The following is a 72,089-nucleotide window of genomic DNA, read 5'->3' as shown; positions in this document are numbered from 1 at the left end:
GGTCATACTAGTGAAGTGAAGTCTCTATCATGAACATCATTATATAAGAGACTATAACACTTCGTGGTTCGGTCTTATACAAACTCCTTTATATAGGACGCCCCCGCTCGCGTGTCTCCATACGAATGATCAAGATCAGACCATCTGTAGCAAGTCACAACACTTGTAACTCTTCTACAAAGCGGGCCGCATTCGTAGTGTTACCAGGATAAGGCTTCCCTCCTATATTTGTTGGGTTTTATGTCCTAAAAATCATGGTTTGTAAACAATAAAACTTATTTTGAAAATTCAATAAGTTGTTATTGATGTATTGCTTATTAGAAATCCAATAAACCTAAAAGTGCCTTGACTATTACACGAGTACTTAAACTTTATGTGGAGATATAAAGGTGGATCAGGTTATAGTAAATAGTCAAAATGATCTATAGTATATGAATAAGGTTGGGTGCGTTATTCTGGCAACACTATTGGATGTTGCCACTCTGTAGTTGTTACAAAGAGTTGTAAAGTGCTACAAACGAAGTGATCATAATTCGTACATGTTATGACATGAGGAGTGGGGGTGTCCTGTGCAAATGAGTATTGTACAAGATCGGACCACGAAATTAGTCACTCCTACTTTATACCGTTGTTTACTATTTAAGACTAACTATTTCAAAGCAATGATCTAGGTAACTTGACCTTAATCCTGAGCAAACTATGAACTCCTGTTTGTTCGAGATTATCCTTTGATCTACGTGAGTGAGTAGTCTGACAACACTGCTTAATAAGCCTCCCATTTTGAGGATAAGACTGGATGAGTAGCTGGGGATATAGCTCTGTAAGATGGAATTCACTCCTACTCGATTAGGGTTAGAAAAGACGTTGTTTCCTTAAGTGCTGATTTTGGGTCTTGAAGAAGGGGCCCCATAATAATGGGTAGAAATACACGTTATTGTAACTCAAATAAGTATAACAATGAGCGAATGCGATGGTAAAAATAAACAATATCATGTCCAAAAGTGCTAAACTGAAAAAATTGTGATCGCATGTGCCAATCGCATAAAAGCAGTTAATTTACCTATTGTCCAGGAAAAATATGTTGGCACAAGTAAAATTGCGATCGAAGGAATTAGGCCCCACACGCTTGAAAGATTGTTATCGTAAAGTCATGTGATCGTATGCGATCGTGAGAAGTTTCTCAAAAAGGTGGCCGCATAAAGACTGCGCCTCAAGGTGACAGCATAATAAATCATGATGGGATGGAAAGCTGATGACAGTCGAATCCGAATTTAGTTGACAAGCCATTAAAGCCACATTGTAGCAAGTAAACTCAACTTTCGGTGACCATTAATCGGCACATCAGAGCAGGAGATTTAATGATCGCCCATCATTGCAATCATAAGAGATAAAGGCTGCTTCACCTTGAGCTCTATAAATACCGAAGGCCACTATAGTAAAAGGGTTAACAAGGGAGATCATATACAAGTTAGAGAGTCGTTAGTCTGTTCACGTACATACTTGGATTTAGAAGACGGAGATGAGCTAGGAGACGAAGAAGCCGAGAGATCATTCCCAGACAGCTCGAGAGACTGCTAGAAAGCGCTACAAAGGAAGAGAGGGCCAACACTTGTAAAAGCAAGAATATTCATCTAGACAGAGTTGGAGTGAAAAATATAGTGTAAAAGGCAACAAAAAGCAAGACATTGCTATCGGGCTTCTTATCTATAGATTCCATTGCTATTCTGTATTCTGCATTTTATTTATAGAAAATGGAAATCTCATTTCAAACTATGTTCAATCTCTCCATACTTCGCATAAGTAGCTAAATTTTTGAATGGGTTGAGAAGTACTTAGCTAGAATGACCTAAGATTTACATTTTATGTGATCATCTTGTCTTATGTATACGTCATTCACCCTTTAAAGATACTTGAGAGTGTAAAGATAGAATCTAGACTTGAGAGAGTCAGATTAGAATCTAGGCTTGAGAGAGTCAGATTAGAACCGCATAAGCAAGAGATAGAAACTTAGACATAAGTTCTATTGCTATTAACACATCACATGCACAATAGAAATAGGATATGATAGTATGCGGTCACTTTCTTTATGCATGCATCATTCATCATCGCATAGACAAGAATTGAGGCTTAGACATAAGTCCTATCGACTTTTTCGTATACATCGCATGCGACCTAGAAATAGGAATTATGGCATTTAAATTGAGAGATGACGTGCTATTGTTTGTATGTAGCATGATTGCATAACTTATCGTAATCTTAGGAAGTGTTAGCTAAACCTCTTCTCAACCCGTTCATCGCATACTCATTGTAACTCTTGATTTCATCAACTCTTCGTTCAAACTCCGTCGTATAGGAAATATACTTAATAAAAACACCATCAAACTTATTTCTTTTCACCACCACAAGAGGATCAAATTAACTATCGCCTATTTACTAAATAGTCCCTGAGTTTGACCCTGGACTTACCAGGAAACCTAGTGAGGCTTAACTTGGGTCTTATTAGGAAAAATTTCATGTGCAATGCATAACACATCATCGCAAACTCACACCATAATCGCATCACAATTCACAACGCATCAAGTTTTTGGCGCTGTTGCTGGGGACTACGGCAGTATATATTGCTCTAACAGTAAACCTTTTTATTTTCTTTGAAGCTTTCAACCTTAGTGCACTGCCATTCCTTCGGAAAGGTAAGAAGTAGGCATCGCATGAGTGAAGAACACGTTCCTGGTGAACGACCGCAATAACAAGAGAGAAATCCCAGAATGGCGGAACAATCGGAAGAAAAAGTCGCAAACGCAAACAACATCATGGAAAACCCCATTCTCCTGGTGAACGACCGCAATAAACCCATCTGGGACTATGCGTCACCTAACCTATATGATTTCTCCCCAGGAATCATGAGGCCAGCTTTGGACGGATCGAGGTTTGAGATGAAGCCGGTTGTGCTACAAATGATCCAAACAGCCGGACAATTTGGTGGAAGGCGTGGCAAAGACCCTTACGCCCATCTTCGGAGTTTTATTTAAATCTATAACACTTTTGTGTTCCCAAACATCTCTGCTGAAGAAGTTCGACTAACGTTGTTCCCATTTTCGTTATGCGACCAAGCAAGGAAATGGGCATATTCCCTCGAACAAGGGGAGATAACTTCGTGGGAACAGGTTGTATAGAAGTTCATGAAGAAATACTTCCCTCCTACAAAGAATGCAAGAAGAAGGAAGTTAAATATGAATTTTGAACAGGAAATTGACGAATCGCTCAGCGACACGTGGGTGAGGTTTAAGAGATTGGTGCGAGATTGTCCACACAAAGGATTACCAGACTGTCTCCAGATGGAGATATTTTATCACAGTTTGAACCCTGCATCGTAGACAGACAACTACCAATGCGGCAACAGCTAGTGGTCTACTTGATAAAACTTATGATGAGGCGAAGAATATCCTTGATCGCATATCAAAGAATCACGAAGATTGGCAGGAAAGCTATGAACGACTAAAAATTTGAGAAGGTAACGCAAACAATAGGGCCATAGCATCTCTATAAAATCAAATGAATGTGATGATAAATCTATTACAGGGCATCGCAATCAACAACACTGGAACGCAAAGAGGGTAGGTCAACGCAATTGAACAGACGAGGACGAGTTGTGCAACTTGTGGAGAATTGCATCCAATTGAAGAATGTCCAAGGAACCCGCAGTTAGTATACCTCGTAAAGAACAACCCTTTCCCTAACACATACAACATCGGGTGGAGAAACCACTCCAATTTCGCTTGGAAAAATAATCAATAACATAATTTTCAACCTACGATGCAAAAAAAAAAAAAAACGACCGCCAGGATTTTTCTTGCAAATGAACGATCAATTACAATATCAAGCCAGTAGATCGCAAGCACCACCACCATCATCCTCTCTGGAAAACCTATTAATGTTGGGATTGGTGTCCTAATTCTCCCAAAATCTCGTTGTTTTGTAAAGATACACATTGTTCAATGAATAAAATAAGTGTTATTAAATTCTGGCATTTACTCATATCCAATAAACAAAGCTCCTTTGTTATCTTATGTGAACTTAAGCATGTATATGTGATATACAAGTGGATCATGCCTTAAGTGATAACTTAAATAGATATATAGTATAAGGATTAAGGTGGGATACTTGTTCCTGGTGATACTACAGATACAACCCGCTTTGTAGAGGTTTGCAAGTGTTGTAAACTACTACAGATGATAGATCCTGACCATTTAACAGCTGATTCCAAGGCTTGAACATAGTGGCTACAACTTCTCTTTGGAAAAGAAGACTCAGTCATAGTAGAACTATGACTTATGTTCATTAGAGGGATCAGTGGTACTTAAGGAGGCAGATCTAACTACAGGGGCATAACGGTTATTGGCCCAACTTTACTTACGAGCGATCTGTGAAGGGTTGTCGCACTACTGATTGGTTAAGATGGACACATAATATATCTATGGTAAGGAAAGTTCAGCTGTCGGTCTTTATGGAGTGCCTGGCATTTAATGGGTGGTGGATCCCGTGACTAAAGAGTTTAGTCAGTTATTCACGTACCGTTGGAGCTTCGAGCTAGGTTCATGAAGTCCCCTTGGTAGCTCAATGGATTCAGTTGAGGATCAGATCTTGGTGTTGATTTGAAATGTTGAAATTAACAAGAGGTATTTTGATTACATATGATATAATCGGTATGATGTATAAGATACATCTAGTGGAGGATTGATGTAAATGAGATTTACATTAAGTACCATGGAATAAAAAAAGAACTATGGTTTATATATTTCATGAGATGAAATATTAAAACTATAGGTTAAAAATATAGTATGATAAGTTGGTTATCATTTATGTTTATAAAAATATTAATTATTGGATAATTAATTCTTTTTCTTTTAAATAACCAAAGTAGTGGGTGGTTATTGATTCATGGTAATCGTGAGTATAAAAGGAAAATGGTTTTCCTATTTTTAAAAAACAAGGTTTTACAAACGATTAAAAAAAGGTTTTGAGTTTTCTCTCTGCAAAAAAGAAACTCACGAAGTCGTCAAGTGAATTCGGATTTACTAAACGACAGCTAGGCGAGCTAAACGATCGTGAAGAGTAGAGCTAAACAATCGTGCAGTGTTTACTAAACGATCGCATAGTTTTGCTAGACGATCATTGGCCCAAGGTAAACGATCGTGTAGAGTCTATAGGCAACAGACCAAGCTAAACGATGAGCTAAATGATTGCATAGTTTTTGCTAGACGATCGCTTAGCTTTATCTAAACGATTGGGCATCGACCTATACGGTAGGTCTCCGCCATCTCCTACTTGCCCAGTCGTGTAGATCGAGCGTTCGTGGTTGCTGATTGTTCGAGCGGTCACGCAACGGAGCGTGGAGACGCATCTATAAATGTATGTAAAGTTTTCCCTTACTGCATTTGTAGTTATTCATGCTATAATTTCTCTGTATGAGTTGTATAACCGCTTATTTGACGTCGACTGTAAATGTTATGTTAATTCATGATAGTAATTTGGAATAGTCTTGTTCTGCTGCTCATGGAAATCTCAGATCCAATTTCCTTCAATTGGTATCAGAGCCAGGTTGAGGGAGTTGACTATGAGGAAACTTTTTCACCTATTGTCATGCTGAAGTCTATCAAGATTCTCTTGTCCATAGCCACATTTTATGATTATGAAATATGGAAAATGGACATCAAGGCTACCTTTCTTAATGGTAATCTTGAGAAGACCATCTATATGACTCAACTAGAGGGGTTCATAGTTCTAGATCAAGAGCAAAGGGTTTGTAAGCTTAATAGGTCCATTTATGGGCTGAAACAAGCATCTAGATCTAGGAACTTCATATTTGACTCTGCTGTCAAGTACTTTGGCTTTGACCAGAACGTTGATGAGCCTTGTGTTTACAAGAAGATCATCAACAGCTCAGTAGCTTTCCTAGTACTGTATGTGGGTGATATCCTACTCATTGGGAATGATGTAGGGTATCTGACTGACGTTAAGAGTTGGCTAGCTTCCCAGTTCCAAATGAAATATTTGAGTGAGGCACCGTATGTTCTCAGGATCCAAGATTATTCGGGATTGCAAGAACAAACGATTAGCCTGTCCCAGGCATCTTACATTGATCAAATGTTGATCAGGTACAGGATGTAGGATTCCAAGAGGTATTTGTTACCCTTCAGGCATGGAATCATTCTATCTAAGGATCAATGTCTTAAGACACATCAAGAGGTTGAGGAGATGAGATGGATTCCCTATGCTTCTGCTGTAGGAAGCTTAATGTATGCAATGTTGTGTACTAGACTCGACATTTGCTATGCAGTAGGGATTGTCAGTCGGTATCAATCCTAACCAGGATTTGATCACTAGACGGCGGTCAAGACGATCCTCAAGTATCTTCGGATAACAAGGACTACATGCTAGTATATGGAGCTAAGGATCTGATCCTTACGGGATACAACGTTGCTGATCCCTTTACAAAGGCCCTCTCAGCTAATGTGTTTGAGGGTCACCTTGAGAGTCTGGGTCTGTGGGACATGCGACATCTTGTGTAGGGCAAGTGGAAGATGATACTAGGGTATGCCATAGTTTATTTTATATTGTACATTAGTCTCCCGAGTCATTAGGAAAAGTAGGAGATTGTTGGGATTGGTGTTCTAATTCTCCCGGAGTCTCGTTGTTTGTAAAGATACACATTATTCAATGAATAAAATAAGTGTTATTTAATTTTGGCATTTACTCATATCTAATAAACAAAGCTCTTTGGTTATCTTATGTGAACTTAAGCATATATATGTGATATACAAGTGGATCATGCCTTAAGTGATAACCTAAATAGATCTGTAGTATAAGGATTAAGGTGAGATACCTGATCATGGTGACAATACGGATACAGCTCGCTTTGTAGAGTTTTGCAAGTATTGTAAACTACTACAGATGGTAAATCCTTACCATTCATATGGAGACTGGAATGGGGGTATCATATACAAAGAGTTTGTATAAGACCTGGACCACGAGATGACTAGACTATGTATATAACGCCGTTGATACTAGAGACTTACATCTCACCTAAACAACCATAGGTGACACGACCTCAATCATGAGTGTTTTGGGAACTCTTGCCTTTGAGGGCGATCCTTTAATTAGTATGGGTGAGAGTGACCAGATTGTCAACTCATGCCTACCTTTTTGGGGACTTGTCTGATCTGGGAGCTAAGAATTCAATCCACAATATGAAATTCACTTCTTTCCCGAAGCAGGGATAAGTAGAGAGATTTTTCCCTTAGAGGCTGATTCCAGAGCTTGAGCATAGTGGCTACAACTTCTCTTTGGAAGAGAAGACTCAGTCATAGTAGGACTATAACTTATGTTCATTAGAGGGATCAGTGGTACTTAAGGAGACAGATGTAACTACAGGGGCATAACGGTTATTGGCCTAGTTTTCCTTACGAGCGATCTGTGAAGTGTTATCGCACTGCTGATTGGTTAAGATAGACACATAAAATATCTATGGTAAGGAAAGTTCAGTTGTTGGTCTAGTGCCTGGAAGTTAACAGATGGTGAATCTTGTGACTAAAGACTTTAGTCAGTTATTCACATATCGTTGGAGCTTCGAGCTACAGGTACATGAGTTCCCCTTGGTAGCTCAATGGATTCAATTGAGGATCAGTTCTTAGTGTTGATTTGAAATGATGAAATTGACAAGAGGTATTTTGATTATATATGATATAATCGGTATGATGTATAAGATACATCTAGTGGAGGATTGATGTAAATGAGATTTACATTAAGTACCATGGAATAGAAAAAGAACTATGGTTTATATGTTTCATGAGATGAAATATTAAATTATAGGTTATAAATATAGTATGATAAGTTGGTTATCATTTATGTTTATAATAATTAATTATTGGATAATTAATTCTTTTTCTTTTAAATACCCAAAATAGTGGATGGTTATTGAATCATGGAAACCGTGATTTTAAAAGAAAAATGGTATTCCTCTTTTCAAAAAAGAAGGTTTTACAAAACGATTGAAAAAGGTTTTGAGTTTTCTCTCCGCGAAAAAGAAACTCAAAAAGTCGTCAAGTAGATTTGGATTTACTAAACTACGGCTGGGCGAGCTAAACGAAGTGTAAAGTAGAGCTAAACGATCGTGCAGTATTTACTAAACGATCGCATAGTTTTGCTAGATCATCGTTGGGCCATGATAACCGATCATGTAGAGTCTGTAGGCGACAGACCGAGCTAAACGATCACATAGCTTTTGCTAGACGATCGCTTAGCTTTATCTAAACAATTGGGCATCGACCTACACGATAGGTCTCCACCATCTCCCACTTGCCCAGTCATGTACGCGATCGTTGTTTCCTCCTTCGTCTGCCTCATACCAAGTCCGAACAAAGCCCACTTTCTGGATTCTCAAACCGAGAATATAAAGGTCGTCTTGTTGGTGGTGTCAGACTCAACTCGACACCATCGAGGTTTTCTAGAGGTCATTTGTGGTGCTGTGGAGGCTATTCGATATTGTTGAGGAGATCGTGACCGAGGACATCGTTGAGGACGAGCGCGAAGTGTTCGTGCTCTGTTTGTTGTGGTGTTGCAGTCGTGTAGATCGAGCGTTCGTGGTTGCTGATTGTTCGAGCGGTTGTGCAACGAAGTGTGGAGAGCATCTATAAATGTGTGTAGAGTTTTCCCTTACTGCATTTGTAGTTATTCATGATGTAATTTCTCTGTATGAATTGTATAACCGCTTGTTTGAAATCGACTATAAATGTTATGTTAATTCATTATTGTAATTTGGAATAGTCTTGTTCCACTACTCATGGAAATTTCAGATCCTATTTCCTTCAATTAAATTAGTAAATTTAAAAGAACGGGACGGTCCTCCAGAACTAGGCGACTTCCATCCGCAATCTAGAGATGCAAATAGGACAGATTGCGAGAGAGCTGAAAAATAGACCATAAAGGATGCTGCCGAGCTCGACTGAGCTCCCTCACAACCCGAGGAATACAGGGAAAGAACAATGCCTAGCAGTCTCCTTGCTAAGTGGAAAGACGACAGCCGAAGAAGGAAAAGATCCCAGCAGGACAAATTCGAATGCGATGGCATCCAAGAACCCATTGACACAACATGAATGAGAAGAGCCCGAGACGATGAAATCGGAAGTTGTGTCCACCTCCAAGCCTCTAGAACACGAAACAAAGAAGGTACAACAACAACCATTCCCACAAAGACTGAAAAAGAAGCAGGATGATGAACTCAGACACTATAATCCCACTAAAGATGCGCGACCCAGGAAGCATTACGATACCCTGCTCAATTGGAGGGGTCTACATCGGTCAAGCACTATGCGAACTTGGGGCGAGTATAAATTTAATGCCACTTTCAATCTTCAAAAAATTGAATGTGAGAAAACTGACGCCCACGACGAAGATTCTCCAGCTTGCGAACAGGTTCCTAGTACACCCTGATGAAGATTTGAAGGATGCCTTGGTCACAATTGATAAATTCACTCTACCGGTAGACTTCATCATTCTAGATCATGAAGTGGACGAAAATGTGCCTATCATATTGGGACATTGATAAATTCACTCTACCAGTAGACTTCATCATTCTAGATCATGAAGTGGATGAAAATGTGCCTATCATATTGGGTCATTGATAAATTCACTCTACCAGTAGACTTCATCATTCTAGATCATGAAGTGGATGAAATGTGCCTATCATATTGGGACAACCACTTCTATCTACTGGTCGTGCTCGAATTGATGTGCACAAAGGAGAGATCACGATGAGCATTAATGGGAAGAAGCTCAGGATTGAGGCAATCAAGATCCCGGAGGATCAAGAAAAGGAGAGAGAACCTCTGTGGACTTGAAAAATCCAGATTGAAGAAGAAATAAGCAGTCCCTGCGCTAATATGCGATACAAACTCATCAAGGACGTAATGTTTTAAAGTATCCTTTTGATATCTTTATTTAATGAACTTACTTTACCTTTTTGTACAACCACTACTCTTTAAAATTTCCAACTCTATCTTTCATACTTTTTACCCTCATAATATTTAGCAATGATCGTAGTGAACGATTGCGGTGGAGCTACGCGATAAACTAAAAACACGCGACCAGTTCAATCAGACCATCGCAATCGAGGAATTGGCCCATCCAAGCAAGGATGTGATCACAGATGATGTGAGCAACAAAGAAAAATTGGTGGTGTATCATTCTTTGACTCTTTTATTCCAAATTTTTCACTTCTCGCATCTCATTTTAATATTGCTAATTTTAGTATCGCATCCTTTTTAGTTTGACGCAATCATTGAATTTTGATTACTTTATTTAGTCACTGCATTCTTCCCTGTACCAATTATGATTTCAATGATGAAATTCTTGCCTTTATTTCTTACCGCATGTACTAAAGTTAATTTTTGGACAGCCAATTCATGAAACATTTCTAAAAGTTAGTGGTCCACTACCTTTCCTTCAAAATGATTTTTACAAAACTTCCTAAGAGCATCGCATGAGTTATTTCAGTCTATCAGCAATGAAGACATTGTTGTGTATAAATTTAGGGGTGCTATCAACCTTGCTACTTCTAGAGATTTTCAAAAAAAAAAAAAATCATGACGTTGAGATCGGATCCTACTCGTAGTTGGATGTCCACATGACACCCGTGGGGGCAAGCCAAAACGAAGGTAAGAATCATGATCAACGCATAAATCAAGTGATCGCAACTCCGCTGCCAAGTAAAATGGGCATGAGTTTAGACTGAGAAATAGCACCTTGCTCATAGTTGGATGCTCCATGACACCCATGGAGCCAAGCCAAAATGAAAGTCTAGGCACTTGGATTAGTGCAAGGTCACAAAAAGAATATCTAAACCGTGCAAGGATAAAAATCATTTGGAAACACTCCGGTTGGAAAAAGTTTTGAAATACATCATGCGATGTCCTGGAAACGAGTAAAGTTTTTTTTTAACGTTAAACTTGCGGTCCCTAAAGATTAGAAATATTTTAAGAAGAGGCAAGGATAGAAATTAAGAAGGCATTGGTTCATGAAAATTGAATAAGACACCTTGAGAAATCTAGGTAGGGTAAAAGCGGTTGACTCTTTAAAGAAAATCTTTAATTTATGCTTGAGGACAAGCATTGTTTTAAATTTGAGGGTGTGATCACGGGCAGAAATACATGTTATTATAGCTCAAATAAGTTAGAGAATTCGACGGTAAAAATAAACAATATCATGTCCAAAAGCGCTAAACTTAGAAAATTGCGACGCATGCGCCTATCGCATAAAAATGTTAATTTAGTGTAGGAAAAATGCGTTGGCGCAAGTAAAAATTGCGATCCAAGGAATTAGGTCCCCGCGCGCTTAAAAGATTGCGATCGCAAAGGCATGCGATAATATGCAATCATGAGAAGTTGCTCAAGAAGGTGGCTGCATAAAGACTGCGCATCAAGGTGACAGCATAATAAATCATGATGGGATGAAAAGCTGATGACGGTTGGATCCAAATTTAGTTGACAGGTCATTAAAACCACACTATAGCTACTACACTTAACTTTTGGTCACCATTAACGAAGCATCAGAGCAGGAGATTTAATGACCGCCTATCATTGCAATCATAAGAGAGAAAAGTTGTTTCACCTTGAGCTCTATAAATACTGAAAGCCACCAGAGTAAAAAGATTAACAAGGGAGATCATATACAAGTTAGAGAGTCGTTAGTCTGTTCATGTACGTACTTATATTTACAAGATGGAAACAAGCTAGGCGACGAAGAAGCTGAGAGATCATTCACGGACAGCTCGAGAGACTGTCGAAAAGTGCTACAAAGGGAGAGAGGGCCAACACTTGCGAAAGCAAGAATATTCATCTGGACAAAGTTGGAATGAAAAAGACAGTGTAAAAGGCCAAGAGAAGCATAGGAAATATACTTAATCAAAACACCATCCAACTTATTTGTTTTCACCACCACAAGAGAATCAAATTAACTGTCGTATATTTACTATGTAGTCCCTGAGTTCGACCCTGGACTTACTAGGAAACATAGTGAGGCTTATACTTGGGTTTTATTAGAAAACTTGCATGTGCAACGCATAACACATCATCGCAAACTCACACTATAATCGCATCACAATTCACAATGCATCACCCCACCCTCTCATTGGCCCGAGAGGGACTCGGTTGTTGATTGGATCATAAAATTAATTCTTCATTAGAGGATAAATGGAACTTAAGAAACAAGAGATAATCTCAGGCGTAAAATAGAGATTTGACCCAGCCGTTATTACGAACAACTCGTGAAGGGTTAACTTACTAATCATGGTTATATCGAGTGGACATAATATATCTACAGTGAGGGGAGTTCAACTATAAGCTTTAGTGTAGTGACCCATCAGTTAACGAATGGTGTTTAATTCAGTCTAACGAATTTAACCAATTAATCTCAGATGGTTGGAGCCCATCATCTGTAGGTCCGCGAGGTCCCCCTACTAGCTCGTAAATGGATTAGCTTTAGAGTAGCTAATAAGTTAATTTGAAACGTTCAAATTAGAATTAAAGGAATTAGTAATTATATGAGATATAATTACACGTTTAATTTTAAGAATTAAACAAAATTGGAAATTTAATATTTAAATATGATTTAAATATATGAAGGTAATTTTATGTAAAATTAATTTATTATTTGATATTAAATTAATTATAATTATTTAAATTGTTTAAATAATTATTTATTAGTTTTATTAGAAAAGTTAATTTATGAAATTAATTTTGTAAAATTAATAATGTTTTCAATTTTAGAAAATAAATTCATTTTTGAAATCAATTTGGAAAGATTGAAAAAGTTAAAAGAACACATAAATGGAATTTCCTTTTTTCCATTACACCTACAAGCTGCTCACATAAAACCCATAAACTAAGGCTTCAATTACTCCAATCATGAGCTACATCTCATGCAGCCATCTTCATTGCATGATAGTTTGCAATATATTGAGAAGATTGGAATGAATTTGAGGCAATCTGTAGAATTTTGCTAAAAAATTCGGGTGAAGAAGGTGTTCTTCAATTGGGTTGCTACTGTGAGTTTTTGTCCAAATTCCCTTGATTCAAGCTTATTTTGAGTCCCACTACTCAATCTAGAGCACCAATAAAATAGTAGGAAAGATCTCAAGGTTGTCTAGAACGAGATTTGGAGCGATTTGCAGTTGGAAATCGAGATTTCAAGAGTTCTACAAAGGGTATGACTTGAAACCCACTTATTACTGTATAAGCATGCTTTAGTTTCTGCCAAAATTAATGAATTAAAGTGCTTATTGATCCTTGTTACTTCTGCTGCTTGCTGATACAATCAAACAGTTAGTATAAGAGCATCATATAAGCATTCAATTTGGTTAAATTTTGGTGTGGTGGGTGTTTTTCATGAATTATATGAAATTGTTGCACTGATATAGTTTTTTGAGCTTTGGCATTTATTTTCTCTTTAATTTATCGATTAAATTTGTAATTGGCTCTTGTTTGATGAGCTTATATGTGTTCTCAAGAGTCTGTAATTTATTTGGAGTCATTAGAGTTGAATTTAAGCTGTAATTAAAGAAACAAGTGAAGAAGGCTAAGTTGCAAATTCCAATTTTTCAGCCTTTGCTCATATATCGTCATTGAGGTTTGAATGCTAGAACGATCGTCTACCTACGGGCGCTAGACGATGTAAAAAAAGCGAGACGATCGGGTAGTTATGGCCATTGAGCATCGAAGTGTTGTGCGCTAGACGATCATGTACCTGCGGGAGCTAAACGATGCATTAAAGTGCTATCCAATGGCACTACATGATCATGTAGCTTCGCATGGAAACTAAACGATGCGTCGAAATGCTATGCAATGGCACTACACGATTGTCTACCTTTGTGCATGCACTAAACGATCAAGAAGAAGCGCTAAACGATGGCGCTAAGTGATCATGTAGTATGTCCGGTGCTAGACGATGGCGCTGCACGATAGTGTTAGACACTAAGCGATCAGTAGCATTGTCTAGCGCTAGACGATGGCGCTGCACGATAGTGTTGGACACTAAACGATTGTGTAGCTTTGTCCGGCACTCGACGATGGCACTATACGATAGATGAAAGACACTACACGATCGTGTAGCTTGGTTAAGCACTATTCGATGGCTGCTACACGATCAGACAAACACTAGCTGATCGCCCAAGATGATGGTTGTCAATGCTACACGATGAGCCTCAACAAGATTTTGAGCATGGAGCGAGAGTTGCTAGTTTGACCTGTTCTCTTGAGGACCGGTCCGGTTCAGCCTCAAATGGTTTTTGGCTAGTCTGGTTCAAACTCTTCTGTTCTAATTCAAGCTATTTAGGTTCGGATTGGAGCGGTTTGAGTGGTCCCGAAGCTGTTTTGTAATCGTTAGGCTTTTGTTTGCTTGTTTATGCAAAAACTAAAACCATATAAGTTAGTGTTTAATCATTTATGCATGTGATGTATGTAATAATTAAATAATTCATGTATATGCATACAGTATGCCATGTAAATTTAAAACCCAACCGTAGGAAGCGTGTTACATGCATTGAAAGTATGTTATAAAATGTTATAATATATAGTATACATGTAAGGTTTCTTTTATTTAATATAATAGTTATATTAGATATTGAATGCCTCTGTTGTATGTTGTGGATGTTTAGCATGTCTAAAATTTTGTAAGCTGTTATAAAATAGGGTTAAACGCTTAAAATTTATAACAAAGAACAACTGCATGCTCACTTAGGTTAACAACTAGTTTTAATCGTTAAAATAAATTATTACTTAATTTTGTTATAAACTCAAATAGGTTCATAAACATGTCTAAGGCTTGGGGTACTTAAGTTGACGGTTTACGAAACACCTCCTACCTGGGGATTATGACCGAAAGATTGAGCGTTGTTAATTAATTTTATGAGCTTACGTGAGTGGTGTGAGGTTTAAAAGAAATTAAACACTTCGACATCATAGGAATATAGCAAAATATAATTGATATACTTGGATAAAATGATATAGACTTAGGGTAGTTTGTTTAGTCGAAATATACCTAAGTAAATACCCAAATATATATAACACTTTAGTGGGAGATTAACAATATATTTGATATATAAATATTAGCTCTTACATCCTCAAGATTTACATTGTAAGATCCATGCTCGGCTTCGTGTCGCTTTTACCGCAAATGCTCAATTCAGAAAGTGTTTGCATGGGTCAATGACAAGGTGAATGAGGGAAGTAGTTCATAGTAAGTGGGTGAAAGAAATGTGTGAACATTGTCCTACGGTCTCCTCCATTAGTTCGAACTGTGAGATTCCTCTGTTGTACTTGCTGTCGTTTTTAGACGACACTAGCTAGTCGTTAACGATGGCGATCCCTTCTGAGGGTTGTAACATAGGATTCGAAACACCTAACTTCAGTAAAATGAATAGGGTCTTATAGTTCCGTCTTGGATATTGTCTTCTATTTCGGGGGCATATTCATACCGTTCTATAAGATCTGAAAAATTACGGGTCAACATTTAGAAGAATTACTAATTGTTAGTAAAGATCTTGACCAAAAACGATAACCAAAAGAACTATATGAGTAAAGAGTTATTCTAATATAGTATTTGCTCAAGATTGTCTCACTTCAGTGAAGGAATTCTTGACTGCCCCTCGGTAGCAATTGTTCTAAATCACTAAAGTATTTTTGCAAATAAATAATGGTTATAAGTACATTACTATTACATTGCTAAAACTTGATTGGATTTAAAAGCAATTCACTTATAGAGTTTGTTTATAATTTTGGAATGACGAGTTCAATAATACAATTGTTGGCATCGGATAAACTGGTCGAGGATAATTATTTGACCTAGAAATCAAATTTGAATACTATACTGGTGATAGACAATTTACGGTTCATCTTAATAGAGGACTGTCCTCCCGTTCCGAGCTCTAACACAAACCGAACTATTCAGGATGCGTATGATAGATGGATCAGGGAAAATGGTAAAGCCCGTGCTTTTATCCTTGCCAGCATATCTGATGTTTTAGCGAAGAAACATGTGGATATTGGTGCCAAAAAGATTATATAATCTCTACGAGGGATGTTTGGACAATCATCATTCACTCTAAGGCATGGTGCTATCAAGTATGTTTACAACAGCCGCATGAAAAAGGGGTCCTCTGTCCGTGAACATGTCATGGACATGATGTCCACTTTAATGTGCCGGAAGTAAACGACGTTGTTATTGACGAGAGAAGTCAAGTCTGTTTTATTCTAGAATCTCTTCTAAAGAGTTTTATGCAATTCTGCACTAATGCACTCATGAATAAAATTAAATATAGTTTGACTACTTTGTTGAATGAGCTACATGCTTACCTGACTATGTTGAGAACTAAAAGTCTAGAATCAGAAGTAAACGATACTACCACTGAGAAGGGAGGAACGTCCTCCAAGCCTGATGTTTCCTCCTCTTCACAGAGTAAGAGTATTCCTATCAAGAAGAACAAAAGGAAAGGGAAGAAGAAACCTACTACAAAGAAAAGCAAGAAAAACACTACAGATAAAGGGAAGTGTTTCCATTGCAACAAAGAAGGGCATTGGAAGAGAAACTACCGTCAGTACTTTGTTGAGAAGAGAGCAGAGAAAGCTAAACAGGCAAACTAGTTCCTGAGGACCGCTTGCTCAGCTTGACCAGTGGGAGATGTTGCTGCTTGATGATAATATTACCTACTTTTGTTATCTTGTAAAGAACATAATGTATATATATTTTTTGCAAATGAAATGTTCATATTCGAAAATTATGTTTGTTCTATCTCATAGCAACTTCTGTTAAAAATCAAACTGTTAAAAGCCATTTGCAAATATTCATATATTTAAAAATGGCTAGATCAAACTATAAAGATTTCTAGATCTGACTATTAACAAAGAGTTGTTAAGACAGGTCAGATGTGTCTTACTCAAAGAGTTAAGAGTACCTCAATGTAGTGGGAGGAAAGTATGACTTCTTAGTCATTATTAAGAATTAAATGCATTCCTCGTATAGTCTAAGAAGAAGCCTATTGTACACTAACATGTTTACAATGATTCTCTCGGCCAAAGTGTTTGAGAATCACCTAGTAAGACTATGAATACCAGGTAAATAACCTAGGGCAAGTGGAAAAAATATCAGGTATGGGATACCGAATGGTAAACCATGGGTATGGGATGCCCTAGTTTATTGTATTTCTCTATAAAACTCAGAAACTCAGTCTTATATATTGGATATAAGTTACCACTGGAGTTTTAATCAGAGTGGGATTTTTTGGGTTTTATGTCCTAAAACTCGTGGTTTGTAAACAATAAAATGTATTCTGAAAATTCAATAAGTTGTTATTGATTATATGTATTGCTTACTAGAAATCCAATAAACCTAAAAGTCCCTTGACTATTACATGAGTACTTGAACTTTATGTGGAGACATAAAAGTAGATCAGGTTCGAGTAAATAGTAAAAATGGTCTATAGTATATGAATAAGGTTGGGTGCCTTATTCTGGTAACACTATTGAATGCTGCCTACTCTGTAGTTGTTACAAAGAGTTGTAAAGTGCTACAAACAAAGTGATCCTAATTTGTACATATTATGACATGAAGAATGGGGGCATCCTATGCAAATGAGTTTTGTACAAAATCGAACCACGAAATTAGTCGTTCTTACTTTATAACGCTGTTTACTTTTTAAGACTGACTATTTTAAAGCGATGACCTAAGTAACTTGACCTTAATCCCAAGCTAACTATGAACTCCTGTTTGTTCGGGATTATCCTTTGATCTGCATGGGTGAGAGTAGTCCGACAATACTGCTCAATAAGCCTCCTATTTTGGGGATAAGACTGGATGAATAGTTGGGAACATAGCCCTGCAAAATGAAATTCACTCCTACCCGATTAGGGTTAGTAGATAGGTTGTTCCCTTGAGTGTTGATTTTGGGTCTTGAACAAAGAGCCCCACCCTTTCATTAGCCTGAGAGGGACTAGATTTTTTTATTGGATCACAAAATCAATTGTTCATTAGAGGATCAATGAGACTTAAGGAACAATAGGTAATCTTCGGGGTAAAATAGAGATTTGACCCAGCCGTTGTTACGAACAACTTGTGAAGGGTTAACTTACTAATCATGGTTATATCGAGTGGACATAATATATCTACAGTGAGGGTAGTTCATCTATGGGCTTTAGTGGGATGCCCATTAGTTAACGAATGGGGGTTAATTCAGTCTAATGAGTTTAGCCAATTAATCTTCGATCGTTGGAGCCCATGATCTATAGGTCCTCGAGGTCCCCCTACTAACTCGTAAATGGATTAGCCTTAGAGTAGCGTGATAAGTTAATTCGAAACGTTCAAATTAAAATTAAAGGAATTAGTAATTATATGAGATATAATTACACGTTTAATTTTACGAATTAAATGGAATTGGAGAATTAATATATAAATATGATTTAAATATATAAAGGTGATCTTGTGTAAAATTAATTTAATATTTGATATTAAATTAATTAGAACTGTTTAAATTATTTAAATAATTATTTATTAATTTTATTAGAAAAATTAATTTATGAAACTAATTTTGTAAAATTAATAATGTTTTCAATTTTAGAAAATAAATTCATTTTTTAAATCAATTTGGAACGATTGAAAAAGTTAAAAGAACACATAAATGGAATTTCGTTTTTTCCATTACACCTAAAAGTTTCCCACACAAAACCCACAAACTAAGGCTTCAATTACTCCAAGCATGAGCTTCATCTAATGCAGTCATCTTCATTGCATGATAGTTACAATATATTGAGAAGATTGGAGTGATTTTAGGCATGCAATCTGTAGAATTTTGCTGAAACATTCAGGTGAAGAAAGTGTTCTTCAATTGGGTTGCTACTTTGAGTTTTTCTCCAAATTCCCTTGATTCAAGCTTATTTTGAGTCCCACAATTCAATCTAGAGCACCCAGAGAATAGTAGAAAAGTTTTCGAGGTGGTCTACAATGAGATTTGGAGAGATTTGCAGCTAAAATCGAGATTTCAAAAGTTCTAAAAAGGTATGATTTGAAACGCACTTAATACTGTATAAGCATGCTTTAGTTTCTGCCAAAATTAATGAATTAGAGTGCTTATCGATCCTTATTACTTTCACTGCTTGTCGATATAATCCAACAATATCTATATACTACAGACTATTTTGGTTATCAATTAAGGCATGATCCACCTGTATGTCTCTACATACATACTTATGTTACAACGACAACAAGGGATCTTAGTTTGTTGGTTTGTGGTAAAGAAAATAAAACATCCCATGTTTCGTAGACAATAGTGAAGAAAATATCATATATTATTACATCACAAGTATTTGTTCAAAACAGTGTTTACAAACTACAGGACCCAATGAAAGCTTATGGCATCAACCACAACAAAAATAACACTTTAATGATATTATTAAAGCACCCTCAACTTAATTATTGATCGTCCTAAGCATGATAGAAACACATAATCATGCACAAATATATGTTTACTTAATTGTCAGGCTCATTACTCTTGTTTCAATAACAATTCTAAATATGCAAGACCAAAGATAGGAAGACAAAAAACTCACCCTTCCATGAAAAATAAAAATAAAAAAACTTTTCAAAAAGGATAAAAAAACATGAAAAATCCTAAATGAGTATATCATCAACTATCATAATAACAAACATGAAGAACAAAGAAAACAGACAATCAAATCACACAAGTCTAAGCTTAGGTGCTCAAAGACTATCAGATACGCATCAACATAAAGCAAGTGATACCTAAACCACACTAACTTTTAGAGCATACATTGTCCCTAATGTATCAAAATAAAATGAAATAAGCAAGGGAAATAATGGAATAGAAAAACTCCCGCGAATTTGGAGCACACTGAAAGAAGGACTGAACTTTCTTCAAGATTCAACCTCAAAAGGATACTCTGCAAACAAAATTTTTCCCAGCCAAGCTAATCTAAAAATAGAAACTAAAGGAACGTTGTAAATGTTTTTCGCCTTACTACCTATTTTGTTAAAGGCCGAGGCCTATTTGGTGAAGAATTCTTCTAATACCACTGAGGTAGGGGGAACTTGTGCTATTTACTTTGTTGGCGAGGATAAATTAGAGGGAGGTGAATCAATTCAAGATGATAGGTTTGAGGTTGAGAGAAAATTTGTGCCTCATTTGTGTGAAGAGGTCCAAGAAATTATGGTTGAGGTTGAAATTCCTAATATGTCATCCCTAGAGAGTCTTTCCATTATTGATCCTTCTCTCATTTATGAACTTTGTCAAATAGAGTCAGCCAAGAGTCGGTTTGTGAGAATAAGGAAAAAGTTATGCTTAATGTTGAGGAAGATATTCAAGAAATAAAGTTGGACTTGAAAAGCCAAATTATTTATCCCTAGAAAATCCTTCTACTTTTGTTGATTCTCGGAGCCCATGAGAAAATGGAAATCCTACTTGACTTAGTAGGTTACATTGATTCAAGCAGAAGGGCTCTGAAAAATGAGAGAATTTTTATGTAGCTTGATAAAAATCTCTCATGTCGTCTACCTTAAGACGCTAACATTTTTTGGGAGGCAACCCAAGCTTTTCATTGCTTTATGTTATTTTAATTTTTTTTCTTTTATTGTTTTTTAGCTTTGCTTCCATGACGGTTCTAATATTTTTCTTGTCTTTCTTACATGAGCCAATTAGCAACACAAAGTACTCTTTCCACTAGCTTGTTTGCTGGACTCCTACACTCCTAGACTTGTTTTTCTATGCACTATTCTTTTCTTGTATTAAGAACAATGTAAATTTTTAAGTTTGGGGTGGGATGTGTCCTTCGTACCTTTGTGTTGTTTTTTTTTTCCACCCTACTACGCATTGTATTTTTTCACCCTGCTACGCATTGTAATGTTGTTTTATTGATGATATTCATGTTAATGATTTTGAAAAATTGAAGATTTTTTTTTATTTATGTTTTAAAATGGTTTTTAGAGTTTCTTTTTGTGTGCTTTTGATGTTGATTATCCATGATGAGACTTAAATATGCATGTGGATGACCTATTGTGGAAATGGAAGAGTAATATCTTGAGTTATGATCTAATTTTGTCCCTCTTTGAGTCTCCCATATCATGAACATGTAGTCACTTTGATTTAGAAACTTTAACTACAAGTAGAATTATGTTGAGTGCATTTGGTTGTCACCTTGAAAAGTACAACAAATGAGAGGGTTGAAATGTATGATAGTTTGTAATGTTAGAATAAGAGGAAAAGAAAAGAAGGTTGTGATTGCCATTGAGAAATAGTGTATACTAATGTGCTTAAATGAAATATATTTTTATGATTTATGTAAGGTTGTAACGTGTATGCGTGGATAGGGGTAAAAAGAACTACCTTTGTTGTGATTAGTTAGGATGCCTGAGGATTGACTAAGTATGACTCCCTACAGTGAGTGTATGAAAGCTAGTACCCTTAGGTAAAAGAATGAAAGTTTAGGGCCCTTTGTTGTCAATATTAAGGCACCTTAGTGGACATATTACTGAAATGTGTGGATACTTGATAATTGGTGCATGAACCAGAATAGAGGGGAAAATGGAGAAACTTTCGTGAACATAAATTTATTTTTTGTGTTCTAAATTCAATGTGGCTTGCACACACACACATAGGAGATAAATTGATTAATCTATGAATGATGATACACAATAGACTTGCTTGACTATTTATATTTAGGTCTCTATCTGGCTATTCTTTGAGGCGTGGGTCACTAACAAGCTTATTTAGAAATTTTCTTTGCTTGGGACTAGCAAAGTCTTAAGTTTGGGGCTGTGAAACGCACACAAAATGTGCGTTATTTTCCTTAGATTTAGGGTGGTTTTTAACATGATTTTAAAAGATGATGTTTTTTCTAGTGGTTTTTAGGTTTATGTTCAAGAACTGTATTATACTGAAAAGGAGCAAAGAAAGACTAAATTATACCTAAAACAGTCAAAACCAAGCAATGGATCAAAGAGAGTGAAGAAAAGAGTTAAAAAATATCAAATTTCAAAGAGGCAGGATGGCATAACGTAGAGCATTGCAACACTGCCCCTTTATGCTGAGGAACCAAGACCAGCATTTTGGAGAGTGTTTCTACGCTTCACTAGAGCGTTACTACAATAGGCCAGCATCACAACACTCTTGTCTAGAAAGGTCAAATTAGCGTTGCAAGCCAGCTTTTCTAAAATAAAAATTTCTACATTTATAAAAGATTTCTCCAATTTAACTTAGGGTATTTGGCCAGCCTCCACGTCGATTTTTTTAGTATTTGATACATAAAAAGAGTTTGAGTAGAGTATGGTGTTTTCTTGATGTCGAAGATCAAAGATCATTTGATGCTGAAAGCCAAATAACTTCTTCTTTCCCTCTTGTTTATTGGATCTTTTTCTATATTTTTGCATTCTTGATTTGGTTCTATCTATGGAAGCCATGTTAGGCTAAATTTCTCATAGTTCTATGGGTAGATGAATTCTTACGTTTAAATTGTTGAACTCTTTGCTTCTTGAATGTTAATTTATATTTATGCTTTCTAGCATGACCGTTCTTAGTGCTTTTGAATGTTTAATCAACATTTGAATGATTTTATTATTTGAATCTTTCTTGAAAAAGTAAGCTTTAAATTAGGTCATGCATGCTAGACAATCTTTTGAACACACTATGGTAGGCGGATAACAATAGAGGTTGTTGATGAAGGAACACAATTCTATGCTTCTTAATTTGGTTTCATGATGTTAGTTATCATTTATTTGGCATGAGAAAAGACTGTTTGTAAAAGATTCAATCCAGATAAAAGATTTCTAGGTCTAGGTGATGTGATAATTACTTCATGAGTCAAGCAATTATGTTTAATAATGCCTTCAATGCAATTTATTCCCTAAAATGTATCTTAGTTGATAACTTCTATATTCGATCACTTTTATTGATTTCTTAGTTAGTTTCATTATCCTACATCACGAGTCGATTTCAAAATAAAATTGGAACAATCTCTGCATAGCTAAAATAATATCAATCTGATTCTCAGAGGACGATACTCGGTCTTTTACACCGTTTTAATTTACTATAATTTGACCGCGTTCACTTGCTTCCACCAAAACCTCCCATCTAGGTCGATGGAAATTGTAAGCCCAATGACTAGGAAACCCTCCCATTGAGTAGTCCCATGTCATCAGGCTCCACTACAACCTTGGGCACACTTGCTCAAGATGGTTGACAAATGAGCAAATTCTACGTGCTTGCACTTGCTGCGATCTCCTTACAACCATTTGACTAACAAAAGAAGTGAACTCAGAAAGTTGACCTTGAAGGTTACTAACCTTGTTACTAGGCTGAGCTGCTCCACTAGATTGCCCTGATCCTCATTGATGATATCCTTCCATGTTTAAAACACTGACACAGAGAAAAGAAACAAATCAAAAGCAAAAGAATGCTCTAACAAGAAACTTAACTAAATAAAAAACAAATTGCCTTCCTCGGCAACGACGCAGATTTGATAATAGGTTTTTGGTGTCACTTCCAAAACTCCACTAATCAAATAAATTTATAAATCCAATATAACATAGTATACGTCGCAAGACCGAGTTGTCTCTGATAGAGTTGACATTCAACAAATGGAAGCAATTAAGGATATAAGCACTCTAACTACATCAATTTTAAATAATTAGCATGCATGTTCATACTTTTCTAACTAATAGGATTTCGAGATCATACCTTTGATGAAACCACCGAATTGCTTGAAATTCCCACGTAAATCTTCTTCTATCTCTATAATAGACCACCACATATTTAGAGCACCTCATCAAATATTTAAATCATATTTAAATATTATCAACTCTCTAAAAATCATAATGTTTAATTCGTTAATTAAACATTGATTATATCAAATATAATAAACCAAACCCTAAATCGAGTTTGAACTTTTCAAATTCTCTCAACACGTTACTCTATGGTTTAATCCTTTTATGAGTTAGCAGAGCGACCTAATGGACCTACAGAGCATGAGCTCCAATGATTTGAGATTTATTGGCTCAAGTCTTTAATCCGAATTAATCAATATTCGTTAACTACTGAGACATACCACTATAGCTCAGTAGTTGCACTATCCTCACTGTGGATATATTTCTGTCCACTTGATTTAACCATAATCATTAAATCAATCTTTCACAGATCGTTCATATTTACAACTAGGTTATAAACTATTTTATCCTTATAATACATCTTGCTCGGTAAATCTCCACTGATCCTCTAATGAACAATTGGTTTGTGACCCTACCAATAAATTGTATCCCTCTTAGCCACAAAAGGGCGGTGCCCCTTTGTGATTCTGTCTTATTAAAACATCTTTTGCATAGGATACCCCACTCATATGTGTCTACATGAATGACTTTGGGAATACATCGATTGTATCAATATACAAAGCATACCACATCCATAGTGTCTCCAAGATAAGGTACCCAACCTTATCCATGTACTTATAGACCTTTTTGGCTATATACTAAAACTTGATCCACTTTTATGTCTCTATATAAAGTTTAAGCTTCATGTTATAGCCATGGGTTAGTTTATTGGATTTAGTAATGAATTCAATTCAATAAAATCTTCAATAATAACTTTATTGAAAGAAATCTCGATAATATCTTTATTGTGAATAAAATATGTCTGATGTTTACAAACTGTGAGTTTTAGGACATTCCCAACTCCCACTTGGACTAAAACTCCAGTGGGATTAAATATATACAAATATACAATGTTAAGTACGAGAGAATAAATACAATAAACTAGGGCATCTATATACTCATGAATTCTCCCACTTGCCCTAGATTTATGAAACACATAGTCCTAGTCCCACTAGGTGACCCTCGAACACTTTAGCCATGAGGGTCTTAGGTAAATGGATCAGCTAAATTGTCTTCTAAGGCTATCTGTGTGGCGATCACGTCTCCTCTAAAGTGTTCTAATGGATAGGGTATATTTAGAATTGATCAATCACGGTAAAAGTGACACGAAGTTGAGCATGGATATCACGGTTTGAACTCTTAGGGATGTGAGACCTAAAAACAATATATCATATATAATGTTAATCTCCCACTGAAGTGTTCTAATGGATAGGGTATATTTATGTACTTAGGTATATGTCGGCTAAAACATCCTAAGTCTAGGTGAATTATCCAAGTATAACGATTATAATTTGATTTTATCCTACAATGTCTAAGTGATAAAACCATTTTACTACCTCATATCGCACAAGCATGCTTATATTACCTCATATCACTCACGTATGCTCATAACAATGCTCAATAGTTCGGCTATAATCCCTAGGTAGCAGGTCTTCCGTAAATTGTCAACTTGAGTACCTCCATCCTTAGATAGGATGATTGACCGATTGAGTTTGTAACCAGAGTTTTACAAGATAACAACTTATTTTGACTATTAAAACAAGTTGTTATTCATTAACCCTAAGTGAGCATGCTTTTTATCTTTGTTATAGATTTTAAATGTCTAACTCATTTTATAACACTCTATAAAAGTATAGACATGTTATAACATACATCAAGCATTCCGCATTTTAATATAACAATTATATTAAATATATGAAACCCTAAATCGTGCATTCTATATATTATAACATATTATAACATACTTTCAATGCATGATTCATGCTTCCTATGGTGGGATTTTAAATCTACATGGCATACTTTATGCACATACAAGATCTAATTGAATTAAACATACATTCAAAATACATAAATAATTAAACAAAATCTGAAATAGACTTGTTTTGGCATCTTAAGCATGCAAACAAACTAATTATTATATTAATAATCGAAAAAAGATCCAACAGCCTCTGGACCACTTGAACTGACCCAAACCACCTACACCGGACCTCTAGAGCTTGAAAATGGGTTGAACTGGACCTCCAAGACCTGAACTGGTCAAATCGGTTCAGTTGAGTTGCTAGGCGTTTGGTGTGCCCGCGAACTAGGTTGAGATGAGCAGCGTTCCAACACTCCATTCCAACATTACAACGCCATGAGGTAACACCTTCGTTTCTAGGCTGGCTAAAGAACAGTACTGCAACCTGTGAGAGTAATGTTGCAACAATGTTTGACAGAACTTCAATTTTTTAAATTCTGTAGCTGAGCATACTTCAGATTTTCTTCAGTTACAACCTAATTGCAGCAAAATTTAGTTGCCAAAACCAAAATTCATCCATTTCAACAACCATTTCATGCAACTCGTGACAAAATACCAACCATACTAAAATTAATGTAAATTGAGTACTTAAAATATGCTTTGGTACCAATTGATAGAGTTGACATTTAATAAACGGAAGCAATTAAGAATCTAAGCACTTTAACTACATCAATTTTAGATAACTAGCATGCATGTTTATAATTTTCTAACTATTAGGGTTTCAGGATCGTACCTTTGATGAAACCACTGAATTACTTGAAATTTCCGCGTAAATCTTCTTTTATCTCTACAGTAGATCACCAAAATCTTCTCTACTTTCCTTGAACCTTAGATTGAGTTGTGGAACTCAAATTGTGAGGAAATGAGTGTTTGTTTTGAGCTTGAAGAGGGGGTGGAAAAATTTGATTTTTCTTTATTTCATTCTCAGAATTTAGTTTGCATGAAAGTAAAATTGATTTCGAAACATCATTTTATAATAGTCAATCATGCATATCAGATTTCTTAAGACAATGCCACATCAAATTGCATTGAATCGAAGTGGCATGAGGTGTTATCCAATAGCGGTAAAATATGGGATTTTCCCACTACAATTTTTTTTTCTATTTTTATTATTGAAATTGGAACTTTCTAAAATTAAATTATCAAAATCAAAATTTCATTAAATCAATTTGTAATTTTGATTTTCAAAAATTCATATATTAATAATCCAATTTCACAAATTTTGAACTTCACAAATTCAAAGTAAATTAAAAAGGATAATTAATTAATTTAATTTAATAACAAAATATTAAATTATTTAAAACACCTCATCAAATATTTAAATCATATTTAAATAGTATCAACTCTCTAAAAACTGTAATTCGTTAATTAAACATTAATTATATCAAATATAATAATCCAAACCTTAAATCGAGTTTGAACATTTCAAATTCTCTCAACATGCTACTCTAAAGTTTAATCCTTTTATGCGTTTGTTGAGGGGTCTAATGGACCTACAAATCATGAGCTTCAACGGTTTGAGATTAATTGGCTAAACTCTTTAATCCGAATTAATCAATATTCATTAACTATCGAGACATACCACTATAGCTCAGTAGTAGCACTCTCCTCACTATGGATATATTTTCGTTCACTTGATTTAACCATTATCAGTAAATTAACCCTTCACAGGATGTTCGTATTTATAACTAGGTCAAAAATACTATTTTACCCCTGTAATACATCTTGCTCCTTAAGTCTCCACTAGTCATCTAATGAACAATTGATTTATAGTCTTACCAACAAATCGAATCCCTCTCAGCCATAAGAGGGAAGGGCCCCTTTATTCAAGACCAGGAGTCAGTACTTAAGGAATAACCTTTCTGCTAATCCTAAACGGGTAAGTGCGAATTTCGTCTTGTGGAACTATGTCCCCAACTATCTATTCAGTCTTACCCCTGAAATGGCAAGCTTATTGAGTGATAATGTTGAACAACTCGTATCTATGCAGTTTAAAGGATGATCCCGAATAAATAGAAGTTCATAGTTAGCTCAGGATTAAGGTCGAGTTACCTTTTGTTATCGAACTGAAATAGTTAGTTCTAATAGTAAACGGTATTTATAAAGAAAAGTGATTATTTTGTGGTCCAGTCTTATACAAATATTTTTTGCATAGGATGCCCCCAATCACATGTTTCTACATGAATGACTTTAGGATCACATCGTTTGTATCAATATACAAAGTGGGCCGCATTCTTAGTGTCCCCAGGATAAGGTATCTAACCCTATCCATATACTTATAGATCTTTTTGACTAAATACTAAAACTTGATCCACTTTTATGTCTCTACATACAGTTTAAGTATTCATGTTATAGTCACGGGTTAGTTTATTGGAATTAGTAATGAATGAAATTCAAGAACATCTTCAATAATATCTTTATTAAAAGAAATCTCAATAATATCTTTATTGTGAATAGAATATGTTTGAAGTTTACAAACTGCAAGTTTTAGGACATTCTCAATAGTATCCACAAGGAATCTTGAGATGTTAAAGCCCACTTATGAATTTGAGTGGTCACTAAGGGTGATTGTTGGTTGTTTTATTGGCAATTGAAATTAAATAAAATGAATTTAAAAGCATAATTAAAAGGGAATTAATTCGATTAAAAAGCCTAGCCTAGGGATTCAAAATCCACCTATTCACATGGTTAATCATAGAACTTCTAATTTATACAATGCTTACTTGTTTTAATCTTAGCTCATGCACTCTAGAAGACCAAAGCTACATGCCTTAATCTATTGATTAATTTCTTAATCAACCTAGATGCTTAACTAATTGGGTTCATTTGTGTCTATATCAATTAAGCACCCACAGAAACGTATTTTAGATTAGTCGATTTAATAACTCAGTTAGCCTAAGTTACTTATCGAATCATTCCTGAAACTAGTTAATCACGCAATGTTTGTGAAAAGATTATCCTAAACAACATAAATCATACCCAAGCATAATTTAACTCTTGATCCTTTAAGAATAAAAACACATTAGATGCATTTCCATTCTCTAACAATAATATAATAAATTAGAGTTAGCCAAAAACCCATAAATTCAATGCATAGAAATTAAAATATCATTCAAGAATAGAATTTCAGCAAGCATACATCATAAAATTGAAAATTCAAGTGTCCCAACCAAGATATAATGGAATTCAATCATATCCTAAGCTAAAAACACTTACCTTAGTCACACATATTGTGCCAAGATGAAGTCCAAATGTGAATAAATGAAAAACTGAAAGAAGTTATGATTGGGAAGAAGAAAAGATAGAGAAAATGGAGTTGGAGGCATCCAAATCAAGCATAGAATGACCTAGATCGACCAAAAATATAAATATAGACAGGGGTTGGCATATGTTCTTGATGCTTTTGATGCTAGGGTATAGCGCCACGACGCTCTTGATCCTCGTCGAATTGCATACGTTCGAGTACTACAACACTCCAAGCACACTCACAAATCATTTTGTGTCTGTCAATGTTCGAAGCATCGTGGCACTTCATGGTAGAGTCACATCGCTCCCTAATTTTGTATGCTTCTAGCTTCAAGTGCCAAGCGCAGTTACGCTATGCCCAAGGGTAATTTGGTGAATTTCTACTATCTTTCTTCACGATTGATACTACAGAGCTTAGTTGTGGTTCATTTTTGTTTCGTTTCAACTTCAATGGTCCGTTCTACCTCTTAGTTGCTCAATCCTACAAAATAGCATAATAAACACATAAAATGCATGAACGAGCTCAAATTCAATTAGGAAAAAGAGCACTTTTATCGTGCTATCAAATATACATATTAAAACGATATGATATGAGAGAATATGTATATTAGAATATGATTCAAATATACATTAAATATATGAATTAATTAAATTAGATTTAATTAATTTAATTTAATTAATTAAAGTAAATAACTATCCTGTTGTTGCAGGGGAGTAGTGAGTGGGGAGGAGAGTTGACTCTCCTCACATTTTTTCTTTTAAATGTTCCTCAGGACTCTTGTGAGGGCAAAGATGTGAGATTACAGAAAAGAAAAAAAGGCTTCATCTGTTTCTCATATAGCTCTCTCTCAAAGTTAATAGAAAAATAATTCTCTACCAAAATTTACTCATTTCCTTCTCTTTCAAGCGGTTTCCATAAACCATCCTTGTCCTAGTATAGAAGATTTTTTTGTTGGTGTCCCTTTTTGCTCATGCTTTTTCTTTTTTTTTTCTTTTTTTTTTTTTTTTTTGAAGATCAGGAGAATTTTATTAGAAGAAGAGTTCTACAAAAATAACATATTCTCCTCCTACAAAATTCGGTAGAAAACATGCTTAATTTTCCTTTTTATCTCTATTATGTAATTTTGTTCTTGAACCAAAATTGGGGCAAAGCGATCACGTGCTTCCACATAAGAATTCAATACCTTTAGTGGCTTGTATAGATATCAATGATACTCACTTATAGACTTCTTATAATTTATATTTTAAAGTTGATAGCTTTCTTTCAGACTTGATAGCCACATATAGAAATCTACTAAATAGAGTCATAATAGATGTCTATCGGTGATAGCCACTAATGGCATTGAGTGTTAATATTTCAAAATTGATAGTCATTGATAAAATTCTATTATTGATAGCCACTAATAGTTTTATATCATAGATAGCTCAATCTTTCAATGTTGATAACCACTAGAAATCTATCTCTAATAGCAACTAATATCTTTGTATCGTAGCTTAAAACGTCAATCTTTCAATGTGATTACTATTGATGAAAGTCTATAAGTGATAGCCACTGATAAAAGCCATCAGTGATAGGCATTGATAGAAGCTATCATTGTAGAAGCTATCAATAATATTTGTATATCAGTGATATGACTTAGGTATATATCAAGTAAATGGATAATATAAATGATATTGGTAATATGACTTTGGTAGATATCAGTGATAGTCATTTATTCTCATTGATAGACTTCTATTAGTTATAGCTTTAAATATTAATATTTGAAAGTTGATAGTTTTCTTTCAAAGTTGATAACTACTTATAAAAGTTTATCATTAATAGTCACTGATAGCATTAAGTGTTAATATTTCAAGGCTGATTCAAATTGATGAAAGTGTATCAATGATAGCTATTGATAACTGATAGCAAACTGAAAGCTAATATTTCAAGTGTTAATATTCAAGCTCGTATTAATATTTCTCAAATTGAATGTATCACTGATAAAAACTATTAGTGATAATAACATATAGTAGCTATAAGTGATAGCCACTTATGGCTACTATTAGTGATAGCTTTCAATTTGAGAAAACTGGAATGATAACTCTCGAAAAGAGCTACTTTAATGTCCCTAATCTCGCTTGCTTATCGAGATTAAAGTTTTTAAATATCTAGTTTTGTAGGTTTTCGAGCAATTCATGCATATCAGAGTCTTATAAGTAGTTTGAGGTTGATTTGAAGCTATTTGGAATGATATCAAGCAACTGGGGCTTCAACAGATGTAAAATGATCATTTTGCCACTAGAAGAGTGCAACACTACGTAGTGATGCCTCACTCGACGCTTTTTTTTAGAGCTATCTTCGAAGAAAATGCCATAAGGCCATGGTGTTGTCATGTGGCACTACGGTGCTCCAAACTTTGACGAACAGACACAATTCACGACACTGCCTTCTATGCTGACGAACAGAACTATAATGTGGCACAAGGCGCAGCGTTGCGCCCACCCACCCCCCCCCCCCCCCCGGGCCCACGCTGCCCTTGTGTCTATAAAATAAATCTCTTATTTTTTAGGGCTTTAAGCATGGTGGTTAGAGGCCGAAGTTAGACTCAAAACGTTTCTTCTTCCTCTATTTTTTCAGCATATTTAGGTCAGATGTTGCTTTCTTTCGGGTTGTAATTAATGGATTGGAACTCCCCTCTTTCTCTCATCTATGAGATGATGAGGTAAGATTTTATTTAGTTTTGGGAGTAAGAATCCTTTGTATTCTCTTGAAATTTTCTATGAATCGGCTGAATGTATATTGGTCTATGCCTTCTTTGAACCTTGTTTCATTTAGATATGTGTTTGTGTGTAGATTGACGCCCCTATCATGAATATATATCTAAGCTAATAGATTGGCTTGCATGTTTAAGATCGCCTAGCTTTAATCTAACAAGTAGCAATGGTTGAATCGTGTATGCTAGGAATGCAGGCTTCCCATAGACCTTGAATAGGTTCATAGATAAATTGATTAATTAGTTGAACTTTCCCAATAGTTAATCACATAATAGAATCCTAGCGCGTAATGAAAATATTTTTAATTTTATATGTCCACTTCTAAATCCAATAGGATTAATGCATATAGTTTAATTAGAGCTTAGGCTTTAATTGATACTTAGGACGCTTGTTTAATTTGATCGAATGGTTCAGCTATCTATAGCGTCAATAAGTTTGACTAGACTAAGTAAGTCGTTGTGCAAACATAAATTGAATGAATGTTTAGTTAATGGAAATCGATAATGAAAATTATATAGAAATTTCTCTCGCACTCAAAACTAGATTAATCCAATGTTAAGTTACATTTACCCATTGTTTTTATGTTCTTGCTTTTATTTTTCATGCACTATCACCATCCATACCAAACCTCTTCCCCCTTCCTCTCTTCCACTCCAATTTACCACTCTAATTAACTAATTATAGTAACTCATTTCATTTAATTGGCGGAGAGAGGTTTCATGATGCCTCTTTCCTAGCATATCATGGAAGAAGAAACATGTGAAACTGTGGACTACGCATGAACTTTTTAGTCTTTTACAAATATGGCTATCATTGATAGCTGATATTAGTAATATTTGACTCTAATTTTGTGTCATATCTCTAATATGTTTATTCTTGTACTACATCTTTTATTATTTTGAGCTTGATTGTCATTTGTGTAACCAATCTTATAATAGTTTGGTTCAAATTGGTAATAATATTTGGGCTAAAGTTCAATTGTCCAAAAAAGGCTAAATTTGGCTCAAATGCTAATTAAGACACAAATTCAATTAGTTGGACCCAAGATCAAGTCCATAAACCAACCAAGTCAAAACCCACAAAGTCCACCTTAAAACTCTATAAATAGAGGAGTTATCCTTCACTTGAAAGGTTCAAAAATTTAAGGTTCCAGAGAGCTTAGAGAGAATTCTCCAACAATCAAAAGACTCCCTAACTTCTTAAGTTAAATCACATTTGAAGACTAAAGTTCTTTGGACTTAATCTTCAAGAACATCAAAGTAATCTTCAAGAACATTAAAGTGTTCCACTCCTTCAAATAATCAAGCATACACATTCAACAAGGAGAATCAGAGGATCGGGTATTGGAGATCCAACTATAGTTGCACTGCTTCCTTAAAGCAAGCATATACATTCAACAAAGAGAATCATAGGATCAAATATTGAAAATCGAACCATACGTGCATCAAAGAATAGTAAACACAAGTTCAAATCTACAAAACATATTTCTTTGAAAATCTCCTGCGATAGCTTAATAAAGCATCTCAAATTTGATCCAAAATAAATAAATAAAGTATCTTGAAAATCCAACTCTATATATTGTTAAAAGTTTAAAAAAAAATGTGATGCTAGGATTCAGGCCTAGGTCTCCACGACCACAATGGGAAATTCTCGCCACTAAAATACAACTATATTCTTATGTTAGACATACAATAATTATATTATTTTGCTTTCACCGTTATTGAGTTTTGATGTTTTTTTTTTTTTTTTTTGAAAAATTCTTATAAACAGAAAAATCTAAAAAATATTTAGATTTTATAACAAAAAGTTTCAAAACTGTTTTGTACTTTGCTAATTTTTTGCTACAAAATGTAAATATTTTTTTATATATTTAAAATGGCCTTTTTTTTTTTTGCTTCTTTTATTTTTTTCTCACTCCTTAAATACCTTTTTAATTTGCTTCTTTCATACTTCAATCACTAAAAATTATAAAATAAACACGAGGAGCTACCCCCATTTGTTAAATTGTTAGGCACCAATATTGATCTTAATGATTAAGTAGGACGAAAAACTTTTAAGTTAAACTAGAGAGAAAAATGATTTTTTTAGAGAGAAATAAGAAAGGAAAAATTTTAGGGATATATTATGTTAGAGAGAGAAAATTAGAATGAGGAAAACAAAAGTTGAAGTTGAAAATTGTTTAAAAGATTTGGAGAAGACAGTGAAACTTTTTAGAGGTTATATATATATATAAAGATTCAAAGAAAAGTTAGTTATTTTCCATCTTCGTAAATTTTTCTTTAAATTTTGCACAGATTGCTGTGGAAAGTTATTCACTTTGTTTGTTTTCTTTTCTTTCTTTCTTTTTTTATTAAAAAAAAAAAGTAACACTTCAAATATATTCTATTAAACAATTTTTAATTAAATAGTTTATTCATTATTGAAATTTTAAAGTGGAATTTCTTAAATCTGAAATGATTAGTCACCTTTTACATTATCTAATGTTCCTATATATCATCCAAATATTCAATCAAACATGTCAAATTATCTCCAAGCCATTGAGCAACAAATCTCAAAATGTGTGTGTATTGGTCTTCACGGGCTATAAACAACAATCGGACTTCTCACAACATATCGAACATCAACCCAAGAAATCCAACCCGACACCATGTTTGTCGACGGCAAAGGACCAGACTTCACAACAACCTTAAACCTCTGCTTTTGTAGCAACTGGGAGAACGACAAAGTTGTCGGCACCACCATGATCTCCACGCCAGGCGGCGCCCTAATTGTGGCATTGTATGTAGAGACAGGACGACCGACATTGGTCACTTCTCGCCAAAACACGGCAGTCGTTGGTTGTTGGGTGCTTTTGAGAGTGAGTTGAAAGGTTGGGTAATTGAGAGAGTCGTAGCCTTGGCCGGGGATTATTGTGGAGCAGTCTAAGGATTTTGTTCCGGTGAGGATGGCAATTGAAGATCCAGTGTAACCTTCACTACAAAGAAATTGGATGTAGGACATATCGTCGAGGTCATAGATTAGACCAGGGTTTTTGGCTTTAGCTGGATTTAGGTTGCCGGCACCGTACCCGAATTCTCCGTTAGGATTCATTCGTCGACTAATTGGTGTTGCTTCATAATTAAAGACAAAAAATATTAGTACTTAACTTTAAAATGATAAAATTCAACCATCACTTCTATATTTATTAAACTAAACAAAAATATGTTATCATTTGCTATGACATTTCGTGTGGTTTGATTTGGTTATCTAGGTGTGATTTATTATACAATTGGTTTAAATTTTTCTTTTTTCTATATATATCATTTAATTAGTACCTTTCAAAAAAAAAAAAAAATCATCAATACCTAATTAGAAAAGGGACAGTCTTAGTCCTATGATTTTAATAATAATAGTAATAAATAATAACCATAGTAGACCTAAAACATTCAAAAAGTAATAAATCGCCCTATACTGTATTCTATCGCATAAAATTCACGCACCCAATTCATATAGTTGTTCTTTGTCATCCATATTTATGTAACAATGTAAACATTAAAAGCTTGTTGTTATTCTAATACAGAACAAGGTACTAAATCAAATAAACAATATAACCAAAATTAACCATTTTTATACGGCACTCAAATGTTGAGAATCCAACCATCGAAAAACCGAGATATCATGCACTTATAACATATATGACATACTGTTTTCATTGCCAACTGATTTTGAGATGGAATCCCATACTATCAAATTTGGTATCAGAGCCCACAAAACCCATATGAATATTTGATCTAATAAAAACAAATTGTCATATGATCAAGAATGGTGAACCCAAAAGAGGTACTATCTTGAGGGAGCATGTTGAAAATTTCACCTTGAAAAAACCAAAGGATATCAAACTTCTTATAAGATACATGGACTACCTCTCCCATTGTCAATTGATTTTGAGATGGAATCTCGTACTATCAAATAATAGAATAAACATTTTAAAAGTTTGAACCCGAAATAGAAAATCTAATAATATCGAAACTAAAATCAATTTAGATGACAAAATTGAATTTCAAACTTGTTAAACTAATCAAGAGGATAGAAAGCAACTACCAACAACAAAACAAAAGAGAGAGGATAAAGAAGTATAGTGATAAAGCATACCGGTGGTGAGCAAGGCGGATCTAATGGCGGCGGGAGACCAAAGAGGGTGGAAAGACTTGACGTAGGTGGCGGCGGCGGCGACGTGGGGGCATGCCATGGAAGTGCCGGACATGAGCGTGAATTTGGAGAACTGACTGTCACCCTTCAGCCCTGTCAATGACTTCAGTGGCGTGTAACCCGCCAATATGTTCACTCCTGGTGCTGCTATATCCGGCTATAATACATCCACAACCATCTTATAATAGAAAAATTTTATATAGAATACATATTTGATGCCTAATTGATTTGAAGTTTAGGTCTCATTTGATAACGATTTTACTTTTTAGTTTTATACTTTTGAAATGTATGCTTCTTTCTCTCATTTTTCAATTATTATTATCACATTTTTCTCAAAGAAACATTGAAATTCTAGTTCAAATTTTAAAAACAAACATAAATTTTGAGAACTACACACTTTTTTAAAATAAAAAGATAAAAACTTTACTTGGTTTTTGAAAATATTAAGAAAAAATAATAAAAAAACAGAAAATCATAGGTAGAATATACCTTTAGAATGCGGGTGGAGCCTGGATTTGGGCCTCTGGATGAGAAGGCAGCAACAAATGGAGCTGCTGCTCTGAGTTGTCTTGTTTTGTATATCACTGCCGTTGGTGTTCTATTCTCAAATCAAACCCATTCCCCAAAATCAATTCTCTTATCAATAGTAGTAGAAACCATATCAAATGACTGTCATTTATACTAATCAATCTTTTCTATTAGGAAAAATACGAAGCTCATCTCAAAATTAATTGGCAATATAATGAGAGTAATCTATGCATCTTATAAATATTATACGGTGTCTCTATTTTTTTAATTTATGATCCTCCATATGCCCTTTCAAAATGGTATTTGTCAGGTTATGTTTTCATTATTCATGAGTCTCGTCCCGTTTTTAGTTTTTCTAGATCAAACACCTATTTCGATTTCATTAGCTCCTATACCATATTAAAATTCAAATGAATGATAAATAAAAATACACTTTCATAATTTGAGCTTCATGGGCTCGAATGCTATATTAGTGGAATAATTCAAATGAGTAGCACTTTCAGGACTTATAATTAAGTTTATAGCAATATTTTTAAAAAATTGCAAATATAGAAAAATCAATCAATGATAGACTCTATCACGGATATACGAATCAATATCGTTGATAGACTTCAAGAGTTGGATCTAAATTTTGCATTATGTTATACTTACTAATACTTTGAGTCTGACCTGTTATATTTGTAATTGTTCCTAGACATTACTCATTATTTTTCCTATATAATGTGACGTTTAACCGTAACGAACAAAATAAAGACGAAATACAAAGGGTAAGGACTTTTTATTACCTCGTGGAGTGGATGTAGGAGTCAATAGTAAGACCAACAAAGCTACTAACCAAGGTGGAAGGGGCCATGAAGATGTCAGTATTGTCAATAAACTGATCACTTTGAAGGATAGCACCATAAGCACCAATTGATTTGACAACAGAATCAGCTCCCCAAGTCATCAATTTGCAAAACACAATGCTGTCTTTGACCTTGATTGGATCAAGTGAGCCCTCTACACAAAACATGGCACTATCTTTGCTCTCTATGTCCTTTGCCACATCTCCTCCACTCACTAATTTGTACATCTTTTGCTGTGGATTGAATAGGTTTATTCCTACTCCCTGTCCATATATAATTCATACCAACATCAAACATACGCTTTTCCAAAACAATAATGGAAATTCAAGATAATAAATCTACTTACTCATTTGGGTAATTGGTAATAGATACTTTTGGGTCGAAAACTAACTAAAGTTATTCTATATTGACTAGAAAATAGGAAGATCGTGTATACTTGAGTTAGAGATAATGTCTCTATTAGTATCAAACATCGTAGATGAATTCACAAATAAAACTATACGAGAGCTCATGTCCAAAGTATACAATATGATATATGAGTAGTTCCAATGTCCCAAATATTAATAACCAAAGTGAACATGTGAGTATACAATGAAATAGGTTAACTAAATGAAATAAAGGAGGATAGATTGTAAAATACAATTAAAATATCGTCTTAGTTCTCGTATTTTAGAGTTTGTTCAATTTTAGTCTTTATATTTTCAAGTGTTCAATTATAGTCTATGTACTTTCAATAACTAAATTTGTAATTTAGTAATTTAAAATTAATTTTTATACAAGGAAAATATTATATAATGATTATGATTCCAAAATGTGTAATAAAAATATTAATAAATAAAAGAAAATTTGAAGAAATCAACTTTAACATAATAAAATTGAACAACGTTGAAAGTACTAAACAAAAATAATATTTCAAACTAAAAAGTAGTCAATTTGTCTTCCTTGTAAAAATGTTAAGGAGCCATTATTTGATTGACAAATTAGTATTTAGGTATTTTCAACATTTAACTAGTAATAATTAATAATTTACATTAATTTTAATCCCCAATTCATTTTAAAGCTTAATTTAATTAATACTCCGTCTCTTCTATTATTAATTATTAATTATTTTGAAAGAATGTTTTGGAAATTATAAATTAAGTCTCATTTTAAGAGTTTTTCTTTTTTAATATTTCAAAAGTACAACTACAAAAATAAATAATTGTCACATAATATTTGCACTTTAAGAATAATGTTTAAATCTTATTTTGACCCTCTTTTTAATAAAAAAAAATTAAGAAAAATAAAAGACCATGTTAATTTTAATAAATACCAGCTAAGCTATCTTGATGCTCTCAAAATTTGCATAAAAATGTAGTTTAATTTCGAAATTATTTCAATAAACTTAGCAAATGAAAATTAAGCAAGAATTTTAGATTAAATATAAGTAATATAAAAAAAAAAGTATTATAAGTTTTGGTACAAAATATATACAATAAACTTACAGAAATGTTCTTCCCATTGCCCAACTGCAATGGGCTGATAAATCTCCGATCAATTGAACTGGCAGCAACCGTCACGATCCACGGCGCGTGGTTCACAACAGTGCCGGCACTGGGGCCATTGTTGCCGGCAGCCGCCACGGTGATGATGCCCTTCTTCATGGCCTGAAACGCGCCGATTGAGATCGGGTCCTCAGTGTAATTGCCGAAGCCAATGCCAGCGATGGATATCGAAATGACATCGACACCATCCCGTATGGCAGCGTCGAAGGCAGCCAGAAGATCCATATCGGAGCATCCGGTGCTAGTCCAGCAAACCTTGTACATGGCAACTCTGGCCGATGGCACGCCGCCACGGGCAGTTCCTTGAGCCAAGCCAGAGAGGTTGGCTCCGGCGATCACATTGCCGGCGGCTGTTGAGGCCGTGTGTGTGCCGTGGCCGTTAACGTCTACTGGCGACAAAATATCAAGGGGGTCGGGGAGGCCGTCGAGCTTGAAATATCTTGCTCCGATGAGTTTGCTTCACCCATATAAAAAAAAGATTAGCGAAAGAGAGAGAATAGGTTAAATGTTCTATCATATATTGAAATTGTCTATAAGAAAAGGTTAACTATTGAAATTGTCTTCCTTTTCTGTTATTTTAATTTTCAAAATTAATTTTAACAAAAAAATTGTTGAACAATAATAATAATTTTCATGTCTGAAAATAAAATATGTGAATAATTTTTAAAAAGTTATAGTAAAAATGTTAGTAGAGAATAAACAGTTATTTTTTAAAAAATAATAATAATAAACTAGCAGTAGGATCTAAAATTGAATTAAGTTCAGAAATCAAAATAATATTTTAACTATTATCATCTAATGCAATATAATAATTGATATGAGAATCCTATCTTATATTTAAAATACTGAATGAAATACAACTCTATTTTTCATTCAATCTCTAAATTTAAAATTTTTATAATCAAATAACTTAATCTAATTTACGATTATATTATTATCTCTCATAATTGTTAAATTAAAAAAGAAAAAAAATGGTAAATAAATAAAAATCAGAAATTGAAATTACTTGTTGCAGCCAGTGAAATTTGCAAAGTGAAGACAGGTGCCTTTCCATTTTTTGGGTGGAGGACCAAACCCATCATCTTTAAAGCTATCAGCCGTTGGTGTGATCCCTATAATTAATTATCAATAATGTTCACAACTATAATTATGAGTAAAAAAAAGATATCTATTTTTTAGAATCGTTTTTAAATATAGAGAAATGTGTAACTTTATTTACAAAATGTCATCGACACAACATTGGTATACAGTAACATTTTGCTAAATTTGAAAATATTTTAAACAATTCCATCATTTAGAATAATTATCCTATTTTTTACCACCCCAAAGAAAAAAAATAATTATAATATATAAAAAATTATATATTTACCTACCTTCTGTGCTTTTCAGTGTACACATTATATGTCGGTTAAGTTATGCTTATTTTGAAAGAATATAAAAAGAAGATGAATTACCTGTATCAAATAAACCCACAACAATGTCACTCTCATGTTTGGTATTTCTTCTTGCATTGGAAGACAATCCAAGGAAGTCCCAAGATCTTGTTGTTTGTAGCTTTCTATACTTGTTTGGGATCACATGATTCACATCTCCCCTCTCTACATCAAAGCCATATATCATAGAGAAAATGAAAATAGGGGTAAAAATCAAATAAAGAAGAATACAAGCACTAGAGATAGAAATTTTTAAAAATAGTAAGGCGTAAATAGCAAATTAAGAAAATAAAAAGGAAAGAAATGCAAATCGAAAGAAAGAGAAAGACAGATGCATACATAAAAAAAAAAAAATGATTAGATATAGTCATGACTACATACATACAAATTTTTTAAAAGATTATTTTTATAAAAGATATGTCATGTGTCATATGACGTAATACCATTAAATATTGATCGAGTTGGACAAAAGATGGGTGCAGACTGCAACTAAGTTTTTTACTATGTAAGAATGCAATTACCTGACAATCTTTTGGCCTCCTCCTCATTAAGTTTGGCAGCAAAGGCATTAAAGTTGTTTGTGTAACTATACACCATAGACTTTTTTGCTTCCACATTGCTGTAAAAAGTATACTTTAAGTAGAGTTGCCACTATTATATAATTCACACTTTCATAAGTTAAATGAAACATATTGAAAATCAGTGGCAGAGTCGAGAATTTTGTATAAAGACACTATATAATTAAAAACTTTTAGAAGAACGTAAATATATATGTATTCATAGCTCCATAAATTAACTAATTTAATAGATATTACAATTGTCTTTTACAAGTTTTCATATTTTAAAACTGATCCAAATTTTTTTAATTGAAAAATATGAATATGAGACTGTTAAGAACATTGTGGTAAATATGGTCTATAAACTTGATCTTAAATATTATGATTATTTTTATAAATTTTAATTCTTATACCAGAATCTGTAAATAGTTCTCCTAAAGTTATTTCTATATAAGACATATCAAAATCAAAAGTAAGTCTTTTTTAAAAAGAATGATGACTACATAATTTCTATTATTATTTTTCTTTTAAAATATCTTTTTATATTGATATAGCCTTTACAAAAGTATTATCGATAAAAAGTATTATGATTTATTATATAGATTTAAAATTAGGTTGATTTTTTAGAAACCTTCAAAGTTTTTTTTATAGGTCACTACCAAAATTTGATTTAAAATAAATTATAAATTAAAATTACATAAACAAGATTCAAACTCATGCCTTTGACTATCAAAGTTATGCCCTCTATCACTACACCATGCTCAAACTTCTAAAAGAAAGTTGGTTTTTTGTATATATATTGTTAAATATTACTTAAATTTTTATATTCAAAATACGATAAGTCGAGGGGGGCACATGTCCCCTTTGGGCCCTACGTGGCTCTATCAGTGTTGAAAATAATATAAGGTAGATAATTAACTTCATGTCAATAATGGAATATCTCAACTAACATAAAGTATGAAGTTCAAAGTCTCCACTCTGCATATTTAAAATTAAAAAAAAATAAAAAAAATTCTAATGATCACATTCAAGGATAATTTTTATTAAGTCAAAGTGGAATAGTAATAGTAAATAACACGTGTTACAAAGTAAATAACAAATCAAGAAATTTAAAAGTCGAAATAGTATTTATTCACTTAATTTTCAAAAATAAAAATCTATCGTTCGGTAATTATTTTGATTTTTCTTGGTTTATTTTTTCCAAAATTGTATTTGTTTTCTAAACTCATCATTTTCATGTAAATATTTGAATCCATGCCAATTTTTCAAAAAAGCAAATACAAGTTTTTCAAAAAAAAATTTCTTAAGTTTTCAAAATTTAGCTTCAAGTTTCAAAACACTCCTAAAATTTATACAAAAAAACATGAAAAAGAAAAACTAAAAACAAATAATTACCAAATGTTTATTAAATAGAATCTAAATGGTTACCAAATGCTTATTACCATTTAGATTTTTTATGAGGTCAAAAATATAAATAGTATAAACATTCAATATAAACCCACCTTTCCTTCACTGACATGAGAACATTGAGATTTGATTCTATTGCATCAACCTCATTTAAAATAGCAGGTCTATCCTTCAGGAAAACAATGAAATGTTTCTGCAAAAACACACAATTTATAAAGCTAGCTCAAAAACAAAACAACAAAATACCAGATGAATTTATTAATTCAACAACCTTGTCCTCGACGAATTCTACGGCAGCAATGCATCCAGCGACGAAGAAAAGAACGAAGATGAAAACTCGAGAAGTTTTCGTTATCGACATGATCATGAATGCACGTCGAATACCTTTCATGTCTAAAAACTGCAACTCTCTTATTTTTATAATGTGATTTGTGTTCAATCTGAAAAGGGATGAGAATGTATTTGTTTCCATGACTATCTAATTATAGAAAAAAAAACTAACTGCCAGTTTGATTTTTTAGAAAAGACAGAAGAAATTTGCAAATATAATGGTAAGCCATTGGATTAAAACAAGTGCAATAAGACTTCAAGTTGACTTGTTAGGGTTCATTTTCTTTTCTTTCTTGAGTTGGAAAATCTTAAACAAAAAAAATGACTCAATTATCTTTATTTGCTTAATTGATTAAGACATATATTTTCAATAAAAAGATTCGAGGTTCGAATCGCTACCGAAGTTACTTTTTTTTAATACACACATTCAAGTTGGTTCGAATCGCTACCGAAGTTACTTTTTTTTAATACACACATTCAAGTTGTTGTCATTATTGGTCAACCACCTACACAAATTCCCTTATTTGGTTGCTTTCTTTTGTGACCAGCAAGTATTGGTAAATGTTTTTCTCAATAATAGTCATGGGCTACTTTTCAAAAATAATAATAATATTCATGGGCTATTTAACTTAGTTACAATTTCCAATGAATTAATTTTATTTAGAGAAATAAACTAATTGATGAAACAAGGTTAAATCTAAACAATTATTGAAAATAAAAGATTGAAAAATGTTAGGAGACGAATATCTCAGGGAGTTTATTTCATCTATTAGACCAATGATTTAACTAATCACACATACAAGAATATGATCATTCAAATATTCTATAAGTCAAGAAGGCAAAAGTAATAACTACTCTTATGAGAGTAAATCTCTTTTCAAGATTATAAAATTGATATGCACAAACTTAAATGAGGTATTTGGAGTCCAAAGACATCAACCAAATCATGAAGTAAAACAACGAGTCTACCTCTATAGGGAGTGTTGCAACGCTCCCAAGGATGTTCCATGATGCTCCAAGGCAGTATTCAAGTATCTCAAACCTTGATCTCGACGCTCCTCAATGCAACAAAATAGAAGGCGAGCGTCACAATACTAACCTAAAGCATTGTGATACTCTCAATTAAGAAAGCTTACAAAATCGCAATGTTGTTAGTAGTGTTTAATCGTCTAGTAAACTAAAAGTGCCAACATAAGTAAACCTAGCTTGTTTATTCCTTCTACATGCTGATAGCACACAAAATGTTTTTTTTTCTTGGCTATAGTTTTAGCCAGCTAGCTTTTCGACAAAAAAAAAAAAAGATGAATGCTTTCATGAGTTCATTTGCTTATATAATAAGATTTGAGTAATTTGACCAATAATGATTATTTGGGCAAAAAATATGGATAAATGGAGCCAATAGCACTTTAGAGTTGATGTTTTCATATGAAACAATGTTGTACGACGAATTCCCAAGAGAACAACCTCAAGACGGTGATTGAAGCGTCCAAACGCTCTAAATACATGTGATCAAGCCATCATACGGAGGAGGTAGCATTGAGATGCCACATTGTTGATGGAAAATATTACATAATCGGCAATTAAAGGATACAAAATAAGTAAAAAAGAACAGCACACAGATATACATGGTTCACTAGCGGTGTGTTAGCTACGTCTACAGGGCAGAAGGAGAACATATTATTAGAGAGAATGCTTTTTGAATACACAAAACGGCGCCTCTAGGTTAGAGAGTTTATATAGCGCACTACTCTAAACCCTAGGGTCATAATCGTAAATAACTACAAATAAATAAATGTACTAAATAAGAATTCCGAATAGCCCTGTACTTGATTGTTCCAAGCGCCAACAAACAAATTCAAGGCATTCCAATAGAAAATCGAGGTTGGCTTTCCTTAACTTTTCATGAATGGTGTCTTAATGTTCGCTCTAGCGTCTCGACGCTGCAAAGTCATTTTTTTTTTTATCTTTTTATCAAATTTAATAAAACTAATTACAGATGAAAATAAGATGCTCAACCACTCACTATGTGATGTCACACATAACGTATCTGCAAACTCAAGAACAACCAAAAAGACAAGCGTAAAACATAAATAGAATGAACACAAGGTTTGTTAACCCAGTGAGACCTCTGTACTTGGTTGTTCGAAACACTAACAAACAAATTCAAGGCATTCCAACAAATCTCTACCTTGACTTGAATTCTCTCTCAGATAACAGATGTAACAGATGCAACATAAATCAACATTGTCAGACGTACCCGAACTTCTCCCTTTTGCCTCAATATGTCCTACAAAGGGGACACTAACAATTCAAAACATTCAACAAGTCCAAACAATGTTGCAACTTGCCTTGTGGAACCGGTTTGGTAAACATATCAGTAGGGTTATAGGCAGTATCAATTTTCATCGCTTTAACTCTCTACTCACCTCTTAAGAAGTGATATCTTACATCGATGTGCTTAGCTCTCTCATGATGAACTTGATCCTCGGCTATGCATATTACACTTAAACTATCACAATATATAATAGCTTGGTCATGATGCAAACCAAGAGCACCAACTAATCCCCTCAGCCATATTCCCTCTTTAGCAACTTCTGTCAAGGCCATGTACTCTACTCTAGTAGTAGACAAAGTAACTGTAGGCTGTAAGATTGCCTTCCAACTAACAATAGAACCACCCAGAGTGAACACATAGCCAATCATAGACCTCCTACTATCAACATCTCCAGCATAATTAGAATCAGAAAAACTGATCACCAAACACTTTATGTTATTCCCATAAATGAGACCAACATTAGATGTACCTCTAAGGTAACAAAAAATTCTTTTAACAACTTGCCAATGCTCTTTCTCAGGTTGACTCATGAACCTACTGACAAAACTAACAGCATGGGCAAGATCTGGCCTAGTACAGATCATAACATACATCAAACTTCCCACTGCACTAGCATAAGGAACTGGAGACATATACTCCTTCTCAGCTTCAAATTGTGGTGAAAGCACAGATGACAAACGAGAATTTGCAACACTAGGAGTATTTATAGGCTTAGTTGATGACAAACCAAACTTGGACAATATTTTCTAAATATAGCTTTTTTGCGATAAGAATAGTTTATTCTTATCTCTGTCCCTATAAATCTCCATACCCAAAATTTTCTGAGTAGCACCCAAATCCTTCATATCAAACTCGGCACTGAGAAAATTCTTCAATTTTCGAATATAATACTTGGACTTTGCAACTACGAGCATATCATCTACATATAAAAGTAGATAAATCATCGAACCATCATTAGCTTTGTTGTGATATACACAACAATCACACGGACTCTTGTTATAGCCAAGTCCAACCATATAGTTGTCAAATCGTTTGTATCATTGCCTTAGAGACTGCTTTAACTCATACAAAGATTTCTTCAACATACAAACATAATCTTCTTTACTTGGACACTGGAACCCATCTGGCTGGGTCATATAAATCTCTTCCTCCAACTTTCCATGTAAGAAAGTTGTCTTCACATCTAGTTGCTCAAGTTCTAAATTCTGATGTGCTACTATAGCTAGTAACATCCTGATAGAAGTATGTCTGACTACTGGTAAGAAGATCTCATTATAATCAACTCCTTCCCTCTGTATAAACCCTCTAGCAACAACTCGAGCTTCATATTTAATACGCTCTAAAGGTAATATTCCCTTATTTTTCTTGAATACCCATTTACAAGTAACAATTTTTCTCTCCTTAAGCCATTTAACTAAAGTCTAATTTTTCTCAAGAGATTACATCTCATCCTCCATAGTAGCAAGCCATTGAGCAGACTCACTACATGACACAACTTCTCTGTAGGTGGATGGCTCATGAGGATCCACCTCTTCAGCAACTTGCAGCACAAAAGTAACCATATCATCAAAACCATACCTCACAGGAGGTCCAACACCAACTCTTCTAGTTCTGTCACGAGCTATACTCGGTTGATCTATTTGTGAGCTAGAATTCTCAGGCAAAACAACTTCTGATGTTTCAGGCACATTAGTTTCTAGTTGTACATTAGTTTCTATAGTAATATGTTGATCTTCTCCACCTTGATGTTGTAATTCATTCATAGCTAAAGTGAATTGCATCTCCACCTGTTTATCAAGATTACTACTTTCTCCCACATTAGTAGACATCACAAAAGGCTTCACGGTTGAGTTAAGCATAGAATTTTCATAAAATATCACATTTCTACTAAGTATAACTCTATTCTCAAAAGGTGACCAGACTCTATATCCCTTAACTTCGTCCCTAAAACCCACAAATATACCATTTTTAGCTCTCGGATCTAATTTACCTTCATTAACATGATAGTAGACAGTACAACCAAAAACTCTTAATAAAGAATAAGCTGAAGGTTTACTAGACCACACCTCGTGAGGTGTTTTACAATCAATAACTGTGTGAGGTCCACAATTGATCAAATAACCGTTGGAGTTGATGTCCTAAATCTCGTAGGGTTCTATAGTTTGTAATTATATTGTACAAAAATTTTATTTATGTAATGAAATATATGATGTTTTATTTCAAAATTAGTTGCATTAACCACAAACCAATAAACTAACATCCAAAGTTATCTTGTAGCTTAAACATGTATGTAGAGACATATGGGTAGATCATGTTTAAGTGATAACCTAAATGGTCTGTAGTAGATGGATAAGGCTGGATACCTTATCCTCATGACACTACGTGATAAGCGCCCGCGATTGTTGTTGGATGAAAAGCTAGAGGTTCTTCTAGGATCTTTGCAAACACTCACAAAGAAAGCTACATAGATCGAATTCAGAATCTATGATGTTCACTCTTAGATCCTAAGACAACTCACTCCAAAATTAGCTTGATCAAGACTAATCCAATGAATTGATTTAAATATCAAATCTAAAGCAAGATTTGAAAGAAAAAGACAACACCAAAGGGTTGAATAAGCACAAGCTTCTTACTATGAATAATCTGAGTTTTGAAGAACAATACAAACCATTTTATAGGCCAAATGGTCGTGGATAGACCAAGAAACTCAAAAGTCATCAAATACAATTAATTGCAAATTTTAGTAAATAACATCTAGAAACTTGAAACTAAATTGCATACTAAATTATAAGTCAAAATGCAAAACTAGGAATGTAGAAAGTCTTCAAATTGCCTTAAATATCTCCTATAGAAGGTGATGACATGTAGAAATGCATGTCATCTTAGGCCTTTTACTTAGAATTATGAAGGTTGTTAGGCAGAAATTGCGTCGATCGTGCTAGGAATTCACGAGAAAAAGAGCTTGCGCTGATCAGCATGTCGAATCTCAGCTAACCCGTTATTTTGCGTTAATTATGTGTTCAATGTTCTATCTTTGTAGCTACTGCAAGAAATGAACGCAAACACGGAAACCGGACAATCGCATAGACGACTGCATGCGGAGAAACACTCCATTGCTGGCAAACGCATCGATCAACGCATGGATGTTGCAGTAATCAGTCGTATGCATCCATCGCATGGGAGTTGCACTCGTCAGGCAATTGCAGTCATCATATAGAGTTGCAACGTTAAGCGAATGTGTCCATTGAATGATTGCGGCTACGCGACAACGCATTCTAATGGGATCAACGCAAGGTAGGTGGAATGAACGCATCAACGCATCTACCTCGAGAATATCCAAAGTTGATGTTGACATTTCACCTACCACGTCGTTAATGGCAGAGGTTCAGGAAGGACGAACGCGTCGAATGTCAGACTCAGAGCAGTCCGATTAATGCTATGGGCGATCCAAACTCTATAAATAGAAGCTGATGAGCATAATTCCAATTATCCAGGGGAAGATCCTTGTGAATCGGGAACTTTCCCCGTGATCCAGACAAAATACGTGAGAAGATTGAGAGTTCTTCACCTCCTTCATCCATTTTGAGTGACGACCGGAGCCTTCGACTGAAGCTAGATCTCGAGAGAGTCAGCTTCTCCACCCATCTATGGCACCACCGGCAGCCTTGACGCGCATCCGCTAGAAGCAAAGTTTTGCTTCTAGCCGGTCCTTTTTTTTCCTTTTCTTTTCCTAAATTGTATTGTATGACATTTTGAATTAAGGAATTAATACAATCTGTTTTCAATGCATTTCTCTATTCCTTCGACTTTATCTCTATCTTCTTGCTTAGCATCCTTACTTTCATTGCAACACTTAGTGGAGTTGCTTGGGTATTGCATACTTAGTCATGTGGATTAGGGATATGAAGCATGAGCAACCCACCGAGAGGTGTGTGTTGCGCGAATATGTGAGTAATCTTATTTTCTTGTGTGAAGCTGCTGCAACGTCTGTCTATGGGCTAACGCATTGCTTGTCCATGAGTAAAGTCAGCAACAATCAACTGCTCGGAAGGGTAAGTGGTTGGACGCATTAAGTGAGGTATGCGTTCTTCACTAGGGATAGTAACAACTGTAGTTCAGCGAAGTTTATGCAATTGTCTTGTATTATGTATGCTTCATTCGTCCATATGTGTTGTTCACTCTTAAGGGCTGTTCATTCGTCCATATGCGTTATTCATTCGTCCATATGTCTTGTTTATGCAATTGTCTTGTATTATGTATGCAATTGTCTTTATGCGTTGTTCACTCTTAAGGGTTGCAATGAAAACATCTCCGCATTTTATCCATTTTCCCATTCATTTAATTCATGTCAAGGTTTGTCGCATCTCTACCTCTCATGCATATTCTCATTGCGTTGTCTGATAGATAAGAGTAGGAGTAAGATTAATTTAACAACAACCCCTCCATTTTTTTATTTATATCACCGCATGCACAATCACCGCAAACATATAGTACAAGTCTCTGTGTTCAACATCGGATTACCTGAGAAACTTGTGTTCATGTTATACTTGGCGTGAACGCAAGAAAACTTGTGGCAGGATGCATGGTCATCGCATACATTGTTGGCACATTTTCATTCCAACGTATGACCATTCGACGCATGACTATCAAAGCATATCTTAGGAACATGCATCGTATAATGCGTCCATGGGATTTGGTTGTCGAGTAAAATTGACTTCCAATTTCCGCACATCAAGTTTTTAGTGCGTAAAGTAAATATGCATGTTTGACAAGGTTTGACATCACATTTTCCCATGCAGTGCACACTTGACAGCATTTTCTTCATAAAATCTGCACACTTACTTTTACCACTGTGTCATCTTTCAAACTATAGGACTTTTTCCATGTAATCTTCATACCATCTCTTGACTCATTGAACTAACATTATATAAAACTTAGGTCTCAAAATTATTTATCGGTTCTTGTGAATTTGCTAGTTTTTGAAGATGTAGTGTGAATGCCTCTTGAATCTTCTTTGCCTTGCTTCTTCTAATTGGTTCTTTAGGTACATGCAATGGTTCAATGGTTGAATTCACATCATTTCCCCTTTCTTTAAAAGGATTTGTCCTCAAATCAAGGTTCATTCCCTACGTCAAAAGAAGTCAAATCAGCCACATTGAAAGTAGAACTTACGTCGTACTCACCTCGAAGATCAAATTTGTAAGCATTATCATTGATTCGCTCTATCACTTGAAATGGACCATCTCCTCTTGGTTGAAGTTTAGACATCTTTTGATCTGGAAACTTTTCCTTTCGTAGATGAACCCAAACCCAATCACCGGGTTTAAAAATTACTTTCTTTCTCCCTTGGTTCTTGCTATTGACAAGCTTTGTATTCTTCTTTTCAATCCTTTCTTTGACTTCTTTATGCAAATTTTTGATGTATTCTGCTCTTGATACAGCTGCATCACTAGTAAACATATTAGGTGGCAAGAGTGACAAATCTAACAGAGTTAATGGATTAAAGCCATACACAACCTCAAAAGGTGAACAATGAGTGGTACTATGTACTACTCTATTGTAAGCAAACTCTACAAAAGGTAGAGTATCCTCCCAAGACTTGAGATTTTTAGTCATTAATGACCTAAGCAAAGTTCCCAATGTTCTATTAACCATCTCAGTTTGTCCATCAGTTTGTGGGTGACAAGTTGTTGAAAACAAAAGCTTAGTTCCCAATTTACCCCACAAAACTTTTCAAAAATGACTTAAAAATTTTGCATCTCTATCATTAACAATGGTCTTAGGAATTCCATGCAATCTAACCACTTTCCTAAAGAAAAGATTAGCTATGTTAGTAGCATCATCTGTTTTATTACATGGTATGAAATGTGTCATTTTACTAAACCTATCACTACCACAAAAATGCTATCGTGATGTCTGCTAGTCTTTGGTAGTTCTAAAATAAAATTCATGCTAATGTCAACCCAAGGTTCACTAGAAACATCTAAATGTGTGTAAAGACCATGTGGTTGTGTCTTAAACTTCACCTCCTTACATTTGAAACATTGTTTGCATACTTTATTCAAATCCTTTCTCATTTTCAACCAATAAAAATGTTCAGCCAACATGTTATATGTTTTAAATTCCCCAAAATGCCCCATTAATCCTCCCCCATGAGCTTCCTTCACAAGCAACTCTCGAATGGAACACTTAGGAATACAAAGTTTTCCATTCCTAAAAAGCATTTCATCAAACACAATATAATCACTACAAGAAATTTGGGCTTTAATGTCGGTTGGAAAAACTGAAACCAGATGTATAATGTCTATTTTTAAAAAAATAAAAAACAAATCTTTAATGTCGATTTTAAACCGACATTGAAAATAGGCTACAATGTCGATTTAAAACTAACATTAAAGGTCTAAATGTATTTTTTTGTTTACTTTATTAAAAAATATCTATTTCATTTTAACCAAACCTTCTTTCTCCTTTCACTCTCTCTTACCAAACACTCTCTTCTCCTTGGTTGTTCCAATCACCAAAGTTTTCGTTGTTCCGATCGTTGTTGTGGGTGTTGTTCGATCATTTCCATGGCCGTTGTAGTGGGTCTCTGTCGTCTTCAACAACGTTGTCCAGTCATTGCCGTGGTCTCTGTCACCGGCATTGGTTGGATCTATAGATTTGGGTCACGAGCGTTTGTGGGTCATCATCGGCGTAGTGGAGTTCGCCGTCGTAGATTCTATCAGTGGTGGAGTTCTCTCTTCTCCTTGGATCTGTAGATTCTAGTGGGTCAACTTGTTGTCCGTCTAGCTTGTTCCGGTCGTGGAGGTGGGTCACTGACGTTGGATCTACTCTTGGGTCTTCCGATCCAATTTTTCTTCTGTTGTAACTTAGCTGTTCGTTAGGTTGATAGCATTCATTTTAAGAATTACATTGCTAAGAACTGGTCCCCTGTTGACCTAGGTACTAGATATGTTTGTTGAATTGTTATTGGAATCGTTGGCTAGTTTTGGTGGCTTAATTGTTCTTGTTGAAATGATGTAGATGAACAACAGAAGATTTCTGAAAGTGATAAAGATGCGGTTCAGAAGAACATTCTTCCATTCTTGTCACAAGTTCCATCTTTGTTGAGGTAAGTGTCTGTTGTCGATTTATGTATGATGTAAAATAGTGGTTGAAGACTGCCTTTTTGAATATTTTGGGTATAATAGAAGTTTGAGAAACTCATTGTTCTATGAACAATATTTTTAAATTTGGTAACTTCCAAAAATAATTGACTATGACATTTGTGGATCTGAATTCTTTCTGTTGCTTCAACATCGTGCATATGCAGGGTACAACTTGGGGAGGTCTTAAAGTATATCATTCATGCTAATTATTCAGAGCAATGGTCGTGTTTTCTTGATTGGGTGAAAGAAAATTTACAAGCTTTAGACGTTTATGGGGTTTTATCTGTGTTGCAAATTCTTGCTAGAAAATATGAGTGAGTATATTATGTTTTTTAGTTATGGGCTTTTCCGATCCTGTTGTCTATTTTTCTGATCTAATCAAAGGTCTTCTGATTCGATTTTTCTTCTGTGTAGTTTGAATGTTCTTTAGTTATGAAGCAGTAGCAATGTGAATAAGTTGAAATTTACACCCGAAACAACGAGAATCTGATGCTAAGTTTAGAACTAAGTTCAATTTCTTTTAATATTTTTTAATGGGTTTTCTTTTTCTTTTGTGCTAATCAATGATGCTTGCTTCCATGTTATTGTGAGGAACGTATACTCCAGGGCCACTAGGAATAATTGTCCATGGATAAGTGTTCTTTGGGTTTGGTATTTGCTTGTTCTCAAACGTGTGCGTGCTTTCGAAGGTGAATTTTGTTTCCGTAAGTATAGACAACCACACCCTTTCTCTGTAAGTATTGGTTTTTTTTTCTTCTTTTTTTTTTTTTAGAATGAAACTCTAAGTATTGAATTTTTTCAATGATGCTTGCTTCCATGTTATTGTGAGGAACCTTTTTTAAACTCTACATTATTTCTTGTCAATTATTCATTGTAGCAGAATAGTTCTTGCACCTCGCTCATTCGTGCACTTTTGACGGATAAAAGGCCTGAAGAAATCCCAATGGTGATGACTGAATATGTTCTTGCTTTCTGAGTAACTTTGTTTGAGTAGCTTTCTTCATAGAATATATTGATGTGCTCGGTGGTAGCTTTACATCAAGATAAATGGATATTGTTAATGAATTAGAGGCTTTATTCCACAGATTGTAAGGAGTTATTTGAACATGGTTCCTTACCTTGAGAGTATTTCTTAGCTTCTCTGCTCCCACCCACACACACAAATACTAAGCTATCATCAATGGCAATTGTTCCTGCTGTTATAAGAGCATGTGTAGTTGATTGTTCTATTTTGTATAAAATGGACGATCCACAACTTTTTCTAAACTATGTTCCTCTATCTTCTTGTAGTTTGTGGAATCATTGCTAAGCAAGCTTGTGGATGAAGTTGAGAATCGCTTTTCCAGCCTTGAACTGGTATGTAGATTCAACAATCTTGTTTCATTTTTTGATTCACATTTTGTTTATTTCCCTCCTATTTTGCAAACAGACAAAAACAACTCCAAAAGATGTAGTTGCGGCTACTTCACAAAGAATGAAATCCTCATATGAGGTCAACGAAAGAGAACATGAAGAGATTGGATTATCATTTGCTCCCGTCTTTCTTCTTTTTCTATTCCTTTCCTTTTTTATAGGAGTGCTTCAAGATCGTTTTTAGTGTTGATGTTGTAAAATTCTTATTGGTTAGTGTGGTATTGTGCTTTTAGGACATGGAAGAAATGAGAGGCAATTCATGAGATTTTTCGTAAAACTGCAGAAGAACGAGTAAGCTAGAAGAGAGGGCTGGTGAATTGATTGGAGCTCGGGAAGTTAAAAATTTCGATCAATTTCATAAGTCAGCAAAAAATCCTGTAAAAACAGAGGATCTTGAGTTGTTGAAGCTGATTTGGAGCTCTTGAGTGGTTTTTAAAAGCTTCAAAACTTGAGGTTAGTTAGTTTAGAGGTTAATTTGAAGTAATATATGTGAAAACCGAAAACTGAAATGAAATTGCTAAAATTTGAAGAAATTAAAGCTAGTATTATTATTGGACAACAATCAGAAATTGAGGGGAAAATGGGGGCTGTAGTCGGCTAGAGGTTAAAGAAGACCTCGCACTAGTGACCTGCTCATTTGCCCACTATACGAATAACTGGATTACCAGAGACAAAGATAAGTTTAGGTTTACTGAAGGTGGTACACAGGTTTCTTTAAATTCATGTTTTTTATGTGCCAGACTTTGTTTAGTTAAAGTATTTGTCTGGTGAAGCTTTGTTTTTAAGCATATTTACTTTAGATGGCATTTTAATCTTCAACTTCGTATGGCTAATGGATACTTTGCATGGGCAGCACAACCAGTTTACAAGCATGAAGTAGTTCTGGAGGAACAATGGGAAAGTAACTATTAATTTTCTTAAGATCACATGCTAATAATGTGTTTTAGCCTGTGAAGTTTGGTCTGGATTAGTAATTCATAGTTAGCGGTGTTAAATTTTGCACTCTACACTTCTCTCTATTTGTGCTCTTAGTAATATAAAACCATTTTCTTGCAAGCTCTTTTTGTCCTCTTCAAGCTTAGTTTTTTATGACTTCCATTGAGTTGTTTATGGTAGTGGAACTTCTTAGGCATCCTTTGTTGCCAATTTTTTTTTAAAACATAAGAGTTATAAAGTTAGTTGTAGGTTAAAATATGGTAATGTTCCTTAGTTTAGCATTGAAACTTGGGATCATTTCAATGACGATTGTCCAACTATGGTAGTTATTTATGGGTTGAGTTCATTTCTTTCGTTATTTATAAATTGTTTATATTAATGCAACTTATATTTGTTTGTTCATACACTCTCATATGATATTGCTCGCACGAGTACAAGGAAGTTCTGGATAGAGGGCATAACAAATTCATCCATAGAATATCATTCACAATCACAACCCATGCGCCATTAAATTAATTCGAAGGTGCTGAGATTGGGGTGTTAAAATATTTAGGGCACACATCACTTGTTTCTGATGCTATCAATGCCAATTTTTTACTTTGATAGTTGTTTATTTATTATTATTTGTGTTGTGTAATATTGATAAGCTACTTGGTATGTTTGCTTATTGGAGGGGAAAGTATACATTCTTTAGTGGTTTTGGGAGGGATTCATGTAAGGATTAAGTGGTAAAAAAATGATCTTATAAATACTTGTATCTAGATATGCTTCATGTACAACTGATGGCATTAATTCCTATTATCCTTTTAGTTACATGTGCTTTTGCATTTGTTGTTATGTGCAATTATTTTAAGAGTCCCTGCTTTAGCTGTCACATGTGCCATAGTTTTTCGTAGTTCGGATCTTGGTAATGATGTGGTGGATAATCAAAACTTTTGGGACGTTCTTGTATATTTTCTTATTGCACTTTATGAAGGCCCTACTTTAGCTGTTAATTTGTCTTTGCAGGAAGTCACAGTTCAGGAGAAGTTTGGTAGTACGTGAAGGGGACAATAACTTTAGGATTATATTGATTGTGTTGTTTTAAAGTCTCTAAGCTAATCTCTCCATTGAATGGTTCTTATACATGCATTGTATAATATGTAAGTGTCGAGATTTCAGCAATAGAATATCTATTATACTTAGTTGAAACAAAATGATATGCTTACAGGATCAAACACTACAAGAATTTTGGACTTTACGTCTTTGTTTTTAAACTGTCACTCAGTTTGTATCTTCTGTTATTTCTTCTGTTGTTTACTAAATTTCTCTACTAGTTTTTCAATTCAAACTTGCTCTTATCTAACTCTCATTTTGCTGGCTTATATGTTTTTATATTAGAACCATTCTTAGTTAGCCCTTTGGATATATGTAAAGACAAAAGTGGAAATAGGTGTTTATGTAAATGTCTTGTTGTGTACACTCTGATCTTATGTCTTTTCCTATCCATTTGCTTGTTCTGTTTGCTATTTTAACTTTTTTTGGTGGCATTCGAAGAAGCAATATCATTTTCTTCCTTGGTGGTGTAGTTTTTTTTTCTCATGCTTACATTTCGGTTTATGGAAGGGGAGCCAACTTTAATAAAAGATTCAAATGGATAACATGCAATAACAATTCAAGCCTTCATGTTGATTGAAGTTGCCTCACATTTGTATTCAATCAATCTCTTCCTCTACCATATACTTTAATGGTGTTGTTTGTGTGTTTTTTAGGTGTTTGGAAGTGGTGGGGAGGAGATGGATTTCTTGCAACAGCAAGGAATTCACGTAAAAATTGTTCCTGGTAAGTGCATTTTTGAATGCTTGCAGTTTTAAGCACAGTTTCTAAGCTTTTTCAAGTGACTCTAATGATATGAAAATTCTTGTTTGAGAAGTTATAGTGTGCTTATTTCTCTTTGGACCATATTGGATTAGAATGTAACACCCGTTTATTACTCATGGGTACTATTTATTTGTAGTTTTTGATTCAAGGTACTTGATTTTGTGAATTGCATTATGGTAGTTTGTGGGTTATTCATGCACTATGGTAGTTTTTGTTACAACTTTTGAGATTTTAAGTACATTGTGAGCTAAATTTGCTTATTGATGTATGTGTTCTTGAATATTAATTTTTTGGGAATTCTGATAGTTCTATTGAGAACAAGTAGTTGTGAAATATTTTTGGGAGTGTGTTTCTTTGAACAGGTTCAAGGTAAATTTTTTGTTTTGTTGTGGTAGCATCGTTATGCTGTCGAAAATTTTGAAAAAGAAGATTCTTGAAAAAGGAGTAAAGATTTTGAGTTTTCTTCTTTTGCAGGTGCAACAAAGGAGTAGAGATTTGGTATTGCAACCTCTTTATGCTTTTTCTTGGGGAACCCTAGATCCAACACATTCACTACAAGAATTTTACCTTGAATGTACCATTTATGCACATTCCCAATAAACACGGTTAGTTGAATATGAATTCTGATCATATTTTCACTTTCAATCCTTTGTCTTAAACCTTTTTTGTTTGTGATCCTTTGAACAACAGTGGTAAGACAAAGATGCCTATAACTAGACACTGCTGAAGCTGGAGGGATCTGTTACGTTCAAGAAGAATTATGAAGGGATCCATACTTACCAAGTGGAGAGGGACAGTAAACTCATAGTGTTTGTAAAATCATAATGTTTGTATTACTTGTAATTTGTGTTTTCAAGGCCTGAATTATTGTACGGCCTTTTAAATTATAATTTTATAGCAGAATTTATGGATTAAATGTAATAGATTTACAATTCATACATGAATAATATGTCATAGCCACAGCGTTCGATGATGATGTGTCATGTTATACTTTTTGACCAAAAAAATGGATTCAACAACGAAAATTAAAAAAAACGGACAGATTCGAGCTTCAATGTCAGTTAAGAATTAAAAAAACAAAAACATAGTCTTTAATGTCGGTTGGAAATTTCATTGAAGGTCTTTAATGTCGGTTGCAACCGATATTGAAGGCTGTGTTATTGAAGCCCTTTAATGTCAGTTTAAAACCGATATTAAAGGCAACCGACATTAAAGGGCTTTAATAACACTATCTTTAATGTCGGTTGTTAACCGACATTAAAGCCCTTTAATATCGGTTTAAAACCGACATTAAAGCTCGAATTTCTTCTAATGAATCATGCACGTTTTTTTCCTTCTAAACATTGAATATACACATCATGAAATTTAAATGTCTCTACTTTGTACAAATCAATCATGTGTTTAAAACCAAGAATTTTTGCACTAAGGGAAGAAAACAATGCATACATTATTGATAATGCATCAGCCACTACATTATCCTTACCTTTCTTGTAATGAATGACATATGGAAATGTCTCAATGAACTCTACCCATTTAGCATGCCTCTTGTTCAACTTTGTTTGGCTTTTGAGGTGCTTTAAGCTTTCATGATCCGTGTAGATGACAAACTCTTTTGGCCCCAAGTAATGTTGCCAAACTTGCAAAGCCCTTACAAGTGCATGTAATTCCTTATTATATATGGGTTAGCTAAGTTGTGCTCCATTTAGCTTCTCATTAAAGAACATGATTGGCCTCTTTTCTTGCATCAAAACAGCTGCAATCCCTATCCCACTTGCATCACATTCATTGAGCGTATTTTCTTGCTTTTCTTTCCATTCAAATTTCACATTCTTTTTAATAAGTTCATTCAATGGTGAGGCTATGCTACTAAAATCCTTAATAAACCTTCTATAAAAACTAGCCAAACCATGAAAAGATCTCATCTCGGTTGCATTGGTGGGTGTTGGCCACTCTCGAATAGCCTTGACCTTTTCTTCATCAACTTTCACCCCATCCTTTCCAATAATGAATCCTAAGAAATTGACTTGGTCTAGACAAAATCTACACTTTTTGAAATTGGCATAAAGCTTTTCTTCTCTAAGTTTAAGCAAAATTGTCTTGACATGCAACATATATTCATTCAAATTTTTAGTGTAAACAAGAATATCATCAAAGTATACCACAACAAATTTTCCAATGTATTCTCTCAAAACATGATTCATTAGCCTCATAAAAGTACTTGGTGCATTGGTAAGACCAAATGCCATAACAAGCCACTCATAAAGACCAAATTTTGTTTTGGAAGCCGTTTTCCACTCATCTCCCACATGCATTCGAATTTGATGGTAACCACTTTTAAGATCAATCTTTGAAAACAAGTTTGTACCATGTAATTCATCTAGCATGTCATCCAATCTAGGAATAGGATGTCGATACTTTACCATTATTTTGTTGATGACTCGATAATCAACACACATCCTCCACGTTCCATCTTTCTTGGGCACTAAAATGACTGGAATCGAACAAGGACTCATGCTTTCTCGAACATAACCTTTATCCATGAGTTCTTCCACTTGCCTTTGAATTTCCTTGGCCTCGATTGGATTGGTCCTGTAGGCCGGCCATATTTGGAAGCGTTGCCTTGGGTATGAAGTCAATTTTGTGCTCAATTCCTCTTAAAGGAGGTAGACTCATAGGTGCATCTTCATGTGGAAACATGTCATTAAATTCTTGCAAAAGAGATTTAAAAGCACTTGGCAATCCACATTAGGTTCAGTTACTAACCACATTCCTTTGCACATAAGTACAAAGTTTGGTGCTTCGAATGAAAACATATTCCTCTCTTCCTCCTTTCTCATAACCAAACTCACACTCTTTCTTTCTTCCTCAAAATCACTCTTTTTTCTCTCTTGATTTTCATTCACCTTTTGTATAACGACTCGACCCCCTAGGACTTAGGTAAGGCCGTTACTAAAATAAATGCATGCAAAGAATTTAAAACGATGCTCAGTTATTTGAAATAAATGCTGATTAAAACAAGAGAAGTTCAAAGGTTATTTATTAAATGCAATTGTTAAAAACAATAATAGGGTACCCATAATTCGTAAAGACTATTAAAATATAAAAGTAACAATCTTTCATAATAAGTTTCAAACAGTCAAACTAGAAATTAAGGGTAAAATAAGGATTCTAAATTTCATGATGCGAAAGCGTAAAAACTAGTCCCAGTGGCTCGATCATGAATTCCGCTACACCATCGCCGGTGCATCTCTACCCTACCCCTAGTAAGTCCCATAGGACCCACAACCTTTGGTGAATCTCGAAAGAAACACAATCTCTTACATACGCATGGTGATGCATACACCTCTTTCGTATACACATAACCCACTTAATGTGTACCTCTTTCGTACACATAGTTACGTATACACCTCTTTCGTATACACATAACCCACTGAAGGTGTACCTCTTTCGTACACCTAGTTAAGTATACACCTCTTTCGTATATACCTCACCTACTAAGTATGTACCTCTTTTGTACATCTAATTATGTATAACCTCTTTCGTATACACATAATCCACTGAGTATGTACCTCTTTCGTACACCCCAGATCCTCTCTATAAATGTAGGGATGTGTACCTCTTTCGTACACATGGTTAGGCATACACTTCTTTCGTATACACATAACCCACTGAGTATGTACCTCTTTCGTACATCCCAGTACCCTCTAGGTATGTATCACCTTCATACACACCAGCCCTAGTACATCTTTTTCATGTACTAGGTCCTTGGACGTGCATTACTTTCATGCAGTCATATAGTCTGGAAAGGAAAGAAGATTTTATCTAACTTCATATTACATATAACATTCACCTAATTATAAATCCTCTAAAATCTCCTCATCATCAACCTCATGTTAATTAACCTCAACATACATATTTAATCTAGTTTTAAATGAATCAACTGTAGCACATCACTTTCATGCACTAAATCATGTAAACAATGCAGTATTCAGGATTTCGTAATATATCATATAGTCCACACATTCTCATAATAAATTGCATAACTATATAGGTCAACAAATGTCTAATGCTCATTTAGCTTTAAGGCACTTCAATAGGAGTACTACTTAACTCATAATTTAAGGGTCATGCTCCATCATCATTTAATATAACTCATAAAAATAAAAATTAAGCTCATACGTAATCATATTCCGATATTTTACCACATGCTCATATATCCTTCATAAGCAGTCCATCCAACCTCAAAACAATCAAAATTATTCAAAGAAAATCAGCTAGGATCCTCAATGTTAAATCTACAATGTATCGCCTGGCACGAAAGCGATTTCATAGTAAGATTACTTACATTTACTCGCAAACTTCATAAACTAGCAAGCTCAACCTCTTCCTTGTCCAACGAAACCGAAAGCCCACATGATCAAAATTAAACCACCCAAAACAAAGACACCAGGACACCTCAAGATCCAAACCTAACACCCAACATCATGGCAAATTATTTTAGGCTGCAGTCCATGGTTTAGTCAAACTTAAATCGAGAAATTCATAAACATACAACATGCTTAACAACCCACATAAGTTTAGAGCCTTACTCTTCACCAAGATTCATCGACTACCTCTTTACTCGGCTGGACGACAACTTCAGCAACCTAAAATTTTTCCCTACATCCAAAACATGACGTGTACCAACAATTCAAGGCCAAACTCTAGTGACTGCTCAAAATCCTCAAGGAATCCAATCAAAACAATTTACACTTACCCTTAATCCAAGATTCCGACAAAGATCAAAGCTGACCCGACTGGACGGAGGCTCATAGCAGCAGCTGGAGAGCTTTTGGTTGCTCGTGGACAGAACAAACGGTTGAAAGGGACGATGCGATGGCAAGCGGCGTGGTCTGACTGGCAGGATCTGGTCGGCCGAAACCCACGAATGGCGAGCAATGCAGTTGGAGGGAGGTCGATGGCTGGGCGACTGGTGGCATGTGGGGGTTGGATCCAATGGTGCAACTGGTTGAAAGTGGACATGCGGCGCTTCGAGGTCGACGAACGGTGGTCAGTTGGAGGTGCACGGCGACTGGGGGTGTGGCGGATGGGAAGAAGAAAACCGAGGAGGGGGGGGGGGTGCTCACGTGAGTGAGGGAGAAGGTGAGGGAGGTCCTTTTTATTTAAAAAAAATATACTAATAATAATAGTAATAATAATAATGATAATAAAAAAAATAAAATAAATAATGATAATAATAATAATAAAAGGGAAATAGTATAACTCTAATTAGATCATTCCTTAACCCACTTTATACTATTTAATTCCCTTCCTTTTTCTAAAAATAATTAATTCCTGCCATAACTTTTCAAATTGAATAATTTTTTAATAAATTCCACGACAACACTTAAATCCTCGCATTTATACTTCAAAACCAAAATTCTAAAAATGCTCTCCAATAACAAAATTACTGAAATCATATAAAAAGTTAAAATTCGGGGTGTTACATTTTGCCCCCCACTTTTCTCCTTTTTTTTTCCTCTTCTCCTTTAACTTACTTTCTTCTCTCCTCTCTTGATCCTCAAATTCTTTTCTTTTCTTTTCTAATTTCACTTGATCGCATTGTACTTCATATGGAGATAATGGAAGCAAAGTAAACTTCTTCCCATTCAAAGTAAATGTGTACTTGTTCAACAAACCATCATGTGTGACTTCTCTATCATATTGCCAAGGTCGACCAAATAACACATCTCCCGCATGCATAGGTACTACATCGCAAAGAATCTAATCCTTATATCTTCCCAAAGTAAAAGAAATAAGAACTTGGGAGTTTACCTTCAATTCTCTTTTGTTTGTTAACCATTGAAGTTTATATGGTTTTGGATGTGGACGAGTAGTGAGATGGAGTCCTTTTACAAGAAAACTACTTACTACATTTATGCAACTTCCACTATCAATCACCAAGCTACATGGGATTACTTTAATCAAGCACCTTGTGTGAAATAAGTTCGCCCTTTGATCTTCAACTTTCTCCTCCTTGATCTGCACATTAAGTACTCTTCTTGCAACCAAGGATGTGGAGTTACCTTCTTCAATGTACTCATCATCAAAGGCATTAGATTCTTCTTCTGAATCAATAATTCTGTTTCTTATGACCATGACTTTTTTATTGATACAATCTTTGCTCATGTGCCCAAATTCTTTGCACTTCCAATATTGAATGGAACTAGAATTCTCTCTTTCCTCCTTTGAAGCTTCATTCTTTTTATTATAGGTGCTCCCGGCTTCCACTCTTTTAGGAGCCACAAACTTCCCTTTTGCTTCACCCCTATTCACAAAACCATCCTTGTTCCAAAAATTAGAATTTGAAAAGGTATTAGCTTTAAAATTATACCTCTTGGAATGTTCCTTTTCTTCTTTCAATTGTTCTTCAATTTTGATTTCATAATGATATATATCTTCCAAGTATAGTTGTGGATATCTATCAACGATATGAGCAATTTCTCGATTTAAACCTCCAAGAAATCTAGACATGGTGTCTTCTTCTTTATCTCGAATATTTGCTCTTTCTATCAAAGTTTCCATTTGTTGATAATATTCAGCTACACTATTTGTTCCCTACCTCAAAACTTGCAATTTAGTTTTCAAATCTCTTTCATAATGTTTTGGAACATACCTCTTTCTCATGGCTTCTTTATGTTCTTCCCAAGTTTCAATAGGATCCTCCTCTTTCCTTCTTCTCTCGGATTTGAGATATTGATACCAATTTCCTGCATGGTTAGTGAATTTGGCAATGGCAAGTCTCATCTTCTTATTCTTACTGAATTTGTTGCAATCAAACTCATGTTCTATCTTCTTTTCTCATTCCAAGTATGTCTCCGCATCCGAAGTTCCTCAAAATGGTGGAATTTTGAGCTTGACTCCACTATCTCTATCTTCATGGCTTCTTTCTCCTCATCTAGGGTGCATATTATTTCTTCCTCTTTCTCTCATGTTTCTTTTTCCTCCAATTTGTCTTTCTTATTCAGCTAAGTCAATTACTCCCTCATCTTCTTGTAAGACTCTTTGTTGTTTTACCCTCATTTCTTGCCTATCTTCCCTCATCATTTCCATCATGCCTTGAATGGCTTGAAAAATACCCATATTAGTATCTTGTACTTGTGGTACTCCTTCACCACACTTCTCACCAATTTTACTCATGAACATTCGTGTTTATCACTCAAGGGTAGGCTTTTGGTACTAGGTCAAAGATGTAAGGGTTGGTTTATATTTTTGGTGAAATCTCACTAAATGTTTGATAAAAACCAATTGAAATGATCAACTCTCACAAACTAAGACTAGAGTAACTAAACTTAGGCTAAAAATAAAACAAATCTGGATTTTGTTTTTCAAATGAGACAAGAAACTTTCATGTGCTTTGGATCTTTGATTTCTTTTCTTCTTCTTCTTCTTCTTCTTCTTCTTCTTCTTCTTCTTCTTCTTCTTCTTCTTCTTCTTCTTCTTCTTCTTTTTTGCTAATGTTTTTTTCATTTTTTTTTTTGCTGACTTTTTTTTTTCTTTATGATCCAAGAGCTAATTTGAAGAAGTTTTCAAGACAAGTTGTAGTGTTTCTTATTACAAGATGTAAGCAATTTCTATGGAGAGAAAAAAATGAAATAAAATAAATTGAAATAAAGTAAAGATAACATCTCTAAAGTCGGCCAAGAACGATGAACAAATGCTCTGATACCAAATGATAAGCGCCCGAGATGCTTGTTGGATGTAGAGCTAGAGTCCTTCTAGGATCCTTGAAAACACTCAAAGAAAGCTACTTAGATCGAATTTAGAATCTATGATGGTCACTCTTAGATCCTAAGACAACTCACTCAAGAATTAGCTTGATCAAGACTAATCCAATGAATTGATTTAAATATCAAATCTAAAGCAAGATTTGAAAGAAAAAGACAACACCAAAGGGTTGAATACAAGCTTTTTACTATCAATAATCTGAGTTTTGAAGAACATTACAAGCCATTTTATAGGCCAAATGGTCGTGGATAGACCAAGAAACTCAAAAGTCATTCAAATACAATTAATTACAAATTGTAGTAAATAACACCTAGAAACTTGAAACTAAATTGCATACTAAATTATAAGTCAAAATGAAAAACTAGGAATGTAGAAAGTCTTCAAATTGCATTAAATATATACTCTAGAAGGCAGCAAAGTAGATATGCACGTTTGACAAGGTTTGACATCACATTTCCCCATGTAGTGCACACTTGACAGCATTTTCTTCACAAAATCTGCACACTTTTTTTTACCATCGCGTCATCTTCCAAATTATAGGACTTTTCCGATGCCATCTTCATACCATTCTCTTCTTGACTCATTGAGCTAACATTATATTATACTTTGGTCTAAAAATTATTTGTCGGTTCTTGTGAATTTGCTAGTCTTTGAAGATGTAGTTTGAATGCCTCTTGAATCTTCTTTGCCTTGCTTCTTGTAATTGGTCCTTTAAGTACATGCAATGGTTCAATGGTTGAACTCACACCGCTACGAATATGGCTCACTTTGTAGATGTTACAATTGTTGTAAAGTGATAAAAATGATCTAATACTGATCATTCATGTGGAGACATGTGAGCAGGAATATTCTATACAAAGGAGTTTGTATAAGACCGGACCATAAAATTTTTAGTCTCATTATATAACACCGTTCATAATAGAGAGTTACATGTCATATCTTTCGCTCAAGAACCCTTTTAAAGTTCTTTCAATTAGTATCAAAGCCATTGGTTTTTTTCCCAATTTTTCCTAATTTTCAGAATTAATTTTACAACTTTTGGTGGGTTACTGCTTCCAGTATGATCATGTGATGTTCTTATTGAATGTGGTTTGCAATTAATGGATGTTTTATCGGATTAGGCTGTATAAATTTATTGCTTTATTTTACTATATTGTGTTGTAAAGGTCCATGTTTTGGGTCATAAACTTGCAATAGAGTATGTATTTTAAGTCCTTGAGTCGGTCGTGATGTTCTCGGTGATGTTCTAGTGAAAACGAGGCCAAAATCAGAGACGTTTTGAAGAAGTTCGAAATAGTACAGTAGGCGATGTACAGTAGCGTCGTGACGCTGTGCCCTATAACATTGTAATTGAAGATTCAAGCAAGCAATGTCAGCTGGAGAAAATTGGATTTGGAACTTCTTCCATTCAACGTTGCAACGTAGCCCATAGAGCGTTGCGACGCTTGAAGGGTTGCAACGCTGGGATGGAGCATTGTAACACTGCTCATCCTAGCTCAGAAATGCGCGTGCGCGAGGACCGGTTTGCAGGGGGGTCCAATTCGACCAATTCAACTACCTTAAGGTCCGATTCGAACCTGTTTGGTTTGGTTCAACCCACATTGTATATTTGTATATGTTTGTAACTCACTGGAGTTTTAGTCTATGTGGATATTTGTTGGGAATATCCTAAAACTTGTAGTTCGTAATTTTTAAAACATATTCTATTTTGCAATAAAACTATTATTGAGACTTCATTCCATAAAAGTGTTAGTGAAATTTCATTCTATTATAAAATCCAATACATGAGACATAAAAGAGGATCATGTATATTGATACAAACGATGTGATCCTGGTGACACTATGGATACGACCCACTCTGTATATTGATACAAACGATGTGATCCTGAAATCGTTCATGTAGAGACATACGAGTAGGGCATCCTATGTAAAAGACATTTGCATAAGACAGGACCACGAAATGTCATTTTCCTTTATAACAATCGTTTACTGTTAAAACTGACTATTCCAAATCGATGACCTAAGGTAACTCGATCTTAATCTTGAGCTAACTATAAACTCCTGTTTATACGGGATTATCCTTTGATCTGCATAGGTGAGAGTGGTTCAAGATCACCGTTCAATAAGCCTCCCATTTTAGGGATAAAACCATATAGATAGTTGGGGACATAGTCCTGCAAGAAGGAACTCACTCCTACCCGACTTAAGGTTAGTAGATAGATTGTTCCCTTAATTACTAGCTCTTGGACTTGAACAAAGGGGCCCTGCCCTTTCATGATAGAGAGGGATATTATTTATTAGTTGGACTTGAGGAGCAAGATGTATTTACTGGGGTAAAATGGTAATTTTGACGTAGCTGTAAATACGGACAACCTGTGAAGGATCGACTTACTGATTATGGTTAAATCAAGTAGACAGAAATATATCTACAGTAAAGAGAGTGCAACTACTGAGCTATAGTGTATGTCTCAGTAGTTAACGAATATTAATTAATTCGATTTAAAGAGTTTAGCTAGTTAGTCACAAATCGTTAGAGCTTATAATCTGTAAGTTCATAAGGTCCCTCTATTAGCTCATAAAAGATTAAACCTTGGATTAGAATATTGAGTGAATTTAAAATGTTGAAATTCAATTTAGGGTTTGGATAATTATATTTGATATAATTAACATTTAAATTTATTGAAATTAAACGTATTTGGAGAGTTCAATATATTTAAATAATGATTTAAATATTGATTACATGAATAGGGATTCATGTTTGACTTAGGTGTTTTATCAATTTAATATTTGATAGCATTATTGTTTTTTAATTAATTAATTAAATTCAATTCAATTTAAAAAGAAATTCATTTTTTTAAATTATGTTTAATTTAGTTTTAAATTAAATGTAATTAAAATTGAAAATTAGGGTAAATCCACTTTCATAGTGGATTTATCCACAAATTAACACCTAGTCCACTTGTATAATGCTCTTTGAAGTGTCAATCAGCTGTTTTTTGAAGTGCTTGTATGTTTAATTTGATTAAAAAGTTGGGAATCAGTGTAAATGGGATGCAACTGAATTTTGAAAGAAAATTTTGTTGCAATTGTTTTTCTCTCCAACTCTCCCCAAACCACTTCCAATTTCATCTCAATTAAGAGTTTTACCACTCAATCCAAGGATGAGATTAGTAGAGAAGACACTCTTGGTAATAAAACTGAAGACATTCTACTGAAGAGATTGAAGGCCAATTTCGTGGAACTTGCAAGGATTAAGTAGAAATATACAAAGGTAATAAAACTGAAATCCTACCTTTGAAACTATGAGTTTGCAGGCTTGTTACTCAAATTAACTCAAATTAATGTAATTAGAGTGCATAATGATTCTATTATCCTCCATGTTTTGCATGTGTACTCTAACAATGAAGACCTGAAAGGAGGGGTGACCCCTTTCTCCTAGTCTATCATATTTCTACTCTAGTTCTAATTTAATTAAATAACTTTTATTTAATTAATTATTCTAATAATTAAATAATCGTATATATTAAATCCAATTTAATATATATAATTAATTAATAAATAAATAAACATCACATGTTTATTTTTCTTTACTTCTAAAAAATTAATTAATTAACCATTAATTAATCAATTAAACAACTATATTAAATCATATTTAATATAGAATTAATCAACATATAATTATCACAACATCTCTTTAATATTTGAATCTTATTCAAATATTCTTCTCTTTTAATTATAGATCACATCTATAATTAACCATATTATATTAATCTCATTAATATGCAATTGATTTGAACAATTCAAACCATTCCTTTTATATATCCTTTAGTAAACTAACAAGAGGATCTTATGAACCTACAGATTCGAAGTTCTAATGATATAAGATTAATTAATTGAACTCTTTGGTTAAATTAATTAATTTTCATTGACTCCTTGTCACTCCAATAAAGACATATAGTTGCATTCTTCGCACGGCAGATTTATTTCTATGTCTATGTATATATCTAATCAATAGTGAGACGACCCTTCACAAATTGCTCATAACTATAGTTGGGTAAAAATACCATTTTACCCTATAGTTACATCTAACTCCTTAAATACCAATGATTCCTCTAATGAACAAACAGTTTATAGTCGAACTATAAACTAACACCTCTCGGGCCAATGAGAGGTTGAGGCCTCAATCTATAAGACATGGAATCAGCTATTGAGGAGGCAATTTATCTACTTTCCCTAACGTCGGAAAAGGAGTGAATTCCATCCTGTGTAGTTGTATTCCTAGCTCCCTATTCGGACAAATCTCCAAAATGGTAGGCTTGTTAAGTCGGCTAACAAGGTCACTCTCACCCAAACAAATCAAAAGATTGCCCTTATAGACAGGAGTTCACAACTCACTTAGGAGTAAGTTTAAGCCACCTATGGTCATCCTAGTGAAATATAAGTCTCTTTTAACAATGGTGTTATATAGAGAGGTTATTCATTTCGCGGTCCAGTCCTATACAAACTCTTTGTATAAAATACCCCCGCTCGTATTCATAACAGCATTTGTAACACTTTCCTCTGTTCTTCATCCCAATCATCAACAACTCTTGTCAAACTCAAGACCTGGATGATACAAACTCGACAGCAGTAATAAATGCCGAAAAATAACGGGCCCTTTACATCTTTAATCAAAATTAAAGCCATAAAGCTAAGGTGCCAAGACTCGAAAACGCTCAATTGTAAACACAATTAAAAATTACACGACCATTCTAAAACATGCACAATGAAAAACGAAAATCCCACCATTATTCTGTATTAAGGTTCGAAAATTAAAATTGGGACTCAACTAGTGCTCTAATACCAATTGAAAGGAGTATATGACTACTCATTGTGGAATGGATCGTAATCCCAATTTAATTTTAAAGAACAAACAATTTACAGAGGACGGAAAGAAAATTTACAATCCTAATTAAGCATACAATTTTACAGAAAAAGAAGAGGATAAAGACATTTGAAGATCACTTACCCTTGAAGACTAAATTTCTTTGTGTTTCCTCTCCGATCACAAACTCTTCGTTCTCCCACAAACTCACGAATGCCCAAAACCCAACGATGAATTTTTGAACACCACCACAAGTCTACCTCGTTATTCTCTAAGGACAACAAATCTTTTGAGAGTGTGTGCGCTTCAAACAATTAATTTGGAAGGAATGATTTTTTTTTTTCTTGATAGAACAATTATACAGAGAGTTTTTTTCGGAGAACCGTGTTCTGCGTTGAGAGTGAGAGTCCAGGCAGAAGAAGAGTGAAAACCCCCTAAATCCGCCACTCTCATTAACCACGTAAAATGAGATAATTGGTGTAGCATCACATTGTTCAAGCCTCAAAATCAGCCCTTAAGGGAGAAATTTCTCTACTTACTCTAACACTAAGGAAGGAGTTAATTCTTTCTTGTGTAGCTACATTCCTATCTCCCCAATTAGATAAATCCCCAAAATGGTAGGCATATTGAGTTGGCAAAACTGGTCATTCTCACTCATGCAAATCAAAGAACCGCTCCATAGGTAGGAATTCATAACTCATTTAGGATTCAGGTCAATTCTCCAATGGTCATCCAGTGAAATGAAAGTCTCTTTTAGCAACGGTATTATATAGAAAGACTATTTATTTTGTGGTCCGGTCTCATAAAAATTCTTTGTATAGAATACCCTCACTCACATGTCTCTATATGAATGATCGGAATCAAATCACTTGTAGCACTTTATAACAATTGTAAAAACTGCAAAGCGGGTTGTATTCGTAGTGTCACTAGGATAAGGTACTCAGCCTTATCCATCTACTACAGACCGTTTAGGTTTTCACTTACACATGATCCATCTATATGTCTCCACATACATGTTTAAGTTATAGCTGATAACCTTAGATCTTAGTTTATTGGTTTTTGGCTTAATGCAACTAAATGTCGAATAAAATATCTTTTATTTTATTAGATAAATAAATTATTTGTAAAAATACAATTACAAACTACAAGACCACGAGATTTAAGACATCAACGCCCAACACTTGCCCCCTCATCTGCCCTACACTCAAAGACTAATAGTGGGTTCAAATGCCAATGGCCCAATATTGTAAAGCACAACCTGTTAGAGTATATTAACGTGCAGTGGAGAAAATCAGAATCAATAAGCACTCTAATTATATTTAATTTGAGTTTAAAACATGCTTCAAAGTAACTTTTACAGAAGAGGGTTTGCTTAACACAATACATTTGAAGAATCCTCTTCAAGTCCATCTAAGTTCTACGGAAAGAGCTTCTTCAAGTAGACCACTACGAAGATCTTCTCTACTATTCTCTTGCAAGGGTCATGTGGTAGAAACACTAAATTGAACTGGATGTATACAAGATATGAAGAGGGTTTGGAGGGTAATGGATTTCCGCAAAGTTCTTCAAGAAAGTCTTGTAAGCATGAAGCCATTATTTAGCTTAGCACTTCAATTTATAGAGCTTTCATCATGCAAATTCAATGCTTGCATGAAGGTCAGCTCCTACTTCATGGAGAAAATGGAATTGAGTGAATAAGGTGCCTTGCACCAAAGTGGACATTTCCAACTTTTGAAAATCTCCACTTTGAATTTTGATTTTCAAAAATGATTTCCAAAATCATTTTCTAAATTAAAATTATTTAATTTGATTTATTGGTTTTTTAAAAATTAATTCAATTAATTAATTTTTAAATAAAACTAATTAATTAAACATTTTAATTAATTTTGTTAATTTAGTGTCGAATATTAAATTAATATAAAAAAATAATTCCATCATAATGAAATTAATATTATACAATTAATATTTAAATCATATTTTAAACATTAATCGTTTCTCCAATTTTATTTAATTTAATAAAATTAAACATTTTAATTGTATCGAGTACAATAAACAGAAACCCTAATTGAATTTAAACATTTCAAATTCTAAACCTTAATTCAAATATTATCAAGATTACTCAATTTACTAATCTAAATTACGAGCTAGTAGAGGGACCTTATGGACCTACAGATCATGAATTTCAACGACCTGTAATTAATTGGTTAAACTCTTTAAACCGAATTAATCACTATTCGTTAACTACCAAGACATTCCATTATAGCTTGATAATTGAACTCTTCTCGCTGTAGATATATTTCTGTTCATTTTAATCATAATCGATAAGTCAATCCTTCACAGGTCATTCGTATTTACAACTGGGTCAAAGATTACCATTTTACCCTTGTAAATACATCTTGCTCCTTAAACTCCCACTGATCCTCCATTGAACAATTAATTTATTGTCCAACTTATAAATCGTATCCCTCTCTTTCGTCAACCCATCTGCTAACCCTAAATCGGGTAGGAGTGAATTCCATATTGCAAAGCCATGTCCCCAGCTATCTATTCGGTCTTATACACAAAATGGGAGGTTTATTGAGCAGTGTTGTTGGACTACTCTCACATATGCAGATCAAAGGATAATCCCGAATAAACAGGAGTTCATAGTTAGCTCAAGATTAAGATCGAGTTACCCTAGGTCATTAAGTTTGAGATAGTCAGTTTTAACAGTAAACGGTTGTTATAAAGAAAAATGACTATTTCGAGGTCCGGTCATTATGCAAACTCATTGCACATGATGCCCCCACTCACATGTATTTACATAAATGATTTTTAGATTACATGATTTGTATCAGTATACAAAATGGGCCGCATCCAATAGTGTCACCAAGATGAGGTACCCAATCTCATCTGCATACTTTTAGACCATTTTGGCTGTATACTAAAACTTGATCCATTTTTATGTCACCATATAAAGTTAAAGTATTCATGTTATAGCCAAGGATTCATTTATTGGATTTTCATACAAGGATGCAATATCAATAGTAATTTATTGAATAAAAAACTCAACAACATTTTTATTGATAAATAGAATATGTTAACAATATTTATAAATTGTGAGTTTAGGCAATTCCCAACGCAACCAGCTTCTTCTTTTCGTCCTTGAATGTCCTCACTGGCT

The 72,089-nt window shown here is 34.4% G+C and overlaps 1 protein-coding gene, 1 long non-coding RNA gene and 1 pseudogene across 2 annotated transcripts; 1 reads left to right on the top strand and 2 right to left on the bottom strand.

Moving 5' to 3' along the window:
- Positions 1 to 34,224: 34,224 nt before the first annotated feature.
- LOC120080987 (subtilisin-like protease SBT4.14) lies at positions 34,225 to 42,634 on the bottom strand. Its single transcript, XM_090315784.1, has 10 exons — positions 42,545 to 42,634; positions 42,369 to 42,466; positions 40,831 to 40,928; positions 40,331 to 40,474; positions 39,883 to 39,988; positions 38,817 to 39,333; positions 37,273 to 37,595; positions 36,449 to 36,557; positions 35,903 to 36,116; positions 34,225 to 34,881 (listed from the first exon to the last, which is right to left on the bottom strand). The coding sequence occupies exons 1-10, from the start codon at positions 42,632 to 42,634 to the stop codon at positions 34,346 to 34,348; spliced, it is 2,235 nt and encodes a 744-aa protein (XP_090171910.1). The 3' UTR covers positions 34,225 to 34,345.
- Positions 42,635 to 44,809: 2,175 nt separating this feature from the next.
- LOC150035038 (uncharacterized) lies at positions 44,810 to 62,859 on the bottom strand (annotated as a pseudogene).
- LOC120082063 (uncharacterized) lies at positions 52,978 to 53,758 on the top strand. The gene is made up of 4 exons (XR_005483031.2): positions 52,978 to 53,032; positions 53,377 to 53,442; positions 53,516 to 53,578; positions 53,733 to 53,758. It is a non-coding gene; the product is annotated as an uncharacterized LOC120082063 (long non-coding RNA).
- Positions 62,860 to 72,089: the final 9,230 nt, after the last annotated feature.

Source organism: Benincasa hispida, chromosome 7 (genome assembly GCF_027475165.1).
Source record: "Benincasa hispida cultivar pf3 chromosome 7, pf3_genome.v1.1, whole genome shotgun sequence".
Classification (NCBI taxonomy): Eukaryota; Viridiplantae; Streptophyta; class Magnoliopsida; order Cucurbitales; family Cucurbitaceae; genus Benincasa; species Benincasa hispida.
The sequence above is the reverse complement of the archived record's forward strand: the minus strand, read 5'-3'. Positions and strand labels throughout refer to the sequence as shown.

Coding starts and splice junctions, on each gene's coding strand:
- LOC120080987 (XM_090315784.1), bottom strand. CDS start 42,634: ATGTCGATAACGAAAACTTCTCGAGTTTTCATCTTCGTTCTTTTCTTC. Junction 36,558..37,272: donor TCCTACATCCACTCCACGAG/GTAATAAAAAGT, acceptor ATTTGAGAATAG/AACACCAACGGCAGTGATAT. Junction 36,117..36,448: donor GCTCCACCCGCATTCTAAAG/GTATATTCTACC, acceptor GATGTATTATAG/CCGGATATAGCAGCACCAGG.